This window comes from Bidens hawaiensis, unplaced genomic scaffold, assembly GCF_021521415.1.
Source record: "Bidens hawaiensis isolate Kalapana, Puna unplaced genomic scaffold, B.hawaiensis_p1.1 tig00034616_1, whole genome shotgun sequence".
Taxonomy (NCBI): domain Eukaryota; kingdom Viridiplantae; phylum Streptophyta; class Magnoliopsida; order Asterales; family Asteraceae; genus Bidens; species Bidens hawaiensis.
In genome coordinates, this window is record NW_027495987.1 from 128,944 (window position 1) to 201,032 (window position 72,089).

At 37.6% G+C, this 72,089-nt stretch overlaps 3 protein-coding genes and 2 pseudogenes across 5 annotated transcripts; 3 read left to right on the forward strand and 2 right to left on the reverse strand.

Moving 5' to 3' along the window:
• The first annotated feature begins 6,950 nt into the window (after positions 1–6,950).
• LOC143586361 (IRK-interacting protein-like) lies at positions 6,951–8,559 on the forward strand. Its single transcript, XM_077067924.1, has 2 exons — positions 6,951–6,971; positions 7,077–8,559. The coding sequence occupies exons 1-2, from the start codon at positions 6,951–6,953 to the stop codon at positions 8,430–8,432; spliced, it is 1,377 nt and encodes a 458-aa protein (XP_076924039.1). The 3' UTR covers positions 8,433–8,559.
• Positions 8,560–12,156: 3,597 nt separating this feature from the next.
• Positions 12,157–18,030, forward strand: LOC143586351 (SNARE-interacting protein KEULE-like; annotated as a pseudogene). The gene is made up of 13 exons (XR_013144695.1): positions 12,157–12,378; positions 14,177–14,235; positions 14,318–14,397; positions 14,489–14,567; positions 15,341–15,391; positions 15,507–15,603; positions 15,682–15,714; positions 16,388–16,513; positions 16,685–16,879; positions 17,255–17,338; positions 17,457–17,555; positions 17,667–17,740; positions 17,880–18,030. The product of XR_013144695.1 is annotated as an SNARE-interacting protein KEULE-like (transcript).
• Positions 18,031–26,403: 8,373 nt separating this feature from the next.
• Positions 26,404–28,905, reverse strand: LOC143586357 (uncharacterized). The gene has a single exon (XM_077067921.1). It carries the CDS (start codon positions 28,757–28,759, stop codon positions 26,432–26,434), a length of 2,328 nt encoding a protein of 775 aa, XP_076924036.1. The 5' UTR covers positions 28,760–28,905; the 3' UTR covers positions 26,404–26,431.
• Positions 28,906–47,191: 18,286 nt separating this feature from the next.
• On the forward strand, positions 47,192–51,018 carry LOC143586358 (photosynthetic NDH subunit of subcomplex B 3, chloroplastic-like). The gene is made up of 6 exons (XM_077067922.1): positions 47,192–47,367; positions 50,004–50,117; positions 50,213–50,266; positions 50,464–50,526; positions 50,609–50,671; positions 50,861–51,018. Exons 1-6 carry the CDS (start codon positions 47,200–47,202, stop codon positions 50,894–50,896), a joined length of 498 nt encoding a protein of 165 aa, XP_076924037.1. The 5' UTR covers positions 47,192–47,199; the 3' UTR covers positions 50,897–51,018.
• Positions 51,019–53,708: 2,690 nt separating this feature from the next.
• Positions 53,709–56,999, reverse strand: LOC143586360 (methylsterol monooxygenase 1-2-like; annotated as a pseudogene). Its single transcript, XR_013144698.1, has 5 exons — positions 56,680–56,999; positions 55,135–55,457; positions 54,866–55,013; positions 54,023–54,055; positions 53,709–53,944 (listed from the first exon to the last, which is right to left on the reverse strand). The product of XR_013144698.1 is annotated as a methylsterol monooxygenase 1-2-like (transcript).
• Between the last annotated feature and the right edge of the window lie 15,090 nt (positions 57,000–72,089).

The window sequence follows — 72,089 nt, forward strand, 5'->3', positions numbered from 1 at the left end:
AACATCGGTTAGGCGGAAGGGATAACGTACAGTCGAACCAGAACTCCAGATGGACGCCACTCACCAAAAGCGTCATCGAGATATTCGCCACTGAGAAGCTCCCATGGCCAAAGGCTCCAATAATCCGACATCGTCACAATACTGATCGGAGCAAATACTGTGACTTTCACAGGACAAAAGACCACAACACTGAAGAATGCACAGACGTGAAAGACATCGTCGAAGCATTTGTCAGAGATGGGACGCTCGCGCACCTCGTGGCGTAACGAACGCTGAGCAGGCTGATGCGTGTAGAATCCCAGTTGGGGAAAACACGAATAAAACTGCAGCTTTAATGTTGGAGACTACATACTGCGTAAACAACGAGATTCCGAACCAAGTGCATATCGGCTCGAAAGGCTCGATGACACTCCCAAGAACATGGAATGGAGCTCAATTACACAATCTGCATGTAGATCAATTCCAAACTTGTAAAAGAAAAGGCCCAGAGCCACTTCTAATGGAAATGATTCTCCTTATCACATTGACGCTGATGGTCTTACATTTATGAACTTTCCACACTGATATGCCGGTCTTCACCGCATACATAAGTAGGGAAAGAAGTCGTTGCGTGTGGAAGGCGGCAAAACCCGCATAAACACAAAAAACGGCAAACCTTCACGCAGGTCAGTCATAGGTAAAGTTTGGTGATCCCACTAAATGAAAGTGCCGGTCCTAACCGCACAAATCATGATAGAGGAAACCGAACTAACCTATTGACAACCGCGCGTCAAACGGTTAATTTATTCAAAACACTGATATGCCGGTTTTCACCGCATAAATAAGTGTAAAGAAATCGTTGCGTGTGGACGGCGGCAAAACCCGCGTAAACACAATAAACGGAAAACCTCCACGCAGGTCAGATGTAGGTAAAGTTTAGCCATCCTACTAAAGTGCAAGTGACGGTCTTACCCGAAAAATCACAAAGGAGGAAGCAAAACTTCAACCTATTATCTACCACGTCCAAAGGTTAACTTATTCTAAACACTTAGAAAATTTCTAAGGAAAAGATGAGGAAAACCTCCACGCAGGTCAGATATTGGTAAAGTTTAGCCATCCTAAGTGCAAGTGACGGTCTTACCCGCACAATCACGAAGGAGGAAGCAAAACTTCAACCTATTATCTACCACGTTCAAAGGTTAACTTATTCAGAACACTTGGAAGGTTGCTAATTTAAACAAAAGTATGCATGAGCAAGTCATATAACGTTTGTAAAGCAAGTCATCCAGTGAAAGTAGCGGTCCTACCCGCACAAAGATTTATATTTCATAATAATTCATTACAAGAATGGCCGGGTAACTACCCGCCTACATGAATATAAATCTATACAATGTAAACCTATCCTAACAGTGGGAAGAGATCTTAAGGTTCAAGCTTCAGGACCACTCCCTCCAAACCCACTTGTACCCGCACCATCAGTTGGCTGTGGCGGTTCAAGGAAGGTCTTTAGAATGGCTAGCCCATCATCAGCAGCAGCAACTTCGTTCACCTTCTCCACCACCGGATGCGGGAAGGCGGCATACTGTTTCACTGCTTGGTCATATACAGCTTCAGTATCCACACATATAAAGGGAAGTTGGAAGGCGGGATGCCTTTCTCAACGAACCCTAGACCAAGCAGGAAGCCGGCCTTTTCCCCATCCTCATGAGAAGCGTTGAGGGCTGCGCTCATGGCATCGTCGTATGATGTGTCCGTGAAGACTCGATGCACAACCTACAAGAAAAAATACAAGTATTAAAACATTTTCTATTTACAAAGAAAAGCGTAAAGATATTATGAAATTACGCATACCTGAGACAACGCTTCTCGAAGAAGCCATTCCTTGGCAACCAGAGCCTCCAGGAGGGCGGCTTGAGCTTGGTTACGGGCGCGTTCGGCTTCACTTTTGTTAAGGTTGGCAAGCAACACTTCCTTAGCAGCAGCCTCTTCAACGCCCTTTAGCTTCCGCTCAGTGTGGTCAAGCACGCCCCTCTGGTCCAAGATCTCTTGGAGCTTCTTGGCTTCTTCCATAGCCAAGGCATCATGAGCCTGCTGGAGCCTCTCTAGCTTGGCTTTAAGCTCCTCATTCTCAATGCGTAGAGGCTCAGCAACAGCTTCAGCCTTGGTGGCCCTCTCAGTTGCGTTCCGGGCAGTTTCCTTAGCCAGCCGAAGCTGTTCATTAACAGCTTGGGCAGCCTTGGAACGGGCCTCGAGACGGGCCTGAACTTCAACTTCAAGGGCCTGGAAGGCCTTCTCCTTTTCCGCAGCCACTGCGGCAAGCCTCTTGTTCTCCTCCCGAATGGCCCGCGCCTGAGCCACTTCCAGGCTACGCGCCGTCTTTAACTTGTCGTTTTCACGACAAAGTAACTCGACGCGCGGCTGCATCCGGGCAAGGAGAATCCGCAATTCATTCGACAGCCTACCCTCCTGGTAGCTGGACATGGCTTCCCCCAGCGCACCGGCGGGGGCGGCGTGGCGCGCCCACTCGACGCATTCTACAGGCGTCCGAAGGGTTGTTCCTCGGCGGATTTTCCATCGTGGAACATACACTTCATTGGAATCCGACACTGCAAAAGAAAAAGGCAGTTATGAAAAGATGATAAAAGAAAAATATATATAAAATAAAGGCCAAAATAACCCTACGCACCTGTAGGGTCGACGAGAGGCCTGTAGCCGCCAAACCCATCACCCGAACCTAACGGATATCCATCCAAGAGGTCAGGCAGATGGGAAGGAGGCAGAGATTGGCTTGACGCCCCAACCCCGGACATACCTGAAGGACCGGCCGTAGTCGTCGGCGCCGGAGGAGGCATAGCGGAGGCTGCCTTGGTAGAAACCAGCGGAGGTGAACTCACAACCGCGGCAGCGGCTGCGGAAGAATCCACAGTAACATTCACCGCCGGCTCAGTGAAGGAATCAGTAAATATGGCACTGACACCCGGCGGAGATGTCATCACAGTTGGAACAGTTGGCTCAACCGGGTGAGCAACTGAACCAACTAAAGCAAGCGCAGACGCCTGGGTCATCGCCTCGGGTAGGTTGACCAAACCTACCGTCATGGGTCCGGAGGTGCTCCTCCCCGCTCCACCCTGGAATGCGGTAACATCCACGCCTGCACAAAGAAGATATAAGTATAATGGTGGAAAGCTATGCAGTTAAAGGAAGATTATACTTACGGGTTTTCTTGAGCCTAAAGGTTCTGACAGGCGGGGTCGAACCCGATGGAGCCGGCCTCTTCACGCCACTCACCGTCGTCACACTGGGCTGCCCGGAGGTGACAGCCGTCTCAACCTCCGGAACAGTGGTCTCACTACCACCAGGGTTCCCCGCCGCCTCCTCGCTCTGGGTTTCCGAGTCAGACCGGACAACCGGATCAGCGGTGGAGGCAACCTTCGCCTTGCCCTTCGCGCCAGTGGCCTTCTTTATCCGCACCAACGGAGGACCATCTGCGGATTCCTCATCAGAAGATGACAAGATTAGAGGAATTCCAGCAGAGGTTTCAGCATTGAGAGGTCGATGGTTGAATAACTCCTTACCTGGCCGCGTGGCGCTCAGAATGGGGTGGCCTGGCGGGTAGACCTCCACAAACCGATCCCTCGTTTGCTCCAAGATGGGCAACTCGTTCTCATCGAGAGCACGAGTACCCATCCGAGCTGGACCATCAGCCTCCCGCGGATGCAGGAGCGACTGCAAGTCGTTTCCCTCTGAAATAAAAAGAAGAAACAGTTAGAAGAAAAACCTATATCAACAAAGAAGACAGAGCATACCGTAAGGGACAGAGTTCAAACCGTATTCGAGGACGATGGGAATCTGTGACGCCTCCTTCCACACCCGGCTCATCCCGAGCATCGCCATCCCAGACTCCGCAAAGCGATACACCGGAGTCTGGATCCGGGAGATCTTGGCGAACCAATCCGCCTCCTGGTAATTGGGGGCGTGAAGGGCGGGGAGTGCTCTCCCATTCTTAAACGTCATCGCAAGGGGGACGACGCGAGCGGAAATATAGAAAAATTCCCGCTTCCACGACCGAAGACTGCGCTCGGTAGCGCAGATCTTCAAACCCTTGATCCGATTGACCAAGGTGTACCACCCCTGGATGCACCTCCAGGAGTAGAAAGTCATCAACCGATCAACGTGGGGCTCCACGCCCAGAATGAGTCACACCCACTCAAAGTGGCGGATCTTGGTGATCGCCATCGGGTGTACCTCCGTCAGATGCACACCGTGCCTTTCCAAGACACGGTATACAAACTTCGTCAATGGGAACCTGAGATTCCCATAAACGAAGAATGCAGCGTACACCCCTATCTTGCCCTTGGGGGCATCGTACACCGTCTGGTGTGGCTCCGGAAACTCAGGCTCGAACGGCTCGAGCATGAACTTCCGGACGATGTACTGGTAGAGGTCAATAGGAAGAGCGCACTGGCACTCGCCAGCAGTGCTCTTATCGTCCTTTTCGGACGTCGACGTCGGGTTCTCGACGAACAACTCAGACTCCTCGGCAGTGGCCTCAAAATCACGGGTAGAAGACATGTTTTGGATGTACAGAACAACGATTTCAGAGGAATGCTCGACGGAATAGTGAGTATTTGCCGGAAATCGTTTAGAAGATGAAGAGAGAAGTGAAAGTGTGGACTAAGATGCACCCTCTCGCCCTTTATATACTCATCGCAATTAATGCGATGAATTTAATGCGGACGAGAGAGAAATCGCAGGTGCAATGAAACTATGACACGTGCCAAAGAGCAAGCTGGCAACAGCTGTTGAAAGGACGCGTGCCATTAATTTCGCGGCCACGCGCCCGAAAAATCGCGCCCACGCGCCTGAAAAAGCGCCTGGAATGACCATATACTGTCACGTCGCCATAACTTCCTGCACGTCCTGACACTGTCAGAAGAAACCGTCGGACGACGTTTCAACAGTTTGGAGTGTTCTTATCCTTTCACCAACTCTTCGAATTTCAAAAAGATTCAAAAGTAAGCGGGAAAATACCCCTTACCTTGGCAACCAAGTAACTATAAGACAGGTGCGAGTACAGTGTTAAGGCAAAACCCTTCACATACTTAGCACCTGCAGGGAATTGAAGCCAAGAATACCTCGGCAACCAAGTAACCATAAGACGGGTGCGAGTACAGTGTCAAGGCAAAACCCTTCACATACTTAGCACCCGCAGGGAATTGAAGCCAGGAGTACCTTGGAAGTAAACTATAAGACGAGTGCGGGTACAGTGTCAAGGCGAAACCCTTCACATACCTAGCACTCCGCAGGGAATTGAAACCAAGAAGGATCTTCTGGGCAGTGCTTGCGGAAACGGGAATAACATCCCCGCATAGCGGGAACGTCGAGAACTAGATTGTTTGAACCTCCAAGATGGAATTGGTTGTTTAAACATAATTGATCACTATGTTCAAAACTACCAAAACCTCATGGAGAATCTACACAAGTGGAACTCAACGCTCCTGACTTGCGAGGAGGTTACAGACCTACCCGCATCACACCCAAAGATCAAGCAGAAAAGTCGGGAATTTCTGCGTGACATTAGGACTTCCGCGGGAAGAATCCCCATGGAAAACCTTAAAACTAAACCCTTTTCAAAACCCTTTGCTTAAGTCCAAAAGTTCACCTCACTTATTAAATTCGTGATAAGAACATTGGACTGGGGGACTTGAAGAGGTAGGTCCCAGCAGAGCCCAGTTGGACCCGCAAGACTCACCTTTAAGAAGGACGTCTGCGCAGAAACCAACTGGGTCCGCAGGACCCACCATGCTCAGAGACGTGACGTCCTTACGCGCAGTACGCAAGCTGTTCCCGCAGGAAAAGCCTCCCAATGGTGAAGTACTCTGCCTGTTCCCGCAGCTGCGGATACAAGCCATCAGGGAAGGCTACATGCGCAGCAAATCTACACGCACAAGGCACTTAACTCTCATAATAATTCAGTAATGTCACCTGAAGAAGGAATGAGCAAAGCCGGGAATACTCCCGCACAAAGCCGGGAAAACTCCCGCCCAAATGAGCCAGTCCGTACGATACTGGAGGATCTTTTGTACTGTACCTGACGAGGTATGGACAAAAGATCTGACCAAAGATACGACAGCTCACTGACAACAGTATGACGAGCAACACGCTCTTGTACTGTATGTCACTATTAGCCGCTGCCTACTCACTAACCTGTCGGAGGACGTGCATGGCATGGCCTGCAGTTGGTGGAACAGGAATAGTACACAGCCGGCCTGGTCACTATCAGCCGCTGCCTATCCACCAACCACCAGCATGGCATGTGCGTAGCCCACAGTTGGCAGAACAGGAACACTATTCAGCCGGCTGTACCTGCTTGGAAACCTACCTTCGGCTATAAATACTCCAACACCTTGGAATGGTATTATCTTATCTTACATCGTATCTCATATCTCATATCTTGATATATTACCTGATATCTGCTCTAGTCATTCTCTTAATATACACTTATATTCAAGAGCAACCTAGTCTGATTCTCACGCTGGAGGGTGGTCACAAGGAGGTACCCCCCCCCCATCTCAGTGACGAGCTCACGGTGTCTGTTTTGCAGGTTATCAGAAGAACCATCTTTGCCGGATCTAACCCCTCGTGGGAAATATCTATTTAGCCCCCAGATTATCCGTAATCTGCCCGGGGTCGATTAGTGTTTCTTCATCTTCTTCTTCTCCTCATCTTCTTCATCCTTTCACTCCTATAAGTTTTATAACATATTTTCAACATGTTACTTTAGTTATATTTATCGGGTTAGTCACGTTATATAAGTCTAGATTTATTGTTTAAGTGTTACTAGGAATTATTTAGGAATTAGAGTTATAGTAACAAAACATATAAAAAAACATGTTTGTGTTTAATATGAGTTTTTGTTTCATTTATTATTTGTTTGAGAATTATTAGGATTAGAGTTACACTAAATAAACATGTTTGTTTTGGTGTATAGAGTTAATAATATTATGAGAGTTCCATAAAATCATTGTGTTAGTTAGTTGTTACTTTGGTCTAATTAATTTTCAGCATATTTTTTTAATGGTTTTTGTAATTTATAGATTCAGGAATGTGAAAGAGAGAATGAAGATGAGTTTAGTAACCAAGCAATTGCAAAAGCTACACCAAGTGATTATTTAGAAACTTACAAAGAATCATATTATGTTCATCAACCCACACCTCCCCACCAAAACCTGAAAGGAGCCGTGAAATCGTCGAAAAAGCGGTCGGAATCACATGGCGATGACCGAGGGGTGTTGTTTAACAAATGCCGACCGAGTGCTCGGGAAAAGTTCGCGGTGGTTCCGTTTGAAACCACCGCGGTTGGGCGTCGGTCTGACGCTAGCCCGAACGGGTTATTCAAGACGATATTTTCGTCTATTGTTAATAAGTCCCCGAGATTGGCTTCATCTTCGTCGGAGCAGGTAACTCCCGCTCGCGGGAAGGAGGAGCAATGGAAAAGTACGGTGGCCGAACTTTCACATAAACTCGCTCACGCTACGAAAAAACACGATGAAGCGATTTTAGAAGCTTCTCGGTTAAAGTTCTCGGTCACCGAGCTCGAAAAGAAGCTAAACAAACTCGAAATATATTGTCGGAATCTTAAAACCGGGCTTGATAATTGCACGAAAAACGAACCGAAACAGGAACCGATTAAGATTGGGGATCATGATACCGTGATCGAGCATTTTCTCGTTTCGGTATCGGAGTCCCGAGCCTCGATGAGGCATCTTGGTCGTTCGTTAACCGTACAACTCCCGCAAATCGATGGTGGGAAGTTTTACGATCGTATAAAGTTACTTCTTCACCCTTATGAAATTACAATATCCGCGTCGACAAACCCTAGAGTTTTGATTTTGTACCTTGAAGCTCTTCTCACGCATGCATTTTACGAGGATTTTGAATCGGTTGGGTTTAAAAGATCCGGGTCGGGTTATATTCTTAACCCGATTCAGAAGTGTGAAGAAAATTTCAAATGTTTTTTGAGATTAAAAGAGTTAAGTTGGGAAGCGGTTTTAAATAATGGAACTAAACAGTTTAGTGAGGAGTTTAGTAAGTTTTGTGACCGGAAGATGAGTGAGGTGGTGGGGATGTTGGGGTGGACCCGGGCTTGGCCCGAACCTCTTTTGCAAGCGTTTTTTGGCGCATGTAAAGCGGTTTGGTTGGTGCACTTATTGGCAAACTCAATTCATCCGGGGTTACCTATTTTTAGGGCGGAGAAAGGGGTCCGGTTTGATCCGGTTTATATGGAGGATATAGGTGGGGACAAAGTGAGGAGGTGTGAGGGACCAACGGTTCGAGTCATGGTCGAACCGGGGTTTTATATTTACGGAAATGTGGTTAAGTGCAAGGTTATATGCAAGTATCATAGCAACAATGGGTTCATACATGGTTCACCTAATAGTACCCCTTTATGATTAGTTTATGGCTTGATTTGCCTTTTGGGTCAATTAAAAAGTTTTTTTTTTTTTTAATGACATAGATGTGTTTAGGATATTATTGTTATTAGAATATGGATCAAAGTGAAAAAATGTTTGTTGTGTTGGTCTTGTTTTTACGCATTTGTTGTTGTTGGTGTTTGAATTCTGTTTGGCTAAAGTGGTTTAAATTGGGATCCAAACAAGGTGAGATGTTTGACTTGGTACATTTTTATTGTCTTTTCTTTTGTCATGAAATATTTGATTGGTTAGTAAAAGATCCTTTTTTCACTTTCACAGAAGTGAAACATAATGACAAATATGGTACTTGTTTCTTTCCAGAATCTTTTCTTCTCATATGAGTTTGATAGAAATTTAAAATACAAATAATATTTACTTATTATGGTTAAGATATTAAAAAAAAAAGAAAAGAAAAACACATTATTTAAAGTACAATTTAAAGATTTAAAGAGTTGGTAGTATACATCAACCACTATGGTTAAGGTTGCTGAGAATTGCGTTTAGATGATCTTTTTATTCAATACATCAGATACCTTGTCTTTTCTCGGATTAAAGCAACGCTTTTCTAAATGTTGATATGCTGCTGTTCTAATAGGGCATCTAAACTAGTTGCAATGGTATATTTAAACACATTACAATGATCGATGATGTGTCTAAATCCATTACAAGATATCAGGTTATATAATGGTGTGTTCAAACCAATATTATGTTACGTTTAAAAACCACTTGTAATTTAACGAGTACATGTATCAATCCCTTTAAAATATACTTGTCGTGCCCCGGATACTTCATAAGCATCACATGCATTTTCTGCTACTATAAAAAACTCGTCCTCTTATGTACAGAATACGGTGGGTTCAAAAGACAAGTTGCCATACACAAGAGACAGAATCATGAATTGGATTATTGGAATCTTGTTAATGTGCATATTGGCTAAAGGATAAGAGGACATGGAATATTTTGAGCTTCGGTTTTTGTTCAAATTTGCACCTTACTTGATTGTATTATTGTGTAATTTCCAACATTTTGTTTTATTTACTGGTTCATTCAATACATAATAATACAAATATGTAAAAATATTTAACTGTCTTTCAAAAGTAACAAAATATAAAAAAGATGAACCAAGTTGACATCACATTTATTTTAGTTTATTTTATGAAATAAGAATCACTTTTTTTGTTGGGTTCAGTTGAGAGAGACTGGTCAAGCCCATTGGGAATGGCTCTTGCAGCATAAAGGGCCATGGGCTTAGTAAAAGAACATGGCTTTCCTTTTCAAAGTATTCAAATTTCTTCATGTGAGCCTCAAATTTTTAACCTTTTGATCTATTTTATATTATTATTATTTTTTTAAAATTTAGTTTTAAGTGTAAGTAGTGTGCTTTTTTCCATATGTGTATTTTACTTTCATTAGTTCGTAAGCATGTCATTGATTTATACTTAACTTTTACTAGCTTAATTAAGTGAGTACCACTACCTATAGAATCATAGTCGAATGTTGTCGGAGACGAAGAGAAAGGACTTAAAATATTTGTTTAGTTTCTCTCTTTGATAACGCCTTTTATACGAGTGCATGAACCCTATATGTTTGACACTTGATAGCTAGTCCATAATCCTAATATACGCGGCTTTTTGATTATATAAACCATGTATATATCGTTTCATAACATGGTTCCTCTTTTTTAAAGTTAAAAGTTAAAACAAGTGACGAAAGACGTGAGGTGTTACAAACACCAACTATTAGTTAAATTCACACACATTTGTTTGGTTGTGAGTCTCATTTGTTATATAAGATTTTATTTTATGTTTTATTATTAACATAAAACAAATAAAATTAACCAACATATCTAGGAAGATATTGAATTAATACATAACTAATGTGAAAGATTACAAAAGCTCGGGGATGGTAAAGTCTGTTTAGTTATGCAGGCTTAACCATAACCATAATCAATGTTCGATTATGGAAGAATGCTTAATCATAACTATAACTGAATGGCTGGTTAACCATAAGTCAGTTAGCTATTGGTTTTGATTAATTTTTCAATGTGATTTTCATGTCTGGTTGAATTTGGTTTGGTTATTACGTAGAAAATGAAAATAGAGTTTTAAAATTTGGCAATAGAGTTTTAAAATATGAAAATAGAGGTATAAAAGATGAAAATAGATGTATAAAGTTCGAGGAAAAAAACCCGTAAACATATCAAGTTCAGTTCATTTTGGTTAAAGTCGATTAACGGAGACACGTTAACTGTTACCATAACCGAATGGTTGGTTAATCATATTCACTTAACCATAACCGAATGATTAAGCGTTTTCGGTACTCGTACCGATTTATACCGTGATATAAGCTTATTCGAGATGACTAATCTCCCAATTAATACCATTTGAGCAAGTTAGACTCCGAAGACCTAAAGATTAGAGAGAACAAGACATGCAATTTACTTCAATATATTCTTACTAGCTTTAGAAACCCGTGTATTACACGGGATAAATTAATGTATAAATTACAATGAATAATTTAATACAAATAAAAAAAATATAATTAAGTCTCTTTATATTATGTAAAAAAATGTATTGCAAATATAGTCGTTTTACATCATTAAAAAATTTGAATTTTAAATAAAAAATATGTTGTTCTACTATCGGTATACAATAATGAAGCAATGCCAGTGAAAACAACATTTAAAACAATGAGGCCTTTCGATGTGAAAGATGTAGTAAAATTCTTTCACAAAAATGTTATACGTTTCATACCTGGCAATAGACAAAAATGACACCAGATTTTTCTTTTTAAACAGCTTTCATGTTGTCCTTATAAACATATTGTTGTTCAACTATAACAATAGTCTTATAATGAATATAAAAAATGGAAGATTTGTCTATGATTTTTAAGACTAAATATTTGTTTAAAAATAAAAAAAAAGTTTATTATCGCTTTCTTTAATATGACGATGTCTCAAAAAATTAAATGTTAATGTACTTTTTAAACATAAACTATTTTATATATGCATTTCAATCTTAAAGAAAATATATTTATGATACATAATTATTATATTAATATTTTTTATATTAGTATGTTTAGAATGTAATTTATTGCATTAATAATTTAATCAATAGAGATTAATCATATATTTAGAACCAAGATTTTTTTTCATCAATAGAAAGTGATTTTGGAGGGAATTTGATAGTGAGAATCAATATCAGAATGACATGTGTCAGAATTATTTTCTTTTATTAGTATAGATAGATTAATTTAATTCTAAACTTGTCATGCCTTTTATAGGCTTACATCCAAAGCTAAATAACTGACAACAAAGTTAACAAACACATACACGTACTAGACCACTAACCACTAACCACTAATCTAGAGACTTGGTAAATATTTAATTAGAACCAAATGAGTAGACATCAACATGGGCTATCGAACATCTCGGTACCAGTATCAAAAAATTGTGATTTTCGGTAATGGTACCGGTCCGGTACCGAAAATGCTAATCCCTACCATAACCGTCGTTTTAGTTTGGCTTTGGTTAATTTCGGTTATGGTTCGGTTTTGAGCAACAACAATCAATAACGGCGTAAAGTGACCGTCTAAAACATCCACCCGTGACCTGACCCGATACAACAAGTAACCGGTCGGGTACGGGTCATTTCAGTTACGAACAAGTCAACCCAAAATTGACCATCTTCCCGCGTCACGCCCTCTTTCACGACTCATTCATAACCACCATCCAACTTTTAATAATAATAATAATAATAATAATAATATTATTATCATTTCTTCAATCGATTCACGCACAGTGTATGTGTAACAAACAAACAAACAAACAATCAGCTGCTAATTGAATCAACAGCCATGTCGATTTCGGATTCTGATACGTCTTCTCAAAGCGAATACAAAAACTTCCGTCAAATTACTCGTGATCGTGAGTTCGTTTTCGTATCTGTAATTCTGTAGTGTATGTTTTATGTATAATTGATCGTGTAGTTCGTATAGTTCACTGTATGAATTTGTGTAATACATCTAATTATATGAAATTGTAGTGTATGCTTTAATGCTTTATGTATAGGTTATATTTCATGTTCAGTTATCTGATCATCAGACGGTAATATATATATATATATAGAATTGAGTTTGATGAGGATTCAAATATGGAAACCTATAGTTTGCGGTGTTCGAATCATGATTTGTTGCACTTAGGGTTGTTAATGAGCTCGTTTTGACTTACGAGAGCTCGAGAGCTGTTTTTTCAAGCTCCAGTTCGGCTAGTTTATCGTTTATTAATTTATACAGAATTGAGTTAGATGAGTTAGATGAGGATTCAAATATGGAAACCTATTGTTTGTGGATCCTGATTTGTTAGGTTAGTTGCACTTAGGGTTGTTAACGAGCTCGTTTTTACTTACGAGAGCTCGAGCTCTTTTTATGAAGCTCGAGAGTTGTTTTTTTTCAAGTTCGAACTCGGCTAGTTTATTAATTATTAATTTATAGGCATTTTTAATTACATTTATATGTTTTTTGAGAAAACCTTAAATGAGCGTAAGCTTGGCTCGAGCTCAGTTGTGTAGTGTGAAATTAGTACATAAAAAGCTTAAAAATACACAAGGCTCAACGAGCCTAAATGATAATATTCCTATACAAGGCTCGGGCTCGATAGCTAAACTTGCTTTATTTGAGGCTTGGGCTAGGCTCGGGCTCGATAGCTAAACTTTCTTTATTTGAGGCTTGGGCTAGGCTCGAGCTCGATAAGGCTCAACTCGTTTCGGGATTTTTATCGATGATGTCGAGTAGTTCGCGAGCGGCTGGGCCCGTTTGCACCTCTAGTTGCACTATTTTGTTATTGTTTGTGTTTTTAAAATTGTATAACAGTTCTGGTAGTTTATGCACTAGGTCAACAAAGTTGGCGTAGAACTTGTGGTTTTGGTCAGGTTAACAAAGTACTACTAGCGAAGTACTGGTATTTGGTTTTTGTTTGGATTGGTGTATGAGATTTAGTAAGTTTGTGGTTTTTGGTCTTTTCTGGTGATATAAGATGCTTTGGCTTCACATGATCATTCTGGAACTAACTATACGGCAAATTTTGCTTAATGCGTTAAATTTGGAACAAAGAAGATTATTTATAACTTGAATGCGTGAAACATTCCAAACCTGATTAGATTATGTTAAGTTAATAATAGAAGTTATAATTCACTAGACATACCAAGTTTTGAGTGGGAGTACTGGAAGACGGGGATGCTTATTGCTTGAAATTTGTTATGTGAAGCACAATGAAAAGTTAGAAAAGAGGACGGTAATGCAGTTTAGAATGCTAAAAGCTCAGCGTGCTGAACCTTTTTGCAATTAAGAAAGCAGAAATACTAACTAATTTTAGTGGTAACAAATGAGCTTGAACTTTTAGATGCTTAGAAGTTCATGAAATGAACAGGCTGCTAGTTATGAGTTTTCATTAGAGTATAACAATCTTCTGAATAGTTCACCACACATTCATGATTCATATCAGTATATCACTTGTCTATTAGGTGCCCCTTTTTATTATTCATTTTTACTTTTGGCTTGTTAAAGACCTATTTCCTATGTTTAAGTCTATATCTCAGACTTATCATTAGTTGGTTTTTAACATGCTTAACAATCAAATTTACTACCTTTATTTGATATCAGAGGCTGTTGTATGTTGGTTATGGTATAATAAATCAGTTAATTCAACAATTACTTCCAATTTGCAGGATTACTGTATGAAATGCTGAGATCAGCAAAAAGACCGGATTCAAAATCAAATTGGAAGGTATGCAACCTTGTACTAATTTGTAATCTTTCGTGTCGAGTCAACATTTATCTTATGATAATTGTGCTCTTATTTTGCTTAGGTACTGATCATGGATAAAGTGACTTAAAATAATGTCATGTTCATGCAAGATGGCAGACATAACAGATGAAGGAGTTTCATGTAAGGACATAAAACGCCTGCTTCAAAATGTTTTAAATTTCTTGTTCTTGATATTATGTTTTAGTTTTGTTATTTATTTATTTATTTGCAGTGGTGGAAGATATAAACAAAAGACGACAACCACTGCCCACTATGGATGCAGTGTACTACATCCAGCCAACGAAAGAGAAGTATTTGAAATTCTCACTCTTTTACATACACTATGTAATTTGAGTTTTACTTGCAAAACGGACGGTTATTATTAGGCTTGTAAACGAACCAAGTGGACATGAATGAGGCATGTTCGTGTTTGTTAATTTAACTTTAATTAGACACAAACAGTTAACCGAAAGGGAGTTTTTCTTGTTCGTGTTCGCACGTTACGAAAATGAATGTGTTCGTGTTTGTTTATGTTCGTTCGTTAATAGCATACACGAACGGTGCACAAACGTAAACTATCGAACGTAACTGAACATTGATGAACGAACATAACTGACCGAACACCAATTACTAGTAAACATCAGCATCAGTCTGTTGGGCCTAAAGTACACGTAAAACTAGACTAAGTTGTAATAGGTGATATTTTAATTTCATAAAATTAGACTAAATTGTAATGAGTCCAAAAAATATTAAATGAATATATAGGCGAATGAATTTAATCAAACGTAAACTAATAAACATAAATTAATGTAAACGAACGAATCTAAACGAATATGAATGAAGGAAGTAATTGAACGTTCACGGACATAAATGAACGAATGAGATGTGTTTTCATTACCATTAATTTAACTACATAAACGAAAAGCTATGTTCATGTTCGCTCATTTAATAAATAAACGAACGTAAATGAACTTCCTACCGAATGGTTCACTGAATGTGCCGTTCATAAGCTTAGTTATTAAATCATCTTCATTGACAGATATATTATAATAATTTATATTAACACGTGCTTATTATAATGCAGTGTCCGTATTCTCTTGTCTGACATGGCTGGAAGAACACCTCTTTATAGAGAGTATGTGAGATATGAAACACCTTCTTTAATGTTTCTGTTTTTTATCCATCTCATCATGGAAATATGGTATTTAGATCTTGTGGTTATTTAATATTTGTTTTCTTTCTTTTCTCAGTGCCTACGTCTTCTTTAGTTCTTCAGTCCCAAAAGAATTAGTTAATCACATAAAAAAGGAGCCAAGTATAAAATCTCGTTAACGTGCTATGAAAGAGGTTTTAATTCATCTTTTTATCTTTCTTTTTGTAATATAATATATTATATTTGTATTTACTTTGGAGGGGAATTTGCAGATGAACTTGGAGTACTTCGCTGTTGATAGCCAGGTAACACATTCTGCTAGGCCTGTAAACGAACGTTCATAAACCGTTTGGTGGGAAGTTTGCTTATATAATAAATGAAAGAACTTGAACAAATAATTTGTTCATTTAGGTAAATGAACGCACACGAACACGTCTCCTTCGTTCATTTATGTTCGATTAGGTTCATTTATGTTCGTTAGTTTATGTTTGTTTAAATTCATTTATTTACAGTCATCTGAATTTTATAGGCCCGTTACAATTTAGTCTAGTTTTTAGTAAGTTTTTAGGCCAAACATGTTATTGTTCATGTTTAGTTTTAATTGGTGTGCGCTTAGTCATATTCGTTCGTGAACCAGTTTATATTATTAATGAACATAAACGAACACGAACACACTCACTTTCTTAATGAACAAAGATGAACAAGAACACCTCATTCGTTTAATTGCTCGTGTTCGATTGTTTGTTCGGTTAAAGTTAATCGTTTGGTTCGTTTACAGTGCTGCTAAACCAAAAATATCTCTAGTTACTTGATTATATGCACCCCTATTCGTGCATAGTGCTTTTTATAAATTTATAGTTAAAATACCTAAGAATTTGAAACCAAGTGGTTGGTTAAGACTTAAAACGAAACTATTGTTACTATTATAAGTTATAATACTACTTTTTTTGGTTTTGACTAGCTAGTTTTTTACAACAGTGTTTTATAACGGATAACACAATGGCTTTGGAAGAACTTTACGGGAATGAACAAATGACCCGAAAAGGAGATGAATATTTAAACGTGATGGCCGACCGTATAGCAACCGTCTTTGCTTCATTATTGGTATGTTATCTTCCTTTTCTAAACTTATCACTGGAAACAACCACTCTCTATCCTCTGGGATAGAGGTACGCTTTGCCTACATCCCACCCTCCCCAGATCCCCTACTAACAAAATTGCTATTGGTGGGATTTATACTGGTATGATTGATTAATTGATATTAACGCTTTTCAGGAGTTTTCTTTTGTATGTTACCGTGCAGCCAAATCCCTTGATCCAACCACAATGACCACAATTTGTGATTTGATACCTACAAAACTTGCTGCTGCTGTTTGGAATTGTCTTATGAAGTATAAATCCTTAAAGAACTTCAATTTCCCTCAAACAGAAACATGTGATTTGCTCATCTTGGATAGATCAATAGACCAGGTATTCTGTTGGCCGACTTTGACTTATGTTGACTATGAGTTGTTAGTCTTTGACCTTGAGTTAGTTCATTCCAACTATCTCATGCTAGTTATTTGTAGGAGTTGATCATGTATAGTGTTGACCGAATTTGACTTATGTTGACTATGAGTTATTGTCTGACATTGTGTTAGCTAGTTAGTTCATTCCAACTAACTCATGTTAATTACTTGTATGTACTGAGCTTATATATAGGAGTTAAGTCTCATTTGTATCATTTAACCAAAAACACAACTAATGTAGATTAATAGACCATTTTTTTTAAACTTTTAATATTAATAAATGGAATATAGATTTTGATTTACTATTGTAACTTATTATTTTAATTTTATCTTCTAGATTGCTCCTATCATTCACGAATGAACATATGATGCTATGTGTCATGATTTACTTAATATGGACGGAAATAAATATGTTCATGAGGTTAGTCTATGGTTTCTGGGCATATATTGTTCATCAAGATACGTCTTCCTTTTGCTATTATTTATATTATTATTATTGTTGTTATTGTTATTATACATCAAGTAATTATATTATTTAGGTTGCAAGCAAAACAGTTGGCCGTCCTGAAAAGAAAGAGGTCCTTCTAGAAGATCATGATCCTGTGTGGCTAGAGATCCGTCATACACATATAGCAGATGTATGCCTCATTGGGTTTTATTATTATTATTATTATTATTATTATTATTATTATTATTAATTTTTGTAACTGATGCTTGTAAATGTTCTATTTTAAATCTTGCCCTATCAGGCTGGTGAATGGTTGCATAACAAGATGACGAGCTTTATGTCAAAGAATAAAGCTGCACAGATGCATGGTTCAAGGTCTGTTTAATAAGGTTTTTATTTCTGTGAAAATTCTAAATACACAGCTATGTTTATTTTATTTTTTCTCAAAATTCCAAATTTCCACTATTTATTTTATTGAAAACGGTGGTGTATTCAAAATAAAGTATTTTTGTAGGCATGTAGACAAATTGAACGAACATGGACGGAGCATGCTCGTGTTCGTTCATTTAACTTTAATCGAACAAACGATTGAACACAAACAATTAAACGGATGAGGTTTTCTTGTTCGTGTTCGTCCGTTAAGAAAAGGAGTGTTTCGTGTACTTTCGTTAATAATATAAAAGAACGGTTCATGAACGGTTCATATATCCCGACAGTGTCCTTTACTTGGGATTTTGGTGATTGTGTCGGGAAGCATTGGTAGCTCTGTAATAATAAAGTTCCGTATCAATCTTCATGGGGTGGGTTTCCAATGTAATAAGGAAGATGGCACCAATCTTTGATGAATTCGGTGTCCCCACAAACAGTCGTCTTGCATGATAGATCGCAAGGGCCAGCTAATGGAGGAAATATGCGGGCATAACGGTACCTGTTTACGGTACTAGTTCCGGTGTATCTAGGAGTGCTCCGGAATTGACATTCCGGGTGGCTGGGGAGCTGCTGTCGGCCGAGATACCCGGGCGTAATGATTATCCACCATTTCTAGTGGGGGAAACCTGTAGCCGTGGGCCGGCAAAGAGTTGCTGTGTTGATGCTATTTTGAACTTGTATTTATTCAAATTTGATGTATAGAATTTGATGTAATATCCAGTGCCTTTTGATGTATTTATTCAAATTTGTAATTTATTATTGGTTTAATATAAAATTTGTGTTGTTAATTGTTATTAGTTTCAATTCGTTTATATATTCAAATTTGTAATTTAGTATTGGTTCCATATCAAATTTGTGTTTTTATTAGTATAAATCCGTTTATATATTATGAATATATAATATTATTTTATATAAAATTTATTTATACCTTAGATAGTTAAATTAAATATATATATATATACTACTAAGCGGCGGATCGGGCGATAAGCCGCGGATCGAAGTTAAACACAACCCTAACCCGCCGCCCCCCATCAGTTTAGACATTCCATCTCAAACAAACACCACATTTGACACTAAAACCCTAATTCGCTGTCCCCCAATAGTCCCGAACTTCGTCACCAACTCCGACCCGGCAACAATAAGGTAACTATGTTTTACTCTATTTTGATATAGGTGTTCATTTAGATTAAGGGTTTACGGGTTTGTTAATCAAACTGGTTGATTTAAGGGTTTGGATTAAGGGATGGATAGAAAACGGGTTTGGGTTACGGGTATGATGTTTAACGGGTTTGGGTTTGTGATAAACGGGTTTGGGTTACCTTGTTCGATTGCTCTTGATTTAATTAGTAGATCCGTAATTAGAGACTCTGTTATTGTTTATTTTTATAATTTTGGTTTCGGTTTGAGTTCAGATCAAATTTAGAGTGAATTTGATTATGATATGAATTGATAATTGGATAGTGTTTGTGTGGATTGTGGTTTGGATTTGGATTTAGCCGAAACAGAGGAATGGTTTTGGCTTAATTGGGTTTGATAATAATCGGATTTGGGTTACGGTTTGACCCGGAAACGGGTTTGGGTTACGGGTTTGACCCTGAAACGGTTTTGGGTTACGGGTTTGACAATAACCGGTTATATTTATGTGTTAAACATAGATGGTGGATACATACATTTTTGGGGACGAAGTACTTGATGTTAACGAGCATTTGAGGTTTGACCCGCAGTCCGATTGTCAAATCCGGTTTGCGCAGCTTCGGAAAATGGAGCCACAACCTTCCTCGACCTTGTCTAGGGGGTTTATAAATATGGTTCGGGCGGAAGACAGGATAGAAAGAATTGTTGGGAAGGATACACCGTGGGAGAGATTGTTTACCGCAGAGCAGGGAGCGTACCGGGCTCTCACGTTAGAGTTTTACTCTACGTTCGTTTTGAGGCATTTTTTTCCTTTTCAGTTAACTTATAAATAAAGTAGATTTAACCAACATGTAAATATTGTTTCAGGCCACGCCCGAAGGGAGATTTGCAGGTCCCGATGCTGGTTGAGGGTGCGGATACCAGTAAGGCGGAGGTTCGGTTCCGTATTTTCGAGAATTGGCGTTATCTGTCGATGGAGGAGTTTGCCAGGGCACTGGGCTTGTACAGAATTGAGGATATAACCGCCCCTGTTTACACGCAGAGCATACACGAATCACCAGATGACGTGTTGAGACGTTTTTGGACAGCGATTAGCAATACACTTTGGCCTACTACCCCCGTAGGAGAATACAAGCCAGACGCCAAAGCCTCAGCCATCAGGGATGTAAGGCCCCGTCACCGGTAGCCCTACTTTGGTGTTGGATTTACTCATAAACACAGTTCTAAAATCAGAGTTAATTAAAAACTTTCGCGGAATAATATAAACTGTCAACCATCCATTACAAACATCCATAACTTGTCTTTTAAAAGCATAACATAAAACATAGTATCAAAACAACACTACAAGTCTTCAGATGCCAGCCTCTTCAATATTGCCATGTGTCTCCCTCAAGCCAGCTGTCTCAGTCGATTAGCCTGCGTGGATCAGGCAACATACAATACATTCACATATTTACCTATGCACCCGAAGGTACATGCCTTCCTACCATCTTAGATACTTACATACTTCATTCATTCTTTCATAATAACATACGTACTTTCATTTCATACACATACGTTTCAAAGAGCCTTACGTCCTAGAACCTTCGCCGATATTATTAGGGTCGGTCCCCTACATTCGCCGAGATTATTAGGGTCGGGTCCCTACATTCGCCGACATTATTAGGGTCGGTTCCCTACATTCGCCGACATTATTAGGGTCGGTTCCCTCGTTCTATCTATACCTTTCATACCTTTCTATACATTCATAATTATAACTTTCATACGTCCATACATTATCTATACATCATATCTTTATACTATCCCTTAACGGCACATGCAATATCCGAAGATCGTTCATGCGTCGTCAAGCATTCATTCATACATAAATCATATAGGGCATACACTTACCACCTAAGATAAGTGTATTAACTAATCACATCGAGTATGCACACAGCCCCGAAAACATAACAAGGAAATGGGGCTAGAAACTCACCTGAACACGGTTACGTTCACCATTAATTGTTAATCCCTTCTTGAGCTGTGCACGGCTAACTGTATAACAATTACACGTATCAATCAACTATCGCTATCTATATTGCGTTTCTAGTTCAACTATTCTCCACAACGAACGGGGTTCCGGGGGAAGCGCCCCTGGCAGCGGGGTCTAGGGGCGGCAGCCCCTAGCAGGGTCCATGGGGCAGAGCCCCTGGCTGGGGTTAAGCTGGGCTTATTTTCATTAACTGTCTTAACACATTTTCCATTAACATTTTAAATTATTTTATAAGTTGGGCTTATTTGCTAAGCCTAAGATGATGGGCTAATTTGTCTAAATTGGATATGGGTCAGCCTGGAAAAATTTTATTTACATTAACTGTCTTAACACATTTTTCACTAGGATTTTAATTCATTTTCTAATTCGTTAACTCATTCCTCATGACGATTTAAGTCTGATTCGTAATCCGATTCGTTACCGAACTTAACTTAAGCGAACTTAAGGTTCGGCGAACTTAAGGTTCAGGGAACTTATCAAGAGGCGAAGTTAACCATCCGGCGAACTTAGCCTTAGGCGAAATTAACATTAAGCGAACTTGCGTCTAGCGAAGTTGACCACGGCGAACTTACGTCTAGCGAAGTTGACCACGGCGAACTTGTGTCCAACGAAGTTAACCATAGACGAACTTAGTTTTTAGCGAACTTATACTTCGCGAACTTATAGGGCGAAGTTATTAAGTAACAGCGACGGGTTGATTTTTATCAACCTTCACAAGCATCATGCGATTTCAATACCGTTGTTATGGCTCGATATAACCGTTGTCGTTCATATCTACCCGTATACACCATAGAGCTTGTACCTTTAATCTTAAAACGTTCAATACACGTCGCCGTACATAGCCCTAGGTTCATTAAGTTCGTTTCCAACGCCAAGTTTGCTACTTTACATTTCGTTTAGACCCGATTTACTTTACGTTTAAGTTCCAAAGCTAACCGATCCTAAAAATATGAACTTTAAGGTAAAAGGCATACCTTTATGCGTTCGGTGAGGTCGCGGTTTGCTTGGTTATCTCGTATCTAGCTCGTATATTGAAGATCTAATAACGGTTGGTTTGATTTTGGACTCGAATCCCGCTTACTCTCTCGCGGCCGTATGAGGTGGTGTGTATGTGTGTGTTTTTGAGTGTGTAAAGAATAAGATGGAAAGAAATGAGGATTTAGGGTTTTAGGGTGGTTTAAGAGGATATTTATATCCCCTTAAGCCCATGGACCTAAGGCCTATTCACTTTGATCCATCTTAATTAGTCCAAGTCCATGATCTTTATTAATACTAATTAATTATTTAGGCCCAATAACTAAACGCGACTTTCTTTTATTAAATACGAAATTTTTAGGATGTTACAAGGGACCCGTTGCACAGGTTTGTACACGTATAATATAATATAATATAATATAATATAATATAATATAATATAATATAATATAATATAATATAATATAATATAATATAATATAATATAATATAATATTAAATTTTATTGTTTTTTTGTACAGGTACCTACACAGGCTTATTGCTCATACCGTACTGGGTCGTCACGGGGGGGGGGGGGGGGGGCAGATCACTGCAACCTCCGTGACCTGTTTTTTTTTTGCGATGCCTGCTTACGGGGAGACACTGCAACCTAGCTCGCTGTCTCGGCGACAACTTCGCCATTTACTCGCACAGGCAGGGCCGCGGGAAATTGGTCGGTGGCACGTACGTTACGCGGATTGCGTTGTCTTTGGGCTACGGGAACCTACTGGAAGACCAACAGAGTTAAGCCGCCGCTTCTGCCGCGAGAGCTGGACCGTGGACGGGCACAGGGCATGCAAATCGTCAAGAAGATTGGGCGCCAGTATCACATGGTCTCTAATTTCAATTCTGGCCCATACGTAGAGGTCCCACTTGTTGAGCCTCCGCCAATCGAGGAGCCGGAGGTGGATATTTAGGGCGCCGAGGTTGACGGTGATGAGGACATGGAGGACGGTGATCAGGTACGTCATATTTTATCGTTTGATTTTTTTTTTGTATCTTCGTCTTATTAACGTTAATTTATCGTGTTCATAACAGCCACCGCATCAGCACCCGTAGTGCGTCCCGCGTACACATCGCGCCGTGAGTTTGGATGCGGCCACTAACTCCCGCCTACAAAGACTAGAGCGTCAAGTGAGCTGGATGGTTGGTTATTTGTCTGCCCAGCAGCATGGAGCCTAGTACGCAGTACCAGCACCACGTTTCGACGAGATGGGGAGCGATGACGACGCGGGTGGTGCCGCATTTTAGATTTCTTTTTTGTATGCCGTTACTTTTTCCCCGAACTCGTTTGTTTTTTTTTTCGAACTCGTAATGTATTAATTATTATTATTTTATAAACCTGGTTATGCATTATGCTTATTTTGTTCGTTTTCAATTTTAAAATTGTTGTTTCGTTATTAGTTTAAAACAGACAAAAAATCTGTTACACCCGACATACAAAAAAAGAAAACAAACATAAGTCGTTATGTACTAATTATTATTATATAAAATTCGTTCGTTTTATTTTGTTCGTTATTAATTTTAAAATTGTTTTCTCGTTGTGACCTTCGAAAACCGATCAAAATGACCTTCCAAAACCGATCAAAAAAAGGTTACCCGACAAAACCGATCAAAAAAAGGTTACCCGAGCCAAAAAAATACAAAAGTAACAAAATAAAATTAAAAGACAAAAATATAATAAAACCAAAAATAATAAACAACAAAATGACAAAAAAAACACAAATTTCTAAAACACCCAACCATTAAGCGGCTTATCGCCTGATCCGCGACTTAATGGGAGGGTGTTTAGGAAACACCATGGGGTGTATGTAAAAAACCCCTAATTAATAACTTTGGGTTGGGCCCACTTTCAAATGTACCATAGATTGTATTCTTGACTTTTTCAACAAATGATATCAATCATTCATTCATTGTATTGTAATTTAAGGTTTAGTACATTACCATAGAGGTGAAAATTGCAACCGGTAAATTAAACCGAAACCAATACAGTAGAAACCAGTTAGGTACTGATTAGAACCGATGGTTGTAAACCGAATTGGACTTTTGTCTTTGAAAGGAACCGATTTATAAAGTGGAAACCAGTTGATAACTAATTCATAATTGTTGTTTCTTCTAGTTTGACCTTACATAGTGTTTGGTATAGCAGTTGAAACAAATTTAAAAATGTGTCGTAGAATTCAGTGAATGTAGGGAGCGCGTTTAATGATAATCACGTAAGCACACTCTAAAGATTCCCCGTAAGCTAAATTTTTGAACGTAGCAACACGAAGCTAAGATTCGAAGATAAATAAACCATGTCAAAGATTAGCCCTTAGTATAGACTATAGATTGACAGTTATATAATTATAAACATAATTGTAAATATATAATTATAAATGACATTATTTTTTCCCTATGAAAATCTTGAAATAATTATTATACCTACTTTACCTTTAACCTAAAAGGAAAAAAAATAAGTATGGTGAAACACTCAAATCACTTTTTAAGACATAAAATTCTAGATAGTTTTACAAATACAGTTGGGCAAACGGTCACTGTTAAATAAAGTATCTAGTAGCAAAATAATTATTAAACAATTAGTTTTTCCAATCAAATATTTCAAGTTATAATAAATGTATTTAAAATGTCAAACTAAGGATTCGGATTTTTGTCCAAAAACAATATAATATTATTGATAGGATTTTTTTATTTTGAATTTATTAAAACACCAGAGTGGCAATATAATTATTATATATTAAAATAAAATAACAAACAATTCTACAAAATTGTCACATAGTATATAAAGTTAAACACCACTTTAATATCGTACCACAAACGTAGGAAATGGTATGACAGCCTTTTAATTATTGGTAGGTTGCTTTATTACAAAAGTGAAACTGTGATATACCACCCATCTTTACTCACTCTTTTCTAATCATCAATTTGACTTTTCTGTAACAGTGGATATATGTGTGTATACCTTTTATGTATCTATTTTTGTTTTTTATATTTTAAGACTATAATTATACTTTAGGTTATATAAATCAAGAATGATCAACAATTGAACAAGTTCTTTCATGAACAAATGAAGAAAGTGCTACTATTTAAATAAAATTTAGTATTCTATTGGAATAGTTATGATTAAATAAACAAAGTTTAATTACTATTCAATGATTTGAAATGAAACAATGATGATAAAATCAGACATAAAATATTCTTTAATTGACAGTTGAAAATAACATAAATGTGTTTAATTAGCGTACATTTGACTCTTAAACAAATTTAAAACAAAACAAAAAATTATACTTCAAAAACCTAAAGACACACACATATTTGTGTGTGTAAGCCTTTTAGTGTATAAACTATAATACTAAATTTAGTCTGAACATTTTTCTAAATGGTTCAATTATGTTTATTATTAGAAACCTGTTTGGTCTAAATTTGGTTTTTATTTTAACAACCTTGTTAAGTATAGTAGTTCATCACAACTGGAAAATTAAAGCTTCACCAAGAGATATTTATGTTTGCTAATAAAGTAATTTATCAAAATTTAGTATTGTTTTTTTATATATGTTTTAGATGATGTAAGATATTCTTTAGATAAAAAGCATTGAAAGGTTGAAATGAGATATATAATAAACAAAAAATATATAAACAATTTTGAAATGAAATGTATAATAAATAAAAATATACGTTTTAATTAGTGCGTTATATAAATACGTATAATCATATGAGACAGAGTTAACACGGTTATATGATAAAAAAAAATTTGTTTATAAAATAACGATGTCTATTTTTAAGTGATACTTGATTGACTTATCTGTTGATTAGCTTAGTATTTAAGAGTCTCGTAAATTTCAGATAACAAGTTTTCATTGTAAAATGAATATGACGTCAACAAATTTTGTTACGGCTGAATGTTTCTTGCATGATCTTTATGCAAAATATAAAATATTAATTAATTATATGTTTATTGCATATACCTCAATGTTTATTGCATGAACCATAAAGGATGATTTTATACAATAATAATTAATTAATTATATGTTAAAAAAACAATTAAAAATGAAAGTTTCACATGATCTTGTACCTAGGTCCTTCAAAAGTTTCCAAGGCTTATGATTCTTTATGCCCCATTTGGATGTTGTAAAACACTACCCAAAAAGAAAAAATATATATTCTCATAATTGTCTTTTCTTTTCTTTACAAACCAATTCTTAATCATTAATCTTATCAAACATACAACATGACCTAAAAAAACACTATAAGCACAAATTGGTAATTACTATTTTTAGATACTAATGAAAAACATGTTTATAACAAACTCTACTTTAATCAAACTAAATTATGGCCCCTTTCTATAACCATCAAAGGTGCCAAAATCTTCTAAAAGAGCACTTAAAACAAGCACCCAATTAGAAGAAAAAAATCCTACATAAAACTATGCATTATAATCACCAAAAACAAAATGGGATTCACAAAGAGGATGCATCAAATAAATCATCATTGAGCACATCATCCTCTCGGCTCGCGAACGAGAAAAACTCTGCGTCTTTCTCTTCATCGTTTGAAAAATCCCGTCTCTCGAGCTTCGATTGGGCTGCAATGAATATTAACTTTTGTGCCTTATCGATCGCGGCTCTTGATTGAGCCCATCTATAGATAGATGAATTCCACTTGAACCCGAACGAAGTAGCATGAAGAAAGATCAACCGCATAGCTACTTTCCTTAAACACTTGAACTCGGTTAAATGAGCTTCCCAAACCAACCTACTACTTTGCGGGTTCGCTACTTTCATTTTCCCGGTTATGGGGTCTCTTTGCTTCAACTGGACCGCTTGTGCATACATCGGGTCAAGCCCTTCGGTCCTCCATTTCATAAGCTCCATTAACACAATATGAGCTTCCTCACGCGACACAAGCCTCGTTATAAGCTTGCCGACATCCTTTTCTTGCTCGGAAGTCAAGCATTTGAAAGGAGGCAAGTATTTCCCACTCGTATCCGGGATCATATAAAACGGATCAAGCACAAACGCAGCCGACCAAGCGGGATGATAGTTTCGCCTAAACCTCTTATCAAACACCTTTTCCACATGATTCTCATTAACATGATACTTCACACACCATTCCTTAATCTTCACTCTAAGCTCCTCCCAAAGCGGCAAACATTGCCCGACTCTCGGTTTTTCCCTCTCGATCTCTCGAGCCATTCCTTTAATCAACCCAACCAACGAATGCACCGCGTCTAACTCATTCCAAAACCGAGACATCATCATTTCCTCAATCTCCTTCCCGATATTATTATTATTCTCCATCGACACCATCTTACAACTCTCGTCAAGAAACACCAACTGCAATGCCCTTGACGAGCTTAACACATCTTCCACCATCTGAAACACGGGCTCAAACCCCCCGACCTCACCATAAACCGGGACCCGAACCAATGCCGCCCGACCGTACTCTTGCAACTGATACTTAAGAAAAGAATGCCTAACTAATGACTTGGTATTCACAAAGTTTCCAACTTTATAACATGTATCAACCACATTGTTAAATAATGGTAACTCTTTGCTAAAATCTTCAATCAATTTACTAACCCCTTGCAACTGACAACATAGATTGATCATCCAATGATGCTTGTTTTCAAGATTCCTTAAAGCTTTAGCATTGAACTTATCAGACACAATCCCAACACATTGTTCTAAGTTGTTCTCACATATGTCACATATTGTTTCCCATAAAATATCCTCAGCATGCTTAGAAAACACATATCCACTTGTAAACACACCTCTTCTAAACACACTAGTCCCATTAGGCAAATTCACACAAAGATTAACCAAATTAGGATTATTATTATTATCATCATCATCATCATCATCATTCGATTTCCACCCATTCGACGAAATTTGAAAAAACAACGCGTCACGAATTCGCGCCTCGGACTCCATTTTCGCCTCATTATACTTCACATCAAGCCGCGGGCCCACAAACTCCTTCGGGTTAACCACAGCCAACCCGACGTGGTTCAAGAAACTCTTGAACTTTGGATGATCAAGACTCGAAACCGAAACCGACCCACAATTCTCAAACACCCAATCCGCCAACAACCCAACCGACGAATCGATTTGGGCCCGGGTCAACACTTGACCCGTCGCCAACGCTTTCGGGCTTTTTAGCTTCTTTACACTATCTTCCAACATCCTTAACGCCCCTAAATCCTCCTTCCCACCAGACAACACCACACGTGACTCCGACTGCTGCGGTTGAAAATGCACGACCGTCGCCGACGAAAACCCGGGTCCGGATCCGGGTAGGTTCGGGTACGACCCGTCAACCGAAAATCTCACCGGTTCAATCATGGTAATCGGCGCAACCGAATAAGCAGTTTCGGGTCCGGGTTTGGCTTCGGGTCGGGTCGGGCACGAAACGGGTCGGGCACCACCACGCCGTTTCCGGCTACTCACCACTGGGTTCGGGTTTTGACCCGGACCGTGACCCGGATCCGAATTGAAGTTCGGGCAAGTGCCACGTTTGAGATGCTCAGTGGCGGTTCGTGAAGGATTGGAAGCTGAGAACAAAGATGAGCATAAGGAGCAACGGAGCTTGACGGATTCGGGTCGACCCGTATCCGGATGACGGAGCAAACTGGGCTCAAAGTGGGCCCAGTACCATGCGCCTTTGCCGTTGATGGCTTTGGTACGGATCATTAATAAGCCTTGGTAGCGTTTGTTAAGTGATTTGACGGTCAACTCTTCGTCGTCCGGTGAGTGTACGGTCACTAATTGGTGGGTGGTGGATGACATTATTATTATTATTATTATTATTATTATTATTATTATTATTATTATTATTATTATTGGTTTGTGTTAGAAATGGTTTAAGGGTAGTTTGGGAAATTGGGTTTTGTGGGTGGTGGACCGGTGGTGGTTGACGGTGATCGGAGATGAAGGTGGGTTGGTTAGTGTTATTATTATTATTATTATTATTGTTATTATTATGAAGTTGTTTTGGAGATGGGGGTTTTGAGTAGAGACAGATAGAGAGTACTTGTGTTGTAGTCAACAGGAGTGTGTTATTTTATGTTTTTAAGTTTTAACTTGACTGTTTGTAATACCTGAGTGAGCGGGTATTTTCTAGCGGTAAATTTATAAATTAGTAATCGAATTTCGAAAGTGTTTTAATTATGTTATGTAAGTTTAAGGTTTTAAAAAGTGTTTTAATTAAATCACTTAACTTTTGTATTTTATTAAGTTAAATGTTTTAACGTTTTTTGTATTGGTTTCAGTTATAGGTGGACAAACCGGTTGAAAACTCAAAACCGTTTTGGGTTAAAACCGGTTCGTGTTGGTCAATAAAAGTCAAAACCGGTTTATGATCGGTTTCGATTCGGGTTGAAACCGGTTTCTTACCATGTTACATTGTTACCATCGGTTTCAGTTTGGGTTTTGATCGGTTTTGGTTCGGGTTTTGGCCGGTTTTGGTGGAGAATATTTCAAACAGGTTCTGAACCTACGTTTTCAATCGGTTCCAGACCAGTTTCTACATAACCGGTTTCAAACCGGTTCGGTTTCGGTTCGATTTTCAGGTCAATTCGTTTAACCATTTTATTTGTCCACCTCTAGTTTCAGTGAGTGTATCTTTTTTTTGTATTGATGTGAAGTGTTGACGTGGATTTTATTTTTATTTTTGATTTTTAATATAATTAACGTTTTATTTAGCTTTCTTGAGGCACAAAAAATCACAACTCTCGCATGTTTTCCTTCATTGCTTTCTTGAGGCACAAAAAATCCAGCGTGGCACGATTTGAAGGTTTAGTGACTCGATTTGGTGAAAAATTGCACAAGTGGACATAACTGAACACTTTTGAACTTTGTTTATTATTCTATGAAATATTCCATATTTTGTAAGATGAACTATTCATATTAATTTTTGACGCTTCAGCAATTCAAGTACTGCTTACACAAAAGTGTTATAAAAAAGAAAACACGTCATTATGAAAAAACTATCCTTAATCATGTTTCAGAAATCAGATCATAAAAATCTCAAGCTTAGCCGTCAGAGAGGAAGGGGCACTAGTGTGGATATGGTTTATGGGTTGTTTACCACGTGGCAAACCCACCCCTAACCGTGTGGGTAGTTTGCTAAATTACAATTTGTGGCAAAGGTTTACCACATGGCAAAACCATTGGAGGTTTTTGAAAAATTAAACACCCATTAATATTTCAATGAAATATAAAAGGAGCCAATAAAAAAATTTAATTGTTTATTAATTTTTAAATTTAAATAAAAAAAGTTTTAGGGTACTTATGGGTATATGTTTCCAGTTATCTTATGGTTTGTGGGTACTTAAGGGTATAATTGAAATAACTGTGTATGATTGGTCGGTGCATATGACTACCCATGAGCGTCCCCACCTCTCTCATCCTAGTGTCATTACGCTAGAATTATGAATTACAACAACGATAATATAATAATAATAATAATAATAAACAACTTTTACTAGCAGTTGTGTGGTAATCTTCAGCACTCTCACTTTTTTGTGTCAATTTTACATGCGCTCATTTCTAACACATGTATGGTTAAACACTTTTTAAAATATTACATGCAATATTATATCTATAATATATATAAACGAAAACATAAAAATCTTACGTGTCGCGATGTAATCGCTCCCTTTTTTTAGAGTCACCAGATTTGCTTGATTTTTAAATGGAGACTTCTCATGCATTTAACCCGAATTCATGGGTATGAGTCTTACCAAACTCAGATATTCCTTAAACGGATTATAACATCTCCTTAAATTAAAAATTAGTCTCACCAAATTATTGATGTAAAAATCCTATAAAATAGGATATATTAAAAATTAATATCTTATTTATTTTAAAAATATATCTATTATTTAAATTAAAAAACTAATTTTATAATAAAAAAACAAATGGGTCTTGGGTCTCATCAAACCATAAGTATATTATTAACTTTCATAAATATTATTTATAATTAAAAAACCAATTTTATAGTAAAAAAATAAACGGGTCTTGGGTCTCATCAAAACCATATAGCTTTTAAACCGGGTTATAGTATCTCATTTATTTGTGAAACAATTTATCATCAAACCATAAGTTTATAATTAACTTTCATACAATACAAAAATATAAATTCAAAAAATAAATAAATATTAAAACAAACAATATAAAACAACCCCCGTAATACGAGGGATAAAAACTAGTAATATTTATATTACAAGATTACAATATGAATATTGTAGTATATTAATATTACATGATTTCAACAATATAGTATTATAGTATATTAAATAACTAAAATTAACATAATAATAAAAACATACTTACAATACCATTAAAAAAATAAGAAACTACAACTTAATCCAGAAAAGTAAACTGCAGATAAAAAGTAAAATATACAGTCCTCATCTCATCGTTGTTCGGCAGTCGAAATGAATATATACATGCTCCGTCAAATTTACCTATACAAGTATGTGGTAATTCTGTATACTTGACCAAAATGTATTATGTTTTTAAACCAACTTGGTCATCAATATAGTTTATATTGGATTGTTCGTATTAAATAGATAAACAACACCGTGTTATATTTTTTAAGATATTAACTAGTACAAGTTATTACCAAAAAAATTCATTTTAGATGCTTAATACCAAAAAAACAACACTTGGGTTGATTTTTAGTCTTCTTTTTGTCTTCATATTGTTTAGTAGTAGCATTACATCACTTAATAAAAGCTTAACAAAAGTTTTAATGCTTATCAATTCTAGAAATAAAATGTCTTATGTTACATGTGTAGTTATAACTTTACACTTCTAGGCGCTATGCGTCATTAGAAGTGCACAAAAAACCGGTTCTGGAACCGAACCTGTGGAACCGACCCGAAACCGGTTCCAGTTCCAGTTCCTACCCGATGGACTAAATACCCGGTTTGGGTATTTTTGTACCCGAATATCCTACCCGGTTTCCCTATTTGTATTTCCCAAGCGGTTCCTACCCGGATCCTAATTGTACCCGCTCCGTTCCTACCCGAAAAACCGGTTCCGGCGGTTTTTTTTAAAAAGGTCAAACACAGGTCAAACTAGCCGTTGGAACCGGTTCAAACGGTAATATAGCCGTTAGAACCGGTTTTTGAGACACAAAATAGCCGTTGTATCCGGTTTTTGAGACACAAAAGAGCCGTTGTAACCGGTTCCAACGGTAATATAGCCGTTGGAACCGGTTCTTGTAGCCCAAAACCTATATATAAGTTGTTTTCCAATACTTGTTTCACCACCAAACTCAAAAACAAACTAAAATACTTCTCATCTAGCAAACCCGACCATCCAACTAAATATTATTATGGCACCCATCAAATAAACTAACAAGAAGGCTAAGAAGAGTGTTTTTATTGAACCCGTTCCTCCTATGGAGGACCCAAATGTTCTTGCAGTCGTCACCCATAACCGTAACCAAGACATATGGAATAATTGGGATTTGGTTGTGAATGCCGAAGGTTATCAAAAGGCTCGTTGCAAACTATGTGGAACACAATTAAAGCACGATTACAACTCGACTTTGAGAAAGAACATCGATAAGCCATATTGCAAGGCGTTGAAAGGGATTGGCGCGACCGATCAAATTGACTTGGGTAAAGATGGTACACTATTTCGTTACAACACGACTCAAGTTTAAGATAGAATGGCAAAGTTCGTTATTCAACGAGGTTTACCGTTTAACCACTTTGATGACCCGGATTTGATGTCGTTGATTCGAGAAACTCTACAACCGCGATACAGACATGTAAGTCGTACTATCTTAAGACGTCACTGTATTAAGTTGTGGGAGTGTTTGGTCGGCACCACACGGGAATCGAGTATTTTCATTCTTTACAAGCCATGGTTAGTTTAACTACCGATGTTTGGTCGACACCACACGGGTTGCCCGAATCATACATATGTGTCACCGCTCATTGGGTAGATCCAGTGACATGGCAATTGATGAAACGCACCATCGCTTTTGAAAACTTCCCATTCCCACATACCGCCAAAAAATTGTTTGAATTACTTGATGAAGTTATAACGACTTACAACTTGAGAAATTAAATATTTTCGATTTCGTTTGACAACGCTTCAAACAATACTAAGGCGGCCGAAAAATTTATCATTAAATATTCACCACCTTGTTTTGGGGATTTTTTTCATGTTCGATGTGTTGCACATATCATCAACTTGGTTGTTCAAAAAGGTATCGACAATGAAAACATTTGTGACGATTTAAAATTCTTTAGACTTATGTTACAAGATGTCTTCAAAAGTGGTAAAAGAAGACATCTTGAATATAAGAACTATTGCAAGTCGGTTGAAAGAAAGTATTTGGGGCCGAATTGGGACGTTCCAACCCGTTAGAACTCAACTTGTCATATGCTAAAGTGTGCTTTTGCCCAACGCCAAACTTTACAATCTTTTCATAACAACCTTGTTGATGAACGAGAGGCCGATATGCTTCCGGAAAGTGTTTGGGTGAATGTCGGTTTTTTGTTGGGGTATATTGGCATGTTCAAAAACTCAACAACAAAGTTATCGGGAGTCTATTATCCTACTAGTTGTTGGGTTTTGCAAGAATTGTACTACGTGTCTTGCACTTTTAAAAACTTTGCGAAGAAAAACAAACTCTTCAAGAATATTGTTGCGGTGATGAAGGAAAAGTTCTTAAAATATTTTGAAAACATACCGCCAGTCTTTACTTGTGCCGCCGCATTAAACCCCTATTGGAATGTTCATGGGGTTGAGACAACGATTGAGGAAATATTCGACAACTTGGGTATGCACGAGATCGACCCGAAGTTGTCGACGGAAGCGAAGGAAAAGTTCAACAAAAACCTTCAAGACCTTTATGACCATTATTTTCAAATGTATGGTCCAAGCACGAGATCGTCTTTTGTGAAAAAAACAACAACTAGTAGGCCGTGCAATGACCCACTTATAAACTTGATGAATGCGGTTCATGAATCGGCATCTAAGAGGCAAAGAGGAAATACACCAACTAGCGAACTTGGTCGATATAGTGGAGCAAACTATGTTGAGGGCGCAACGGTCGACGAAATTCGCAATATTGATTTGTTGGCTTGGTGGAAAGGAAAACAAAACGAATTTCCCATTCTATCCGCCATGGCTCGTGATTTGTTTGCCGTACAAGCCTCAACGGTTGCTTCCGAATCGGTTTTTTCTCTTAGTGGGAGGGTGTTATCTATGCGAAGAACAAATATAACTCCCGGGTCTCTAGAGGTTTGCATTTGCCTAAAGGACCATTTGGATGCGGTGGATCGTGTACAACACAAGGCGAACTTTGAAGACGAAATACCAATAGAGCGTCCTATTCATGATGAGGAGGCGGATGACGGGCTATGTGACATTCGTCAATTTCGGGTCACTTTTGTTATGTAAACCCGACCCGTTTGTAACCCGAACATTTCAAATATATAAAATATTGGATCTTGTCATTTAAAATATATAAAATACATAAAATATTGTTTTTTTTATATTATGCATTGTTTGATCATTTAAACATACCCATTTTTATGCAAACCATAAAAGAATCTTTATACCCAACCCTTCACTCCTTCCCTATATATACACACCCATCTTCTTCATTTTACTCTTGCTACATCTCCAAAAAAAACCCTCTCAAACTCCATAGATTCAAGGATGTTATTTCTTATGTATTTTTGAAGTTTTGACTTCTCAAGTCAAACTAACTATAATCTTTCATTCTAACTTGTTCATCTAACATTACTAACTCTTGAATATGGTGGTACAACATATATATAATACACACCCCTTGTTTCCTTTATTTGTTACTTCACCGACTTTGGTTGGTTAAGTTTCGAATGTCATAAGGCAAGGCTTCATGGAGGACTTCGTGTTCTTGATATATATTTGCACACACATAACTTATTATACATATCACTTATGACTAACTTCTAACCCTTTAGTTTGTTCATCTTATTTACAAGTTCCATGGTGTGGGTTTGTATAAGACTAACCTCGGTTTAACCGAAACTAGTCCAAACCGGAAACCGAACTTTTGTTTACTAGTTTTATTAAAATAGTTGTTTAAACATGTTTATTGCTAGATTTGAGTTTCAAAAATCATTTTTACAAGTTCTTTGATATTAAGCATATGGAATTCATCTATGAACTCGTTGGGAGATGGAAACCGAACTAAACCGAAACTTTTGCTTAAAAGACTTGTAGTTAACTTTTTTTGTTGTAAAATTTAAGTTTTCTTCATTTATAAACCAATATACAAGTTCTATGATATTTGGGCATGTAGAAACCATCTATGAACTATTTGTGAGATGGAGACCGAACTATACCAACTTTTACTCGCTTAAGACACACAAGTGTGTTTTTAGTTATCAAGACTTGTATATTATTTTAAAAAATAGTTTACAAACTGATTTTAATTCTTTTTCTTAAGTACTTGGAATAGTTGGATCCAACTTGATCTCATAACATAGTTTGGACCGACAAAACCGAACACTCGCTTAACGTGCGTTGTTAGTTCTAAACAATAGATCTACGTACTTGGTTAAGTGTTAGTATGTTTTAATGAGTTATCTCATAACAATTAATATATTGGAAAGTTGACTTTGGGTTCGACCATTTGTCAAGACCCGAACCGACAACCCGAACACTCGTTAAAAACCCGTTTAGTATCTTTAGCCTAATGGAACTTGCATTTTAGCATTTTCCCCACCTTATTACTTAACATTGGTTAAGTAAATATTAAGGTTAGATACTTTAACCCGGTTTTGAGCAAACTTACATTTTTTAAAAGGGTTATTATTATAAATTCTTAAATAGTTACATTTTAAACCTTGAACTTTAATTGATTAGTTTTTGCAACAATTATTTTATTTAAAGACCTTCAAGACAACCTTTCTAAATCCAAGAATTTCTTTTATTTAGGCTTCATACGTTAAACTCGTTGTTCCGGTAAATCTCCAAATAATCAATCTTTCAAGTTTATTACTTGAACGTGAGTAACTTCATACCCCGTTTTCTATCTTTTATTTTGGGGGTGACATTTCAACTTATCTAAACTAAATGTTTTATACTTGGGTCTTAAACCACAAATGTTGTTGTATACCTTACTTGAATAATTGCTCGATTTGGTGTTCTATGCTTATTTGACTATGTGTTTATCGCTTTTGGATGGTGGAACTATAAATCCTAGACCATTTGGCAACCCCTCATGGCAAGGTGTTATTAACGTAATGCAATTAACGATAACTATAAAATCCTAAACTATTTGGCAACCCCTTATAGTTGGGTGTCGCTAACTTGTTAGCGATAACTATTTATCCAAGTTTATAGCTATTATTTATGGTTTTGTATACTAGTTTTGTGGCTTTTCATACTATATATCTATTGTTCAAACTTATGAATTGCTCACCAACCTTTGTGTTGATAAACTTTATTTTATGAAATGTTACAGGTTTGCATCTAGGTTGATTATGGAGTTCGGTGAAGAAAACATCACAAATACCGTTAGGATATTAGCAAAAATGAACAATATTTGATTTGCTATTATTTGTTATATTTTGTTGTATTTGAGTTATGAATACTTGGTTATGTGACATTTTCGATGTTGTGAAATGAAATGAGTTTGTTAAATATTGTCGCTTTAAATAGTGTCATGCGCTTATGAGCAATCGTTGCACCCCGGCATGTTCCGCCGCTTTTGGTCGGGGTGTGACAGGCTATCTTCCGATAACGAAGACGAGGGTGAAGACGAGAATGAAGACGATGGTGAAGATGAAGAAGAGTTGTAATTTGTGTCTTTTATTTGTTTTAGTAAAATTATTTGTAACAAGTTCAACTAATATTTAGTTTTGATTTGTTTAATAATAACTACTTTTGTTAGTCATGATTAATTTTTTTTACTTTTTTAATAACGACGAACATTTTATTTATTTAAACAATAACTATTACAAACATTATTAAAACATAAACGACACTAAACATAACAACTAAAACTAAAAAACAAAGTCCGTCGTTTTAATCCGGCGTTCTACAACGATTAAGCGTTGTCACCGGTTGTAGATGCTTGGGTTGTAGAGCGGGACGACTCTCCCACTTCCGCTTTTTTAGCATCCAAACTTCTTTTCTCTCGACAATACTTATTCGTATGTTTTCGTAATGTCGAGTTGGACCATGCTTTAAGAAACTTCGAGCAATATTTGCAACGAGCCATCTCTTATGAGTCGGTCATGAGACACAAATCGCAATGAACCCAAACATCGGGGCATCTTGTTGTTTCGATCACCAAAACAACGTCGTCATTAGTTGCCATTTGTTGTCGGTTTAAGCTTAATTGTGTTTTGGAGTGTGTTTTATAGTTTTGGAAGTGGTTTAACAAGGACACACCATACCTTGCTATTTATAGAATGAAAATAACCTAATTATAGTAAAAAACCGGCTCCAACGGTCAAAAACGGCTATATAGCCGTTGGAACTGGTTTCTAACGGCTAGATTATTTGAATTTAAAAAAAAACCGGTGCAACCGGTTTTTAAGTAATAACCGGTCCCGGTTCCTAAAAGTTGGCATTTCGGGGCATCGGTTCGGGTCGGGAACCGAACTGGTTCCTGACTGGAACCGGTGTCGTTTCCTACCCGGTGTGAAAAAACCGGTTTCGAACCGGTTCGGGTTTTTCAACTGTACCCGATTTGTGCACGTCTATACGTCATGTGGTGTCTAGTCAGAGTTATAGATTTTTGCAAAAAGATTGTGTAGTCATAACTTCGCAAAAATCAGATACAATTAGTCTCTCTCCCTCTCTCACACACACAAAACACCACCCTTTAAAATTATATACATAACTTTGAACCCATAATTTAACCCATAACATTTAGGGGGGTGGAGTAAGGGAGAGTTATGGGCCATAACTTTATATCTCCCATAACTCTTCCACTACACATGGTCTTAGAGTGAAGTAAGAAATGTCTATCGTTTTGGAAGTATAGACGCATCATAAGAACCATCAGTGTACTTTTTTTTAATTGGCCATCTAAATCACTTATTTGAGAAAGAAAATTAAAATAAATATAAGACAATACATCTAATCGTTTGCCACTCTAATTTTAGTTCACACATCTTGTCATATACTTCACTATTATTGTATGCTATAGTACTTTGTATTTATCCTTTATCAAGTGCCCACCTATTCATGTCACTAATTAATCTTTACAATACTTTATATATTTTTATATAAATATCTTGGCCGTACTTTTATTAAATAAAAAAGTAAGTTGTATTTAAATGTCCGTTTTAATATATATAATTATATGGATACACGTTTCTGATAAAGTTTATAATTATTTTTCAAAATTATAAATATTTACTAGATTTTCTTTTTTTTTTAACAATTATCTAAATCACTAACAACTAACAAGTCACTACCCATCCGATCATCCCCGAGTATGGAGATAATAAACTATTTATAACCACTACAATTTTTTTTGTAGTATGTAAGTTTCACAAATTCTTATGAATTCCTTTTAAAAATTCTTTAAACAAGCTAAACATAACTGAATTTTTGAAAAAGAAAAATTAATGAAAAACGTAAAAGAAAATGTCCATACATACGAGACACACGGCAACCATGTATCAGCTGGTTTGTCCATGAACGATCATGAATCCATCAACACAATGCAAACGTCCATGCATTGCTCATCGTTAAGTTTCACAGTTTCATATCCTTATATGTGGTCACTAAAAATGTTGTTGTATTTAATAAATATTTGCCAAGGCTTCGGCCTTTTTACCTAAAAAAATGTTGTATTGAAGCTGCTTTAACTTATAGAAAATACATAATTTATATTTATTTCATTTGATAACTTGGTGAACAAAATTACCAAAGGGCTTTGGCCTTACAGAGTTGGTGTTACCTGATGGTCGGTTAATTTGTATATGTTTTAGTTCGTTTATTATTTAGTTTTAACTGTTTATTAGAGAACTATCAATACTTCATACGTGTTTTATTGGATTTCAGGTCATAGGCGTTAAAGTACTCATTATGGACCTGTTGTGACACGGAATGAAGACCCGGGATGTCCAGCACGCAAATCGATGAAATAGTTGAAGTTGGCTGTAACAGGGTCCCATCGCGGTACGCGATGGGCCTGCTGAAGTACTCATCGCGTACCGCAATGGGTAGCATTTTAAAATTTGACTTTGTGGTCAATCGCTACCTGATGGTCGGTTAATTTGTATATGTTTTAGTTCGTTTATTATTTAGTTTTAACTGTTTATTAGAGAACTATCAATACTTCATACGTGTTTTATTGGATTTCAGGTCATAGGCGTTAAAGTACTCATTATGGACCTGTTGTGACACGGAATGAAGACCCGGGATGTCCAGCACGCAAATCGATGAAATAGTTGAAGTTGGCTGTAACAGGGTCCCATCGCGGTACGCGATGGGCCTGCTGAAGTACTCATCGCGTACCGCAATGGGTAGCATTTTAAAATTTGACTTTGTGGTCAATCGCGGTACGCGATTGGCCTTTGAAGACCAGAGACGGGATTTTGAGTTTTTAGCTTCTTTTTCATCAAGAGAAAACCCTAACTCCGTTTTTACAACCAAGAGGCAATTTCCAGCAGTCCTATAGGCGATTTCCACTACCCTAGCTCGTGTCAAAACTATATCTATGATCTATATCATCCGTATTGAAGATTCGATGATGTCGCGGCTCGGCTAGTCTCCTAGAATCGCACCCGGATGTATAGTTTGTAACCATTTACAGTTTTTCTCATGTGATTAAGAATACTTATGTTTTGTTATTGAAGATTGATATATGATTATTGATGTTTAGTATTTCTGTGTGTTCGGTCGGTTTAGGTTTACGTTGGTCTGAACGATCTGTTACCAGTTGCTAGATAATTAGTCATATAACTGTTTGATTAGATTGAATACGATAAAACGTACAATTACCCTTAACTGAGTCACACTGACAGTGACTGTTTGATAACCAGTGTCGTGTGTAAAGTAATTGTTGACGTCTAAGGTTTTGTCTAGTTGATCAGTTTTTAGTTAATCGTTAATAATCAATTTGTTAGGTTGCATGATATACTGTTTGGTTGCTTACTTGAATTCCTGGGTGTGGTTTGCTTTGTTAACTGCTTAATACTCGTTTACTTGTTCGTTTCTTAGTTCTCTTAATTTAAACTATTGCTTGTGTGATCATCACTAAAACCGTTTACTTCATAATATTAAATCTGTTACACGAATTGCATTGACCACATACTCCTTGTGATACGATACCCTACTTGCTCTATGTATTTAGAATAATTAGGTTTTTAATTGACTCAAACGACGGTCATCATTACCCTCTATCCTATGACCACCGGTTTGATCCCCACACATTGGGGGTTATTAGGTGGATTAAATAGGTGTATTTTTAGTAGTCATTCAAAAAAGTAATAAACAAACATATTATTTACAAATGCGTGGATTGTTGGTGATTTTAATATCATCAATACATTTTGGGTAATTTAGAGTCATTTAAGAACAAACGGAGAAAAAAAAGTGGGCTCCAAGGCCCTAGCCGGGGTTAATTATTAAAATTTTATTTTCCTTGTTTTGTTATATATTGGATATTGCTTCGAAATAAAAAAAATGTTCAAATTTGGTTGAATTTGATCATCATATTTAACTAGTGTTCTTTAGAACCAAAACCGATGATCAAAATTAACTTTGAGCTTTTTCAAACAAAATTTATAATAAAAATATAAAAAATAAGTTTGGTCTTAAGAACTAAAATTGTCCTTTAGTACTAACTTTGGGCTTCAAACTCAAAGTTATTCATAAAAATCAACGTTTTCTTCATTATTGAAGATGATATAACTGCAACGGTTATAGCAGTTATAATCGTTAACAGTCATAACATTCATGAAGGATTGCAATGGACAATGGTTTCCAATTATCGATTTTATGCTACGCGAAATAATTAAATATGAAAACCATGATATGAAAACCATGTACACGTGATTTAGAAATATATTCAATCATAAATGAAATCCAAAAACACAACATTGACCAAATCTAATTTATTTTAAAACAATTTTATAATAACCTCATATGGATGAAGAGGGTTAAGTTTTATTTCTAATACTAATTATTATTAAAATTCTTTGTAACTAAAAATAATATGATGACCAATCAACTGTTGATGAACATGTCTTAAAAGGTTGTCAAAAGATGAAGATTGAAGAGTAGCCTAGGCCTAAGAAGAATATAAGATTAGAAAATCATAGTGTCTATTCTTTAGAGAATAAAATAAAATACAGAATGTATTTATTTTATTGACCTAAAAAATTATGTCTAGAAAATGACAAATTAGTCACTGTTAGGTATTTGACTAGTTTAATAATCAAGCACTAATGAAGGAAGAATAAGAAAATATACCGTCAAGAAATTATAAAGATTTTCTTTAATGGAATTAAACTTAATAAATTATACGCATTTAACCGATACCAACAAAATAGGTTTTATCGTATTAAACATGTTAGAGACGACACATTTAACACAAGTATCACAAATACGACTCTTTTAACTACTTTATATCGTATGTTCATAAAATTTTAAGTTTAAATGTCAATAAAGAGGAATGATGGAGTCTAGCCTACTAATATTAATTATTTAAAAAATAAAAAAAACACATAGTATACTTTTTTTATTATCAGTTTTAATCATGTTTTAAACAGTTGTATAATTAACAGCCCCGTCCCACATTTAACCAAGTTAAATCCAGAAGAATGAAAAATGTAAACAGAAAATAGCTAGGATGACCAACTATTATACTTGTTCCATGTTTTGCATTATTTTTCCTTCAAAAAAAAAATATTTTCTATATTCATACCACTAAAATTAGTTGCGGAACAATGTCTTGGTGCGATCTTTTTTTTACTAATCTCCTAACGCTTTATCTTGTTTGCGGATTGCATCCAATGTCGTGACAAGTTAATGAGTGGTAGTTGCGCTAGCACACTTCCAAAGCAAGTTCTTGTTCAGGGACATTTGTGTTAATTCAATAACGTTTTCATAGCCTTAGACACGTGTAGTAAAGACATCTCTCATTAAAAGTTATGTACATAACTTTGAAACCCATAACTTCATTCATAACTTTGAGTGAGGCGGTGTAACTCTTCCACTACACATGATCTTAGAATATTTCTTTTTAAGGTTCTATATGTGCAATGTCCAAGGACATGCTGCCTATAGATACCTTTTTTTAGAATCATCCTTATCATCTCCATTCCATGGTCTTCACTCGCATTTTGCGGTTTAATAAATAAAATACTTAACGACGTTAATTTTCTTCCAAATTTCAAATTGATGTTTTAGGGTATTCTGTCGGAACGAGGATACGAATCGAATGATGCAAAACTTACCCGGAAACGGTGCTCCAAACAGCTTGATTTTTGTTAATTAAAAGCTTACTGGCTAAATTCACCACATAAGAATACACTCGTCTTTCGATCGTGCGATGAGATAAAACACGCTCAGTTTAAAAATCCAAATAGTAAAAGTCATGTACTCATCTAATTTCTCATCATTACTCTAGTCTGAAACTAAATACTATAAACATGAATCGAACATGAGTCAATAAAAATTAGCATAAAAACGGAAGATGCTTAAACCAAACTTTGGTGGGCTTTAACCAAACATTGTAATCTTGTAGATGCTTTCGTCATTGATAACGTTGTTCTATGGTAGGTGGGCCAGCACACGTCACTTTTCTTTTTTTGTTTCTTTTGTATAAAACGTTTTTCAAACTTCCAGTTTCATATGTTAATATTTGGTTTGTGGTTTTATTATGTCACATGTGGTCTAATATACAGTATACACACAATAATAATAATGACTTCACGAGGGTATAGTAGGATGTGCATTTAAGCTTCTCAACTCCATTTTTAATGCTCATTCATCCCTTTCTATTATTAATATTTACTAAAAAGTATTGGAATTTTGTGGTTTGTTTAGTTGGAATTTGCTACAATAGTTAAAAAAAATTAAGGAATCGGAGTGTATTAAAAGAATTGGAATTTTTTGGTTTACCTTTGTATTTCACAATCATTTGTTTTCGTACAAGTATTATTTACAACTTAAAGTATGTTGTCGTCCTGAATAACATATAACAACTTATGTTGTCCTTACAAATGACACGTGTTAGTTTGAAAATTTCAATATTTCCACACGGGTTAATAACCTAGTGAATAATATACTAATATTAATGAATTTAATTAAAGAATTCATGTTAAGAAAAATTTTTATAATCATGATTTTTCTATATTGAGATGCTTTGTAAAAACACATTGGCCATAAATTATTGCCCTTTTAAGTTTCATTATACAAAAAATAAAAAAATAAAAAAAGAAGAATATGTTGTAATTCTTGCTAGGAGTTAGAGAAAATATATGTCATTTGGGTTTGAGTCGTTTGACTATTGACTAAACTAAAGTACTTTGCGTATCAAGTAATAAGCCCAAAATAAGAAACTGATCAATTGGCCCAAAAAGCTTGGCCTGTTACAAAATCACGAGTTCAACAATCAAATTAGAGGTGTACAAAAAACCCGAACCCGGAACCGGACCCGAAATAAAACCCGGAATCGGTTTCTTTAATACCCGGGTTCTTAATACCTAAACTCGTACCCGACCTTACCCGTAGGGGTACGGATAGGGTATGCATTTTGGTACTAAAACCCGAACCCGAACCAGACCCGATTTGTACCCGGTAATACCCGAAAACCCAAACCGGTTCCATACCCGGAACCAGTTTTTCCAATACCCGATGTATACCCGAAAAATACCCCTAAAAGTGCAAATTTAAAAAAATCCTATAGGTGATGTGGCCCGGGACAATTGCGGGACCCAAAAATGTAAGGCCCCGTTCCCTGTAGCCCTACTTTAGCGTCGGATTTACTCATAAACACAGTTCTTACAAATCAGAGTTAATTAAAACTTTCGCGAAATATAAAACTTAACCGTTTATTACAAAACATTTAATCTTTTCCTTAAAACCAACTTAAAACATTACTTTTAAAACATCATTTCTTTCATCTTCAGATGTCAGTCGTTCAGTCCATGCCACGTGCCATCCTCATGCTAACTCTTCAGTCTGATCACCTGCGTGCATACTAAAAGTCAGCTACGCTGAGTGAGTTCTAGTTAATCAGGTAATCATACATTACATACACATATCATACATACTTACGTATCCGAAGATACATACTCATACTTAACTAGTTACCCTTCTGTTCTACATACATACTTACTATCATACATATCTACAATCACTAACCCCAGTCTACCGAGAGTACGTTCATAGTCTGCCGTCTATACCTGTACTCAAGGTCGTGAACAAGTAAAAGGTCCGCAGTCCTTACCTATGTTCATCGATTATGGTACGTGCAAGGTCCGCAGTCCTTCCCTATACCATCCTATATTAACAACACGTACAAGGTCCTCAGTCATTCCCTATGTTGCAACCTAACCATAGCACGTACGAAGTCCGCAGTCCTCCCCTATGCTACCACAACACAAATACAGCACGTGTAAGGTCCACAGTCCTTTCCTATGCTGCCACAACACAAATATAGCACGTATAAGGTCCACAGTCCTTTACTGTGCCGACGTCTATCTATAGTACGTATAAGGTCTGCAGTCCTTATATACGTTGACGTCTATACCTATAACACGTATAAGGCCCACTGTCCCTATCTACGTTTACATCTATCATCTATATCACGTATAAGGCCCACAGTCCTTAACTACGCCATCACCTGCCAAGTCCATGTCTAACGGGCGTTAGAGGGATTTGCCATCCTAACTCGCTACGTCGGACGTAGAACTACCATACTGTTCCTGTACCTGCATACACATTCTTCACATATACAGTTTATAGCATAAGAACACTCTAGGCGTTCTTCACATCACTCTATTAACAATCATACTCCTTGTCGGCACGTGCAATATCCGAAAATCGTTCACAGCCCTGACAAGCATTCATTCATAACAATCATACATCATCCATATATAATATTTATCTCTTTATTTATAACCTGACAGTACGCGTAATATTCGAAGATCGTTCGCGTACCGACAAGCAATCATTCATATCTATCACATATATCACGTATGGCATACACTTATCACTTAGGATAAATGTATTAACAAACACATCGAGTATGCACACAGCCCCGAAAACATAACGAGGAATGGGGCTAGAAACTCACCTGAACTCGGTTACTTCTTCTGCTAACGGTTACTCCTTCTTGAGCTGTGCGCGTCTAACTGTTTAATAATTACAGTATTAAGTACCGCTCTAGTCATCTCATTGCTACTTAATTAGTCTTACACGTCTAAGCTGTTTTACTTCATTAAATCATTACCCGGTTAGTTAATCGTTACTCATTAACCTTTAAAGGTATCTTTCATAAATTGCCAAACTCCAAGGGTTGTTATGTAATTATATAATTCTTTTCTAAGTCCAGGGACCATTCTGTCTTTATATTAAACTCCTAGTTCGTTACTTTGCCCTTAACGAATTGGGTAAAGAATCATCCTCTGATTCGCTAAGCTCCCATAACGAACTAGCTAACGAATCACCCTCTGATTCGCTAAGCTCCCATAACGAACTAGCTAACGAATCACCCTCTGATTCGCTAAGCTCTCATAACGAACTAGCTAATGAATCACCCTCTGTTTCGCTAAGCTCCCATAACGAACTAGCTAAAGAATCACCCATAACGAATCACCCATAGTTCTTATCCAGACTTTGACTCAAGGGTCAAAGTCAAAATCGTCAAGAACAGCAAATAGTCAACAGATCTTAGATGTGCAATTAAACCTTCGTTTATTAACCAAATCTCACGATTTTGGTATCAATGGAATCGTCTGACCAACGCCTACAAACCCTAACCATCAAATCAGCCAAACTTTCGATGTTTAAGGGGTGCGATTTAGGCATATAGGTTACGGGTTCTTTTAAGTTAACAATTAACCTATCAAATGCTAATCAATTCCAGTAATATTTGTTGTTTTGGGTTCGTTTATAACAAACTAACACAGATCTATGATTTCCCAAATAAAACCGAACCTATACGAACGATTTCTAACTATAAACGTACCTTGAACGAGTCGAACTACGAACACGGTTAAGCCTTGATGTTGTCTTGGTCCGTCACGACGTTCCAGCACCAACAAGCTCGGGTTTTCGCCTTCGGATCTTGGTTCGGGTTATAAGATGGTGTTGTGTGTGTTTTCTAAGGTGTAGGCTATGGTGTAGAGATTGATAATAATGGAAAGGATTAGGGTTTAAGGGGTATTTATACTCCCTTAAGCCCATGGACCTAAGGCCCATCTTTCCCTTTTGGTCCATAATTAAGTCCATCTAAAAGCCTACTTATCATATCATATTTATTATTATTATTATTATTATTATTATTATTATTATTATCCGAACGAAAAATTGGGATGTTACAAAAAAAGTTGGAATCCCGAGGATCAGTACCTCTGCCCAATGCGCATACGGGGCTGCAAATCCTATAGGCTATAGGTGATGTGTATTCATGATGAACCTTATGGATTTTCTCATAGCCCCATTTGCATGTTATTTGAGTTACACATATTTTCATGACTTGTTTGTGGTTAAACGTATTTCGTTTTCGTAAGGATTTGCTTTAATACGAGAAGGTAATGCACTCATGCCGAAATTTGTTGTAAAAGAAAAGATCATCAATATAATTTACTCATGCTCAATGTGTTTACAAAATGTAACCGGCATCATGTTAACAATGACCTTTATCGAGTAATATTAAAATATCAAAAGAAGGAAAAAAAATACCTAGGCCTATTTTCCGCAAAGTGTTTCTAAATGTTTTACCAATAAGTTATGGGTGTTTCAGGGTGTGACTTAAAAGGAAACCTAAGAGACGTATGATGCATACCGGTTAGTAAGGTTATCTCTTTGTGTCATTTTATATTGGACACCTATAGGGCCATTTTACAACTCATGTATAAGTTTGAGGGTTGTAGTGAAACTTTCCAAATATTAGAACTTGGTAGAAACTAGAAAGAATATGTGGTTCCAGAAACACCACATTCAAACCAAAAAGAAAATAAATTTCAAGAAATATTGCCAAAAAATAATAATAATAATAATAACAAAAAAAAATGGCATTCGCCTTGAATTTCTCCCTTCGGTCACATGAAATACCCACCGGCAAAAAAAGCTTCCCAAAATCCATCATATCTTCCACCAGAAAGGGACCCATGGTGTCATTTGCCGCTACTGAAGAACCACCCACAACCATGCAAGAAATTGAGCTTGAATTTGTAGGGGTAATAGTTTACTATCATTTGTTTTGACATTCGTATTAATTAAATAGCTTTGAAACCGTAATGAAAGTATAAGATAAGAATAATAATATTTTAAGATAAGCTATGGATAAAATTAGTTATAAGCAACTAAGCAAGTTATTAAATAATAAAACAATCATAATGAAAATGGGGGTGTTGTTCGGGTTTTTTAATTGTTTTCTGTTATAGGAATCATACCCGTTTATCGACCCAGTTAATCGGTTTCATGTTATTTGGGATCGGGTTTCTAAGTACATGTTGGGATGTATACTTTACAATTTAATTAACATTGGATTCAGTAGATAATCAATGTTTTAAAAACCGGTATTTTACTTGTACCGGATTAGACTAAAAAATGTTACAACCGGTTGAACCGGGTTATACCGGAAAGTTCAACCGGTTGAATAGTTTACCTTATTATTTCTTATAAATTCAACTTCAACTTCAAAAATAACCTAAAAGTAAATGATTTCATAACAAAAATAATCTAAAAATTAATCTATATTAAAAAAATAATACCAAAGCACTCAATTTTTAAAAAATAGTCCTAAAATTTACACGTTTGGATGTTAATTTTTGGGTTAAAAGTAATTATGGAAAAATATGGGCCGCAAATATAAAAAATTCTCATACTTAAAACCGGTTTGCCGGTAAAAACCAGTATTTTAAGGGGAAAAAAATCGCCGGTACGGTGTTCTAGCAAACCAGCCAAATATATCGGGCTCAAAATACCGATCTGCTATGCGAAATCCGGTTTAACCGGTGCAACCGGCCGGTTTGAACGGTTTTCAAAACACTGTAGATAATAACACAAAACCTTGTGTTATATGTGCAAATACATTTTTTTATTGTAAATTTGGGTTAACCCGATTAAACTTTCTTTAACCCAATTATCGAACCAAATTATACCTTCAAGTTTCGGGTTCCATCTTAATCGGGTTTGAGTTGTTTCAGGTTTCGAGTAAAAACGACACCCATAATTGTAAATGAAAAAATGATAGTAATAACTCATGGATCTCTAAAAACTTATTTTGTACAACATTTGATATTCAATTATTAATATATTTAGACATTACTAATGGGTAAAAGGTGAATTAGAGCAATTGAAAAAAATAATATATTTAGTTATTTGCTATGCATGGATTATGAGTATGTTTGGCAAAATTAGCTGGTAGCTGTAGCTGGTTACTGAAAGCTGTAGCTGTTAGCTGTAACTTTTTAGATATATTTGAATGTTTGGCAGAGTAGCTGAAACTTTTAATAAAATGTATAAAATTACTAAAATAGGCATAACGAAAAATAATAATAGTAAATGTATTTATTTTGGAAGGTTATTTAAGTAAATTAAATTACTAAAAGCTAGTAGCTCTTTCTAAACACTACTAGTTGAAGCTTTAAGCTTTTTCTCCTTACCTAAAAGCTTCAAGCTCCTTGAACCAAACAAAGCTTTTAATCGAGTATAAGTTTTTTTTTTAAAGCTTGAAGCTCTTAAAAGCTTCCTGCCAAACATACCCTATACGTGTGTAACATGTAATCCAGAGTTAGGGTATGTTTGGCAAAACTAGCTGGTAGCTGATAACTGTAAGCTGGAAGATGAAGGCTGAAGGCTAGAAGCTGAAGGCTGGAAGTTGGCAGCTGTAGCTTTTTAAATATTTAGGTGTTTGGCAAAGTAGCGGAAGCTTTTAATAAAACTAGCTGGGTTCCCGCGTGGTGCGGCGGAATGGGTGCACAACCTAATATCAACCGCATAATTAGTGTCGGTACATGATTCACCTGATGACAGTGCATACATAATCTGAATGTAGACGTGTAATTCATGGAAAAGCAAATGATGTCGAAAATCAAGAAACAAAGCTGAAATATACAGCAATTGCAAATAGATAATTTTTTAAACCAACATAGTTTGATATGAATCCCTTTCTGAACATGCACTGTTCTAATCTGAAACATTTTCTGACCTGACCCCTTTCAACTTAAAAGCGTACCGACACGAATCGAACTAATTTAACCTTTTTTGTATCGACTCGTTCTGACCCTAATTTGGTCTTACACATGACTCAAGTTCGTCTGACTCGACTCCTAATTTGGTCTTACACATGACTCGAGCTCAACTAACTCGACTTTTTACCGATCCTACCCGATAATCACGTAGTATGTTAATTTTTTAAAGTTAAAGAAGTATAACAATATCATACTCAAATTAAGGAAAATAAAATACTCATTTTTATGATGTAATTTGTTTAAAAAATTATTAACGTGTTAAAAAGTTGCTCCTAAAAAAGTCGTGGGGGTAATTAGTTTTGAATAAGGGTTGAATGTGTAACTATTATATAAATTAATAAAAGTTTATATAAGTTCAAGTACTAAACTTGTAAATTCATATGTAAAAGCTTATAGCTAGCTTTTTCTCAAACACTACCCATACTAGCGTTTGAAAAATGAGCTTTTTCTACCAATCTAAAAGTTTGAAGCTACTTCAGCCAAACAAAACTTTTTATTAAATATGAGCTTTTTTATAAAAGCTTCAAACTTGTAGCTCCTAAAAGCTTATAAAAGCTCCTTATCCTTGCCAAACATACCCTTAATGAATGAGTTGATGTTGTGGTGATGAAATGCAGCCAAAACCCGGTGGAGATGGGAAGTATCCGGTGGACAAAGTGTTGGCGGTGAGCGGAGAGAAGCTTCTGAGGACTATTATGGCGGATAACAAGCTTGAGCTTTACGGGACGTATGTATGTTACTTTACACCTCCACAATTAGATATTACCCACATTATAAGGAAGTCTTAAATGACATAAAAAACTTTGGTTAAAATTTGATTTTGTAGGGAAAAGTGATGAACTGTGGCGGTGGGGGAAGCTGCGGCACTTGCATCGTGGAGGTACGTGTTCTAACCGTTACGAAAATTTGGATAAAAAGTGTTTCGGGTCAACCTGACCACCCGCCCATTTCCAATTCTTTTTAAAAATTTGGATAAAAAGTGTTTCGGGTCAACCTGCCATGCCACCCATTCGGTTATTTTAATGGTTCTAATGTGTATTTGTTTTAACGTTGTTTCTTTTTATATTATGCACACAGGTTGTAGACGGAAAGGAGCTTTTAAATGAGAGAACAAATACCGAACTTAAATACTTGAAGAAGGTTTTAATTTTCATCCTTGCACACGTTTTTTAGTATCAATAAAGATCTTGCTTATCTTAACCGTGTTTATAAACTTGAGCAGAAACCGGAATCGTGGAGGTTAGCTTGCCAGACTATAGTCGGTAACAAAGAGAACTCCGGGAAGGTAAGCATTATGACAGTCACCATCTTCATTTTGGTTTAAAGGTGGTAAAATGAGCGTGTCAGGTCATGTTGAAACGGGTAATTTTCATACGAGTCGAAACATTATTTTCACTTTTTTCTTGAACTTTTTACTAGAGGTAAAATATATTGGTTTTAAACTTATTTCTGGATGATTTGGTTGAAATTGCAGGTAGTTATTCAGCGGTTGCCTCAATGGAAGAAGTGATATAAAAAATATGTATCAAAAGACATATTCCTATACTACCTTTGTGAATAAGTTCACAACAAAGTCAATTAATAATAATATTATAAGTACATGATTCATTTGATTAGTTTTGGCATGTGTATCAATATGTCATGTCTTACTATACTAATAAAAGAAAATGTTGAATTTTAGGTGTCAAGCTTATAATTCATCTAATTCTAATCTCTTTTCTCATTCATTATAGCTATTCATAGGGTCATGAGTCAAAACCATTTTGTCAAATGAGTTATAACATAGTGTAGATTTTATTCATTAAGTCTACATTTCTCCTAATTTCTAATCTCTCTTCTCATTCATTTTAGTTATTCATGGGTCATAGGTCAAAACCATTTTGTCAAGTGGGTTATAGCATAGTGTGAATTTTATTCATTATTGAATTAAGTTTCATTTTCATACCTGAGGCTTGACCTTATTACTTTTTTTTTTAATTTCTTGCAGATCAGCACATAACGTTTCCATTAAAACCATGCTATTTTAGAACTTTTTGTTAACAACCCGTTTGTTTTTTTTCATCAAATCTACATTAAATTAATTTATAAGTATTTTGAGAATCACAATTGAAATAACGGATCTAATTTATTTTTATTATTTCAAATCCCATGTAATACACGGGTTCAAAAGCTAGTGTGGTCTAATATACACACAATAATAATGACTTCACGAGGGTATAGTAGGATGTGCATTTAAGCTTCTCAACTCCATTTTTAATGCTCATTCATCCCTTTCTATTATTAATATTTACTAAAAAGTATTGGAATTTTGTGGTTTGTTTAGTTGGAATTTGCTACAATAGTTAAAAAAATTAAGGGAATCGGAGTGTATTAAAAGAATTGGAACCTTATGGTTAATTTAGTTGGTCAAAATAGTCATGTTTGATCTGTAAATTTGTTTAAAATGTTGGTTTGTTGTGGTAACTACGACAAATGTTGTGACGATTGTCGTAATCGTGGGCGACGACCAAGGGAATGCTGATGGTGGTGATGGAGCTGGAGATTCAGTTTTTTGTTTGAATCATTTCATTTTCTTTTTCAAAGAAATATTAAATTCTTTTTGTGACGAATTTAAAGCAGTACATTCCAATTTCATTTTTTCTTTGACCACTTAAAATTTTCATTTATTAAAAGAAAGCAAGCGTTTACATTGATACAAAAGGTAAAATTTTCATTTATTAAAAGAAAGCAGGCGTTTACATCGTTACAAAAGGTAAATGGATGATAAGTTGTGATGCTAGCTTTTTTTGAATAGTCAAACTAAGTCATTTAAAAATAAAATTCATAGAGCCAGAGGTCATAAGTCATAACATCTCTATTTCTGTCGACGAGATATACCATGTTTGCTGCAAGGCGTGTTTAGACTTCATTGTGGAGCACACAATACATTGTAAAGAGCTCATGTGGTTCAAACACCCATATGATTTTGGTAGGGATTTCTTTCATATGAACTAATTATGCAAACAAAATAGTAAAGAGTAGAAAAGATTTACTCTGATGAGTCTAAGTAACACCCCTAATTAATTAATTATTAGGTAAACTTCCATCATTAGGACTCATTTCAAGGTTTTTATGTGTATTATTATCATCTTATATTTTGTCAACTATCGCTTTGTTATAAGCATATACATATTTCACTACATATTAACATTTTGAGTTTAAGAATGAAATAAACAATATATTAATATTAATGAATTTAATTAAAGAATTCATATTAAGAAAAAAATCTTTAAAATCATGACTTTATTTATAGAACTCTCATTTGAGATGCTTTAAAAACCACATTTAGCCATAAATATTGCCCTTTTAAGTTTCACTATAGAAAAAAAAATTGAAAAAGAATATGTTGTAATTCTTATTAGAAGTTATATACACTTGTAGAGAAAAGATATATCATTTGGGTTTGAGTCGTTGATAGAGGTGCACAAAATAATCGGTTCCGGAACCGACCCGGAACCGGTTCCTACCCATACCCTACCCGCCGGTAGGACCAGGTATAGGATTTCTCCTCGGAGCCGTACCCGGAACCGGTGGAAAAAACCCGGAGGAACTGGTCAAAACCCGACCCGGAACCGGTCAAAACCCGATCAAATGCCCGACTATACCCGGAACCGGTTCCTACCCGAACCTGGTTTGACTTTTGTTGACCATACCAGGAACCGGTTCCTACCCGGTTCCGGGTTTTTTAAATACCCGATTTGTGCACGTCTAGTAGTTGACTATTGACTAAACTTAAACTTGGCGTGTCAAATAATAAGCCCAAAACAATAAACGATCAGTTGGCCCAAAAAGCTTGGCCTGTTACAAAATCACAAGTTCAACAAGTGGATTTTCAAGTTCAATTTTGGTCTCAGCTTGCTTATTTATCTATTAATAATTATGTATTTATCTATTTATAATTAATTATATATAACATAATATATATTATTAAGTTATATTATCATAACTATATGTGTAATATATGTATGTACATTGTACATTATACAAAAATAGTTATATGAATAATATACTAGTTTAAGCTCACAATCAAATTTGGTATACGAAGCTCAAGCTCGTCTTTAAATAAGGTTTATTTTAAGCTCGAGCACATATAAGCTGGCTTAATTAGCGTTTTTAACAAGCCGGTCTCACATAACACGCTCGAATTGTTCACACCCATATAATCAAAAACATATGGACTGTCAACCGAGTGGTATATGTACAGATAAAAAAAACTATTTAAAACGATCAAATTGATTGTTGTTGCTAGATATATATAATTTGGTGACTACCTTATATATTGATACTTGGGAACAAAATTACCTGATGTCATATTACTAAAGTATCATGTAAATGATCACATTCGATATCGAAATCTAACAACCTAAACTCGGAATACAAGATAATACCATAATAGTATGGTCACACTAGAAAAAATAAAATGCATACCCGATTGCGCTCTTAGTCTTCATGATCACTCCGATTTAATATCCGGACCAGAAGCTTTAGATCCACCGTTGTTTTTTAAGTCACCTTTTAACTATATAGGAATTCAGTTCAGTATGCATTTTAATATTACGATTAACAATAAATGCATATAAAGTGTATTATTTAGTACCTGTTGCAGTAGTCTCTTTTGGTACCTATAGCCCTGGTTGGATTAGAAAACAAACATATTATTATCACTATCATAAAACTAACAAAACAAAAGCTTAAAATTACATATATAGGGTTAGTTTCATTACAGAACTCCAAAAAACTTAAGAACTTTGAGAACTCTTGACAACCAACAGTTGTTTTGAAATTTTTATATATATTATTATTATTGTTAAAGAGTAGTTTTGTCATATTTTTAAAACAAATTTTTGATTACATATGTAAATCACAAGTTTACACTACACTATAATTACATTATGTTATATACTCCCTCCGTCCCATTAAAGTGTCCAAATTTTCTTTTTTATTTGTCCAATTACAAATGTCCACTTTCAAAATTTATTAGCCAATTTCCAAGTTTACCCTTAAACACACACAACTAACATTAATAAACAATATTTATGAACCCAATTTCTAAGGGCATTATTGTCATTTGGTAAGAAAAAAAAACAACAATTTAATCTACCTTAAACTTTGAGTTTTTCAAACCAAGACACTTCGGCCGGGACGGAGGGAGTATATAATCACACTACTTGATTCTCACAGTTAGCACGTTAATTTTATTTGTATTTGATCCAAACCCTATATGGTCTAAACTTCAAGAATTCCTAACAACCAATCATTTTATTTCTTTATTTTATAATATGACATGACCAAACTACATACAATAAATGACAAAACTACCCTCCAATCATATTAAACAAATAAAAATTAAGTAAATAAAATGATTGGTTTTCTTAAAGTTCTTAAAATATTTGGAAGTTCTAAACCGATCCTGATACGTATGTGTGTATTTATATTTTACCTTGTCTGTACCATATATGTAGTCACAGTAGGTGAAGACAGACGCAAAGTTGCTTTGACTTTGACCTCCGACATAATGGTGATAGTCATGGTAATCAGCACCACCATAAAACGGGATATATTTTGTTAACGTCCATGAAAAATCATACCTGTTATAATACAAAATTCCAACATTAGTTTACCCGTTCATTAACATTATACTGTTGTTTTGGAGGTCAACCGTCAATGCGTAAGATATAACTTATAAGCATACTCAACTAGTCAACTTACCCACTGTGAGTCTCAATGGCCTCAATCTGCCTCAAGGCAACCCACAACCAGAATGTAATCATGTGGCCCGGGACAATTGCAGGGCCCAAAAAAGTTGGAATCCCGAGGATCAGTACCTCTGCCCAATGCGCATACGGGGCTGCAAATCCTATAGGTGATGTGTATTCATGATGAACCTTATGGATTTTCTCGTAGCCCCATTTGCAATGAAGAAATCTATGTATCCAATAATTAGTATAGTCTTCGATAAGAAAGTAGACGATCAGTTGTAACGTAATCTCCGTTAATGATGGTAAAGGCAAGCTTGTTCTCACACCAATCATCTACAAATGACAAAGTATATCGCATAAACTAGTTATAATGTACAACTAGAGTAATCATGTTATCTGTAACGATAAACATAAAAGAGATCATATAATCACTTCATTGCCTTTTTATTTTCTTTAACCGGTTTTTATCAATATATTACATTTGATCTTGATGATGATCGAGATTCGAGAGATCAAAGATTCAAATCACAATTCACAAATCTGATCTCTCATCGGTGACATACACAGATCAATTTTTTCATGAATAACAAAAACAAAATTGAAGCGAAACTTAATTAACTAATCTCATTACTGTGCAAATGTGCAATAACAAATCTGATCTCTCATCAGTAACAATCACAATAAACTTGAGAAATATTCATTATCTCGTTCTTCGTGAATAACAAAAACAAAACTGAATCTGAACTTAATTATCAAATCTCATTGCCGTTAATATTCGTAATCATGAATCTGATCTCTGTCAGTAACGTTCACAGATCAAAAAATGAGAAACATCATCGTCTTCTTTTTCATAAACAACAAAACGAAATTGAACCTGAGCTTAATCAACTAATCTCATTACTGTGCAAATTTGCACTCACGAATCTGATCTCTCATCAGTAACAATTACAACAATCACGGAAACACCAAAATGAGAAACGGCATTATCTCCTTTTACACAAATAACTAAAACAAATTAAACCCGAACTTAATCAACTTATCTCATTATACAAATACTTCATAGCCTCTTAATGATCCTTAAGAGCTAACCTTAAGTCTGAATGCATCAACCGATCAGACTTAAGGTTACCTCTCTTCTTAATGGCCATTAAGATGTTATCTCTTAATAGTTCATAGCCTCTTAGGTCATTTAAAGGTAACAACCAATCAGACTTAAGGTTACCTTTAAGAGGTAGCATCTTAAAGAGAGGTAACCTTAAGTCTGAACGAATTAATCAGACTTAAGGTTACCTCTTCTTAATGGCCATTAAGATGCTAGCTACTTCTTAATGGTCATTAAGTGGTAACCTTAAGTCTGAATAAATCAATCAGACTTAAGGTTACCTCTCTTTAAAATGCTACCTCTTAATGGCCAGGTAACCTTAAGTCTAAATGAATTAATCAGACTTAAGGTTACCTCTCTTCTTATTGACAATTAAGATGCTAGCTACATCTTAAGTCCGAATGAACCAACCAATCAGACTTAAGGTTATCTTAATGACAACCGCACACTTACTCGAATCTAAGGATACGAGACGAGCTGCAACGGTCCAACCACGAGCACGAACGTGCGCATAACATCCGCGTAGCATTTAAAATGATCACGCAACGAGAGCTTAACTTTCGGTTGAATCTTATAACCAGAAACGTAATCACGGAACACGAGTTCCGTAACGACGTAGAAGAGAGGAACGAGAGTGAAAATAATAAAGAGGAAGAGAATGTTGTGGCAGTAGACGAAGTAATCGGACTTGTTAACGGTGTAATCGAACCATAAGGTTTCGAAGGAGGTGAGAGATCGGTTGAGGCGTCGTGGATGGAGGCGTAGGGTAACATTTGGATTTGGGGATCGGTGGCGATGAAAGTGATGAGGAGTGTGAGTGTTTGTTTGTTTGTTTGTTCGTTTGTTTTGGTTATAAAATAATGGGGGGAAATGAATGGACAACTGGGCATGTGGTGGTGTGTACGGTGACTTAACATTAAAGGGGTATAAATTTGGGGCAGTTTTCTCTAGGTATTTAATTTTTTATGACTGAAACTTTTTAAAATAATCAGATTTGATCAATATTTTTTAAACTTTAGCTAAGGTTAGGAAAAAATCAAAATAGTCAAAAGAAAAAAAAATCGTCGGATATGACTGTTTATTATTACGTCGGAAATTTTATAATCAGTCAGATCCGTCGAGAAATCTATATATGTGTCAAAATCTATATATGTGTCAACATCTGATAGGCTATACTAATCTGTCGAATTAGTTCTTGTTTCCGTCGGATCTGACGAAATAATATGGGCATTTTGGGAATTTTTCGAAACAATGGCTATTCTTGGAATATGTTGGTCAAAGTTGGTCATTTTGAGAATTTCCCATTTTTAACTAGTTTCTCTAAATTTGTGTGTCGTATGGGGAATATGACGGCAATTTGGTTGGTATTGGTTTGGTCCATCGCCTATATTAAACATTTGTGAGGATGTTTGTATGACTTAACGGATCACCGTGTTACAAAAATTATAAGAAAACTTTTTTGACAAGAACGTAAAATGTGACCAAACCAAACAGACGATTTTACAGTTTACACTTTTTAAAACATTGAAAACTTTCTCAAGTGACTCTACAACATATATCTTTTGTCGCTTAGTAGTATTATGGTTTGTTAATTGATTTTTATCGTATTTTTTAATCTCAAATGTGCGTATTAGAGTCAATCCCTTTTGATACAAGTATATAGTGTTTGGACGGTTGATACAGTGTTGGTGTGTGGCACCGACTGTAGAGTGGATGTTTTGCTTCATTATTCGTAGTGTTTTTGACCGTATGGAGGTTGTTTTATTGCTTGGCCGTTGTGTTTGACCACGATTTGCTAATATAATTTGGCTTGAATGCTTGCGGTCGATTCATGTTCGCTCCACCCTTTCCCCTCTCTTCACTCACAGTGTCTATTTGTGGGAGTTTTTGTACAAGAACACCAACCATTTCTGAAGAGGTAGGTCCCAGCAGAGCCCAGTTGGACCCGCAGGACTCACCTTGAAGAGAGACGTCTGCGCAGAAACCAACTGGATCCGCAGGACCCACCATGCTCAGAGACGTGACGTCCTTACGCGCAGTACGCAAGCTGTTCCCGCAGGAAATGCCTCCCAATGGTGAAGTACTCCGCCTGTTCCCGCAGCTGCGGATACAAGCCATCAGGGAAGGCCACCCGCGCAGCAAGGCTACACGCACAAGGCACTTAGCTCTCAATAATTCAGTAGTCACCTGAAGGAATGAGCAAAGCCGGGAACAATCCCGCACAAAGGCGGGAGGGGGAATACTCCCGCCCAAATGAGCCAGTCCGTACGATACTGGAGGATCTTTTGTACTGTACCTGACGAGGTATGAGCAAAAGATCTGACCAGAGATACGACAGCTCATTGACAACAGTATGGCGAGCAGCATGCTCTTGTACTGTATGTCACTATTAGCCGCTGCCTACTCACCAACTCCTGTCATACCACGTGCATAGCCTGCAGTTGGTGGAAAAGGAATAGTACACAGCAGGCCTGGTCACTGTCAGCCGCTGCCTACCCACCAACTACCAGCATGACACGTGCGTAGGCCACAGTTGGTAGAACAGGAATACTATTCAGCCGGCTACACCTTCTTGGAAACCTACCTTCGGCTATAAATACCCCAAATGGTATGATCATCTCATCTTATCTTGTATCTTATATCTTATACCTGATATCTGCTCTAGTAATCTCTTAATATACACTTATATTCAAGAGCAATCTAGTCTGATTCTCACGCCGGAGGGTGTCACAAGGAGGTACCCCCCCTTCTCAGTGACAAGCTCACGGTGTCTGTTTTGCAGGTTATCAGAAGAACCATCTTTGCCGGGTCTAACCCCTCGTGGGAAACATCTATTTAACCCCCAGATTATCCGTAATCTGCCCGGGGTCATTTAGTGTTTCTTCATTGGCGCCATCCGTGCATAAAAGCTAGAACTTCATTTCTTTTCAGTTTTTTCAAACTTCTGGAAAGATGGTTAAAGAAACTCCGGTAACCACAACCCCATCTACTGGGGGGAATACCGGCGACTACACAGTTTTTACGAACACTACCCCAGTTACCCAAGCTGGGGCAAGTGCAGTAAATAATCTCTCACTAGGATTCACCGATACCCAGTTAGAGAGACAAAGAACGAGGCTCCCCCGCCAAACACTCGATGAAGTTAAAGCGTGGGCGGAAGCACGTCAAAAAGTGAGTTGGATGAACGCTTACGTTCACTCCAACAGCCTGAGGAATTCGGAGAGTACTTGGACGATGATTCGGAGGAATCCGATAGTGACGCAAACCCTCGTCATAGGGCGAAAGGGAAGCGTAAGGAAACGGACTCCCAACCGAGAAGGCGTTTTGAAGAAACCTTCAAACCAAAAAAAGCGGGTGGAAACCCACGTGACTTCTCCAAAACATTTACACCAACTACTGCAAATGCGGGAACGTCCAAATTTGCAAGGGACATTGCGGAAGCAATCGTCCCGAAAAGTGCCAAACAGATGTCCAACATCGGCACTTACGATGGTATATCTGATCCAGACGATCATTTGAACAGGTTCATAGCGGGGGCAACCGTCAGTAGTTGGACGGAACCTACGTGGTGTTACATGTTCCAAATGACGCTTGTTGGGGCAGCTAGAGCGTGGTTCGATCGTCTACCGGTCCACCACATCTACGATTGGGAAGACTTCCAGCAGAAGTTTAGCCAACACTTCAGCCAACAAAGAAAGTATACCGAGGAGCAATGGACAATCCTCAATTGCATTCGAGAAAAAGATTAATCTTTGCCAGACTTCATCACTCGTTTCAACTCAAAGAAGCTAAGTCTGGGTAATATCAGCGAAGATCTTGTTCGCGCTGCTTTCATCCACGGCGCGAACGACCCAGAGCTCATCCGCACCTTAACGGGTAGAGATGGCATGCCATCCACATGGGATGCCATCATGACAGCAGCTAAACGCTTTGCGGAAACGGAAAAGCAACTGGGTAGAGATCTCCCCCAGAGCACAAACCTCTACACCCAGAAAACAAGAGAAAACAACATCCTTACCGCCCGACTAAACAAAAAGCGGAAGCTAGGCATTTGGCAGTCAAGGGTAAACTTTGACACCTCATCCGGCTTGCAACATCGGTTAGGCGGAAGGATAACGTACAGTCGAACCAGAACTCCAGATGGACGCCACTCACCAAAAGCGTCACCGAGATATTCGCCACTGAGGAGCTCCCATGGCCAAAGGCTCCAATAATCCGACATCGTCACAATGCTGATCGGAGCAAATACTGTGACTTTCACAGGACAAAAGGCCACAACACTGAAGAATGCACAGACGTGAAGGACATCGTCGAAGCATTTGTCAGAGATGGGACGCTCGCGCACCTCGTGGCGTAACGAACGCTGAGCAGGCCGATGCGTGTAGAACCCCAGCTGGGGAAAACACGAATGAAATTGCAGCTTCAATGTTGGAGACTACATACTGCGTAAACAACGAGATCCCGAACCAGGTGCATATCGGCTCGATGGCACTCCCATCCCAACAACATGGAAGGGAGCTCAATTACACAGTTTGCATGTAGATCAATTCCAAACTTGTAAAGAAAAGGCCCACAGCTACTTCTAATGAAAATGATTCTCCTTAGAACATTGATGCTGATAATCTTACATTTATACTTATGAACTTTCCACACTGATATGCCAGTCTTAACCGCATACATAAGTGGGAAAGAAGTCGTTACTTGTGGAAGGCGGCAAAACCCGCATAAACACAAAAAACGACAAACATTCACGCAGGTCAGTCATAGGTAAAGTTTGGTGATCCCACTAAGTGAAAGTGCCGGTCCTAACCGCACAAATCATGATAAACTGAACCCATTGACAACCGCGCGTCGAACGGTTAATTTATTCAACACTGATGCCGGCTTTCACCGCATAATAAGTATAAAGAAATTGTTGCTTGTGAAAGGCGGCAAAACCCGCATAAACACAAAAAACGACAAACCTTCACGTAGGTCAGTCATAGGTAAAGTTTGGTGATCCCACTAAATGAAAGTGCCGGTCCTAACCGCACAAATCATGATTATAGAAACCGAAATAACCTATTGACAACCACGCGTCGAACGGTTAACTTATTCAAAATACTTAGAAAATTTCTAACAGAACGATGAGGAAAACCTACACGCAGGTCAGATGTAGGTAAAGGTTAGCCATCCTACTAAGTGCAAGTGACGGTCTTACCCGCACAATCACGAACGAGGAAGCAAAACTTCAGCCTATTATCTGCCACGTTCAAAGGTTAACTTATTCTAAACACTTAGAAAATTTCAAAGGAAAAGATGAGGAAAACTTCCACGCATGTCAGATATAGGTAAAGCTTAGCCATCTACTAAGTGTAAGTGACGGTCTTATCCGCACAATCACGAAAGAGGACGCAAAACTTTAACTTATTATCTGCCACGTTGAAAAGTTAACTTATCTAAGTACTAAAGAAATTGCTAAGTTAAAACAAAATATGCGTGAAATAAACAAGGCAAGGAATTGGCAAATAATCTTTATTCCATCGAAATTCAAATATTACAGATTGCTGGGTACATACCCGCATACAAAAGAAGCTATACAAAAATAAAAATCTATAATGGTGGAAAGGGATCTTCAGGATCAAGCTTCAGGACCACTTCCACTTGGACCCGCACCATCAGTAGAACGTGGCGGTTCAAGGAAAGCTTTAAGGATAGCTAGCCCATCATCAGCAACAGCAACTTCGTTCACCTTCTCCACCACCGGATGCGGGAAGGCGGCATACTGATTCACTGCTTGGTCAACGTCATATAAAGGGAAGTTGGAAGGCGGGATGCCTTTCTCAACAAACCCTAGACCAAGCAGGAAGCCGGCCTTTTCCCCATCCTCATGAGAAGCGTTGAGGGCTGCGCTCATAGCATCGTCATAAGACGTATCCGTGAAGACCCGATGCACAACCTACAAAAAGAAAAAATACAATTATCAAAACCTTTTCTATTTACAAAGAAAAGCGTAAAGATATAATGAAATTAAACATACCTGAGACAACGCTTCTCGAAGAAGCCATTCCTTGGCAACCAGAGCCTCCTGGAGGGCGGCTTGAGCTTGGTTACGGGCGCGTTCGGCTTCACTTTTGTTGAGGTTGGCAAGCAACACTTCTTTAGCCGCAGCCTCTTCAACGCCCTTTAGCTTCCGCTCAGTATGGTCAAGCACCCCCCTCTGGTCCAAGATCTCTTGGAGCTTCTTGGCGTCTTCTATCGCCAAGGCATCATGAGCCTGTTGGAGCGCCTCTAGTTTGGCTTTAGGTTCCTCATTCTCGAGGCGTAGAGGCTCAGCAACAGCTTCAGCCTTGGTGGCCCTCTCAGTTGCGTTCCGTGCAGTTTCCTTAGCCAGCCGAAGCTGTTCGTTAACAGCTTGGGCAGCCTTGGAACGGGCCTCGAGCCGGGCCTGAACTTCAACCTCGAGGGCCTTGAAGGCCTTCTCCTTTTCCGCAGCCACTGCGGTAAGCCTCTTGTTCTCCTCCCGGAAAGCCCGCGCCTGAGCTACTTCTTGAATACGAGCTGCTTTTAACTTGTCGTTTTCATGACAGAGCAGCTCGACACGCGGCTGCATCCGGGCTAGGAGAATCCGAAGCTCGTTGGTTAGCCTACCCTTCTGGTAGCTAGCCATTGCTTCCCCCAACGCACCACTGGGAGCTGCGTGACAAGCCCACTCCACGCACTCCACAGGCGTGCGAAGGGTTGTTCCTCGGCGGATGTTCCATCGTGGAACATACACTTCATTGGAATCCGACACTGCAAAAAACAAAAAGCAGTTAGGAAAAGATGATATATAAAAAAAAATAAAAAAAATAAAAAAAAAAGGCCAAAAGAACCCTACGCACCTGTAGGGTCGACAACAGGCCGATAGCCGCCAAACCCATCACCTGAACCCAAGGGAAATCCATCCAAGAGGTCAGGCAGATGGGAAGGAGGCAGAGGTTGGCGAGAAGCCCCAAGCATACCTGAAGGATCGGCCGTAGCTGCCGACGTCGGAGGAGGCATAGAGGCCGCCGCGGTAGAAACCAACGGAGGTGAACTCACCGGAGGTGAACTCACAACCGTGGTCGCCGCTGCGGAAGTACCCGCAGAAATAGTCACCGCCGGCTCAGTGAAAGATTCAGTAAATATGGCACTAACAGCCGGCGGAGATGTCATCACAGTTGGAACATTTGGCTCAACTGGGTGAGCAACTGAACCAACTAAAGCAGGCGCAGCCGCCTAGGTCATCGCCTCAGGTAGGTTGACCAAGCCTACCATCATGGGTCCGGAGGTGCTCCTCCCCGCTCCACCCTGGAATGCGGTAGCATCCACGCCTGCACAAAGAAGATATAAGTATAATGGCGAAAAGATATGAAGTTAAAAAGTAAAGGAAGTTTGTACTTACGGGTTTTCTTGAGCCTAAAAGTGCGAACAGGCGGGGACGAACCCGATGGAGCCGGCCTCTTCACGCCGCTCACCGTCGTTGTCCTGGGCTGCTCGGAGGTGACGGTCGTCTCAGCCTCCGGAGCAGTGGTCTTAGCACCACCAGGGTTCCCCGCCACCTCCTCGCTTTCGGTCTCTGAATCAGTCCGATGCACCGGATCGGCAGTGGAGGCAACCTTCGCCTTCCCCTTCCCGCCGGCAGCCTTCTTCTTCCGCACCAACGGAGGACCATCTGCGGATTCCTCATCAGAAGATGACAAGATTAGAGGAATTCCAGCAGAGGTTTCAGCATTGAGAGGTCGAGGGTTGAATAACGCCTTACCTGGCCGCGTGGCGCTCAGAATAGGGTGGCCTGGCGGGTAGACCTCCACAAACCGATCCCTCGTTTGCTCCAAGATGGGCAACTCGTTCTCATCGAGAGCACGAGTACCCATCCGAGCGGGACCATCACTCTCCCGCGGCTGCAGGAGACACTGCAAGTCGTTCCCCTCTGAAATAAAAGAAACAATTAGAAGACAAACCTATATAAACAAATAAGACAAAGCATACTGTAAGGGACAGAGTTCAAACCGTATTCGAGGACGATGGGAACCTGTGACGCCTCCTTCCACACCCGGCTCATCCCAAGCATCACCATCCCAGCATTGCAACTCACGATTCATGCCAACTTACCCGATCAAATTCGAGATGCGCAACTCGAAGCCTTGAAAGATGATCATCTTCCATCAGAACTCATGCAGGGCATGATCAAGCAACTTGAAACCAAATCGGACGGGGGTTCGATATTTTGAGAACCGGATTTGGGTTCCATGATACGGAGAGTTGAGAACTCTAGTGATGGACGGGGCACACAAGTCCCGATATTCTATCCACCTCGGCTCAGATAAAATGTACCATGACTTAAAGGCACTTTACTGGTGGCCAAACATGAAAGCCGACATTGCCACCTACGTGAGCAAATGGTTGACTTGTGCAAGAGTAAAAATAGAATATCAGAAACCATCTGGCCTGCTACAGCAACCAGAACTTCCAATGTGGAAATGGGAACACATTTCAATGGATTTCATCACGGGATTACCTAAAACACCGACGGGATGCGATACCATCTGGGTGATCTTTGACCGATTGACTAAGTCTGCACACTTCTTAGCGATTAAGGAATCGGACAAAATGGAAAGACTGACTCGCGTCTACATAAAGGAAATAGTGTCTAGACACGGAGTGCCTGTCTCAATCATTTCTGATCGAGATTCCCGTTTCACTTCGCACTTTTGGAAGTCGCAACAAAGCGCACTAGGTACCCGCCTGGATATGAGTACAGCATACCATCCTCAGACGGATGGGCAAAGTGAGCGCACCATTCAGACCATGGAGGACATGTTGCGTGCATGCGTGTTGGATTTCGGAAAAACTTGGGAACCTCACTTACCCTTGGTAGAGTTTTCGTATAATAACAGCTACCACGCAAGTATTAAAGCAGCGCCGTTTGAAGCGTTGTACGGACGGAAGTGTCGATCACCTCTCTGCTGGGCAGAGGTGGGTGACAGCCAAATCACTGGTCCAGAATTGGTACTTGAAACCTCTGAAAAGATTGTTCAAATTCGAAACCGCATGGCGGCAGCACGAGATCGCCAAAAGAGTTACGCCGACAAACGCCGAAAGCCTCTTGAATTTCAAGTGAACGACCAAGTTTTACTCAAAGTCTCACCTTGGAAAGGTGTGGTTCGCTTTGGGAAGTGAAACAAACTCAACCCATGATACGTTGGCCCTTACCGGATAACTGAGCGCATTGATCCGGTGGCGTACCAACTGGACTTACCAACAGAACTCAGTGGCGTACACAATGTATTCCATGTATCCAATTTGAAGAAATGCCTATCCGATGAAACCCAAGCAGTTCCTTTGGACGAATTGCAAGTTGATGAACAGTTACGCTTCATTGAAGAACCAGTCGAAGTTCTGGATTGGGAAACCAAAACACTCAAGCACAGCAAGATTCCAATCGTTAAGGTTCGTTGGAACTCGAGACGTGGACCGGAGTTCACGTGGGAACGCGAGGATCAAATGATGAAAAAGTATCCTCACCTTTTTGAAGGGCTGACCAAACACAGAAAACCGCGAAACCCGACAAACAGTCAAAAATCACCGGAGGTATGAATTAAATTTCGGGACGAAATTTCTTTCTACTAGGGGATGATATGACAAACTGAAAATTTTTCTTACTTTTTCAGACACTCATCACGACTTGACTTAAATTTTCGGGACGAAAATTATTTAACATGGGAATGATGTGACACTCGTCAATTTCAGGTTAACTCCGTTAACTCAAACTCCGTCAATTCAAACTTAAGATCACTGGATCTATAACGCACATCTCATTACATTTAAACTAAGGTTTTAAATGACGCTTGACAATTACTACATGTGTAGTATTTCGGGAATTGCACCGAAACACAAACGAGTTGATGCAAACCATTGGTGAATAAACGAAAAACATCAAAACAATAATTATGTGATAATTATGTGTTAGACTTATGTGTTATGTGATAACATTGTATGGAACGTTAACTCAATATGCAAACTAGTTAAAATAAGCGAGAAAAGTACAAATTAGAAGTTGAGGGACCTAGATGTAACATGTTATTATTAATAATAATATTAATCTAAACCCTAACACTCCCTCTCTCTCTCTCTACCCGATCACCCCCCCTCCCCTTGCTCTTGGCTGCCGTCAATCACACACACACATACATACAAGAGAAGTTCAAGTTTGTTGAAGATTAAGGTGCTAGGAAGGTATAAACAACTATTCTATGCATCCTTTATGTTTAATTTTGATTTTTAATGGGTTAATCTAAAACCCTAGGTCACAAAAATTATGAATAAGTGTTCTTATGATTGATTGTTTCTAAAGGATGATTGATTATGTGTTAGCTATTGATGTTGATGATCGTATGTGATTTTGAACGGTGAAAGATTATTGAATCATTGGTTGTTTGTAAACCCTAGAGGGTTATTACTGATTTTTGTGATTAATCATGCTCGTCACATGTTTTGAGATACGTCGTATGCTTAGGATGCATGTTAGACGATTGTTTGTGCTTGCTGAGTTTTGGCAGCAGTGATTGTTAAACTTGAACGATGTGTAATTTGTTGAATATAAAAGCAAACTGAGCTAATTATGAGTCTACAAGGTAGTACTCTGAGTCTAGTTTTCAGAAAGTCCAACCACGCCTAATTTGGAGGTGTTTTGGTTGGTCAAATGATTTAAATATGATTAAAGGTCAAAACTGGTACTGGACAGATTGTAAGTTATGTTTAGACAACTGTAACTAATTGTTAATGTGGAAATTGGTTGAGTTTGTTAACACTACAGGGTGATATGTTGAATCTAGTTTCTATAAAGTCCAAGTTTGTAATTTTTGGATGAGTAAAAGTTAATCTTTGTGATTTTACAAAACTGAAGTGCAAATCTGAGTTGTGAGACATGCTGTTAAGTTGTTTTATAAATATCATCTCTCATGAACTACGAGACCAAATGGGTTGGTTCCACTTCTGGAAGTTAACTTGTTGAGTTAAGAACCTAACCCAATTGGTCTTGCATTAATTAGATTTTTCATTTAACGGGAATAACAAATTAAATTCTGTTGCGCATGAATTTAACTGTTGTGAGTTTTCTGTAATGTTTTGATCATTGTGAGAAATATATGAAGAATAAAAATACAATAAAATATGTTCTGGAAACCTAACTCATGTAGGTTTTTGTGATGATTTTTGGTGAATTAATTGAGATGCTATGATCTGTTGAATAGAGTAACCTTTCAAGTAGAATTCTGTCTTGATGAAACTAGCTGCTGAACTTTGTGAAAATACATGAAACGTGTTAATTGCTAGATAATTGTTATGTTTTGACCAATTTGCCCTTGCGGGGAGTAATTGCTAGTAATGTACACTATTAATACTTGACACGTAAATAATTGTTCACAACATGTAACGTATCACAAATGTGCTTGTAAGTCACACACGAGTCACAAACGAAACACGAAACGTATCTTGTGCATAGGAATTATGTGTCGGGTCTAGAGACTCGATAATAGTTCCGACTCTTAGAAAATCTCCTTGTTGTTATAGAACGCTAGTGAGAGTTTTCTGTGACGCGCATCACTTGGGTGACTTGTTTTTGGGAATTCTTCGCAAACAGTGAGTTTCACTTTCCCCTTTTAAACTTTTTAAATGCTTTTCACTTGGGGGAGATAACATACTCCGAAACGCTTTTAGATTTTGTTATGAAATTATATATCACTTGTAAAGGCTAAGTGGCAAACGAAACAATTGAAGTCCTACACATCGAACCGTTTAGTATTGGAAAATAGCGAGTCACTGTTGAGTAGTACTACTGGGTTTGACAAACCCCACCCAATGCTAAGCTCGACTGGAGGTCGAGTGGGTGTAATCTTGGCTAAACACATTACCATGGTCGGGATAGACCTGGTGGCAAGGCACATGATAAACAGTCAGCTTCGGTGTCGAACACTTAGTAATACTTGCTTTATAGGCTAGCTACCTATAGATATATAATCGATTTAACACTATCTGGTAACGCAAAACGCTAAACGCTTTATTTTATATAAACTTGTGAACTCACCAACCTCGTGTTGACACTTTTAGTATGTTATTCTCAGGTAGCCGAGGCGGGCGCGCGGTATAGGATCATACATTATTTGATACGCTATTGTTTATGCAAACTTGTTTTAAACTGTTATCAATTGGGTTTTATGTTGTCCTGCGTGACGCAACATTTGTCTTATGGTTTTTACGCTTCCGCACTTATTTACACTTAAATGTTTTCGTGTTTTGAAAACTTTATTTGTGGTTTGATTGTAACTAATGATTCCGATCCTGTTAGTTCACACATTCTGGCGGTAAAACTCCGTTAGTGGATTTTGAGGGTGTGACACCTTGGGGCTTGGTATACTTCATGTGGGGTATTGTCAAGGTGATAGATTGGACTTGGATTAGGGTTTTGGTTATGTTCCTTATTGGAGTTGAAAAATAACTCAAAGTAATCTTTGTTCATGATACCTTTCGGGAATTTGTAATACTTCTTTGCTCTTCTTGCTTCATCATTATAATATTCCATTAACTTTTCATAAGACTCTTGATGGGTAGTTTAGAATGTGGAGAGGGAAAAGAAAGGGTTACCAACCAATCATATCCTTATTCAAGTAAACAAGTAAATATTTCCTATGCTTGAATCGAAGCTTGGGTATTGTTTTATGATACTCAATTCGCTAAGATCGATGGCTCTGATACCAACCTGTCACACCCCCATCTTAGGCCTAGGAGTGTGATCAATAGTTGATACCATATTTGTAAATAAATCAGAGTAGCGGTTATTCGCGGAAGTCTTTATAAAAACAAAGGATCGATATTATAAATATTTACATTACAAAAAGATAAGACGAAAGTCTCGTTTAGTATTTACTTGTTTATATGTTTTACAAAACCATCATATTTTAATATTAACACAAAATTATCCGAGCCATCGGATACTTGATCTTTCTTCGTCTTTCAAGTTCTATTCCTGACTACCTGCAAAATGTTGATAAAATACGTCAGCAACGAATGCTGGTGAATATGCTGACGCTAAAAATATTTTCTTTACTTAACTACCCCTCGAGACCACGTAAGCCTCGGCCCATCTTGGCTTAGGAATAATCAAGTTAAACAATCATTATAAACTCGAGTCTCTACACTAGGTCACCTCAGCAGAACACCGCAGCGTTCCGACGTACTTAGGTACCATAAATATACACAAGGTCATTCTCACTCGAACATACTTTGGTTCGGCCCATCGTGGCTGGAGGTCGTGACCAGCCGTGGTGCGATGTGCCCACCACATACCACATATGTAAGGATCCAGACAAAAGTATACCACAGCCTTAGGGCTAGGCTCATACTCTTATTTACAATGTTTTCAGAGACACTTAGTCTCATGTAAAGTTTTACACATAACACGTTTGTTTGTTTGAAAACAAGTTTATAAAAGTGGGGTGTATTCACCTTTTTAAAGGGATCGGCTTCCAACACCGTCCGTTAGTCTTTCCTTCGCTATCTCGCACTTATAGTACGAGTATAACATTCATTAGTCGGATATACGATCCGGCTTAAGACCTTTAGTCTTATTTATCTCGATGAACCTTTAGTTCAATATCTCTTTTTACTTTAAAACCTTTAGTTGAAAAGTAATATTTATAAACCTTTAGTTTATTCATAAAACCCGACGTTTCTTCTTCTTTAAGAAGCATATTCCTTTTTTTATTATTTAAGTATACTCATTATACTTAAATAATATATTTTATAACAAATAATATTTATACACATATATATATACTCATATATATATTTTATTTCTCTTTCTTTATTTTCTTTGTTATTTATTTCCCTGTTTATCGAGAATAACTTAGACTTGGGGTATTAAGCCTTTATAATTATTATTTTGGTTGGGCATTATGCCTACCTTTTGGCTTAGAAATACCCTCGACACTTGGGCAGCACTTCGACGCCACTCAATCCACACTCCTTTCTTGAAAACTCTTTCTTCTCACTTGGCACGCTCTTTGAGACACCAACACTCTTTTGCACGCACTTCGAGAAAATTGTCGGAACGTCGGGGCAGCACCTCCTCTTTACTTGGAACGTCGTCGGAAAGTGGTATGTATATCGAGATGATGGGACGGAAAACGAGGTAACGGGCACGGATTTCGGGAGTGATCGATGGCACGTATTTCGAGATGTAGAGAGAGAGTAGTGAGAGAGTATGTATGTGTTTTTGGTGTTAAAATAGCATGAACCCGTAGCTGCTATTTATAGGGCTGATTTTGGAGCCCATCGCGGTACGCGATGGGTCACTTGGCAAGCCCATCGCGTACCGCGATGTAGGCTTGCTGAGTCAGTGCCTAGACCTGCCACGTGTCAACACGTGGCAGGCGCCTAGCCACGTGGCGGACGTGTTGCCACGTGGCGGCAGGCGTTGCCACCGTGTGCCACGTGGCACACGTGTCAATAACTGTCAGACACCCCATCGCGGTACGCAATGGGTGTCTCTTTTGACCTGTCGCGTAGCGCGATGGGTCAAGAAATCAGATTTTTCATTTTAGCCCCTGAAGTTTAGAATTTGGCAGAATTAGTCCTTATACTTTGAAATTTTGACATTTTTGGCCCGATATTTAAGTGATGTTACAATGCCTATGATGGAATGCCAATCACTTTGGTCAATCCCGAAGGTCGTAAAAAAAATGAGACTTCATGGTGAACTGTCGGACCTGAAATTCAGATATCGGTTACCAAAATGGAAAAATTTCAAGATGAAAAATGAAATACAGATTGGTGATAAGTGCAGATTTGAATATGACTTCAATGAAGCTACTTTGTTAGTTTCAAAAGTTGATTAGTGATTTGGTGATGTTTGGAACATTTGAGAAATATTTGGTGACGTGTTTGGTGAATTTTGGAACATTTGTGATTTGGTTGGTTATTTGTATATGTATAGTTGTATTGATACACTTTTTAGTTTATTGTGTTGAATGTTGGTTGGTTAGCTTTTAAATGCTTACTTTTATAGTTTCTTGTATTATCTATTTTGTTATTCACTCTTATTTTGTTTTATGGAATGTATTGTAATGGTGTCTTTTGTATGAAAACTTTTAATGAATGGTAATTATGGTTAAATCTAAAAATAAAACAAAAAACACTTTGTTAAAAACACTATTACGCTTGTAACACGCTAATGTACATAAACATATATAAATATCCTAATACGCGATACACGCTTATCCAACCATCTTCTGTCAAAGTGCCTATTTTCAGCCACAGGTTCTCTACCGTAAAAACTATGCCAATAATCTATTGGTTCTTAATTAAAAGGGAGACAAAACTCAAAAAGCTCCAAAATATTGGCTCCAAATATTCAAAAACTCCAAATTACATTTAACACTTCAAAAATCAAATTACACTTCAAATTATTAAAAATTTTCCACTCCACAAATCAGCCGACAGTGATTTATACTCCAAATTATTAAAAAACAATCGAAGATGAAGCTTATAGATGAAAGAATTGAAGAAGAACATGTTTTATACTCCGACGAGGAAGCCAACTACGACGAAGACGCTCAATCAGACGACACTGAAGGCTACTCCAGCGAGGAAACCAACGACAACGACGGTCAAGCAGACGATGTTATAGGGACGATGGTTATCGAACCCCTCAACAGTTTGGAGGCTATCGAACCCCTCAACAGTTTTTCTACAAAGAAAAAACCTACAAGGGGGTTGATGAGGTTACCTAAGCTGCGTACCCAATATGAAAACTCTGGTGGTGTCAAACTGGCAGTGGAGTTTGATAATCTGGGTAGGTTCAC

What these genes read in the sequence shown, in the direction of transcription:
- LOC143586361 (XM_077067924.1), top strand. Translation starts at nt 6,951, where the DNA reads ATGTTTGTTTTGGTGTATAGA. An exon ending in TGTTTGTTTTGGTGTATAGA is followed by an intron (nt 6,972 to 7,076) that starts GTTAATAATATT and finishes TGTAATTTATAG; the next exon opens with ATTCAGGAATGTGAAAGAGA.
- LOC143586357 (XM_077067921.1), bottom strand. Translation starts at nt 28,759, where the DNA reads ATGTCATCCACCACCCACCAATTAGTGACCGTACACTCACCGGACGAC.
- LOC143586358 (XM_077067922.1), top strand. Translation starts at nt 47,200, where the DNA reads ATGGCATTCGCCTTGAATTTCTCCCTTCGGTCACATGAAATACCCACC. An exon ending in TTGAGCTTGAATTTGTAGGG is followed by an intron (nt 47,368 to 50,003) that starts GTAATAGTTTAC and finishes GATGAAATGCAG; the next exon opens with CCAAAACCCGGTGGAGATGG. An exon ending in GCGGCACTTGCATCGTGGAG is followed by an intron (nt 50,267 to 50,463) that starts GTACGTGTTCTA and finishes TTATGCACACAG; the next exon opens with GTTGTAGACGGAAAGGAGCT.